This window comes from Phyllobates terribilis, unplaced genomic scaffold (assembly GCF_046119375.1).
Source record: "Phyllobates terribilis strain yellow unplaced genomic scaffold, ASM4611937v1 Scaffold_5__5_contigs__length_657084704, whole genome shotgun sequence".
NCBI classification, from domain to species: Eukaryota; Metazoa; Chordata; class Amphibia; order Anura; family Dendrobatidae; genus Phyllobates; species Phyllobates terribilis.
The window spans coordinates 409,271,274-409,334,107 of record NW_027362765.1 but is presented as its reverse complement, the minus strand read 5'-3'; the positions used below and the strand labels follow the sequence as shown (position 1 = coordinate 409,334,107).

Here is a 62,834-nt window from a genome sequence, read left to right as displayed (position 1 = left end):
GGTCTGTGTGCTCCTCCTGGACACCCTAACGTATTGTCATTATAGCCAATGTCCTATCTTTTGATGCCATTGGAAACCAATCTAAGACAGGCAATCTAAATCTTCAAAACTACAGCAGAGGAATGGGGAGCGCAGGGGAAATTCTGACCCTCACCTCTCCTAATCATTTTATTGGTGTGGGTTGGACCAACGCCAATAGCGCCATTCCTCCGATCTCAGCGCAGGATGTCGCTTGCCGGTCACCTGGCATACAATGCCTCATGACCAATGCAGTTAAACAGCTGCTGCCTTCACAATTTGGGATGAACAGTGTTCTTCTGCTCGGTTAAAACTGTACCAAGCAAGATCTTAAAAATAAAAATGGATGGCTGCAAGAGTAGGAAAAAAAATAAATTTTTAAAACATAAATGGGTCAAAGTTTAAAAAAAATAAATAGTATATATATATATTTCTCAGTTTTCTATATCACTAAAATATATACATTTTTTTTGAAAACCTTTGACCCATTTATGTTGATTTTTTTTTTTTCAATTTTCTATTACTGTATTAACAAACAAACAAAAAAAAAAAAACCCACAAAAGCAAGTCTCCCAGTTTTCACATTGGCCACCAAGCCGCTTCCGTACAGATCACTTTTGAACAGTCTCATTATCAAAGACCGTATTATGATGACAACCAACACAGGACCCACCATTCACAATGTCACAGCTCACCTTCTCCCCCTACCTTCATCATGACTTTTGCACATTCAGAAAACACTTCTATACAAGTCAGTGAGTCAGCTGCCTTTGTCCACGCACCTGCTGAAAAGTGATCTGAACAGAATAGGAAGTATGAAGTTTAGTGGCCGATGTGAAAGTTGAAAGATTGTGTGTTTATTAGTAGTGATGAGCGAGTATGTTCTGTCCGAGTATGCTCGGGCCGAGCTCCGAGTATTTACAGCTGCTCGGTGATATGGTTGAATCGCTCCCGTGTGCATGATTTGCAACTGTTTGACAGCTTTAATACATGTGAGGAATGTGTAACAAAGAGTCAAATGCTCGTGTTCCTGCGGCCGCGTGTTTAGTAGCTGTGCATCAGCCCGATACATGCGGCCGCGGGTACACGAGCATTTGACGCGAGCACGCCGGCTGCTCTATCCGAACCGGAGCACGCGCGGATAACTATCTGAGCATGCTCGCTCATCACTGTTAGTTATAAAGTATATGATTTAAGCATTATTCGACATTAGTAAAATGTAATAAAATGAAGTTATATACTTGTGCTAAACTATTAATAAAGTTACCACATCAAAAGCAAATTCAGGTAAACATTTAAAATTTATTAAACTTTTTTGGTCAAAATAATTGAACAAATATATACAATCCTGTTGTATAGGCCTATTAGCGTTCTTTAATGTATGTGGTCAAATTTTATGGCCAGAAAAAGAAAGAAAAAAAAAATTCCACAATTTTGCATTTGGAAATGTTGAGACAACCAATATACAAGATTTTACCCCCCCATCAAATCATACTTTAAGGATTTTTTTTTTTAATTTAAAAACTTAATTTCAGGTTTTAGTGACGAGTGGCACTCTATTGACAATAATTAGGGATGAGGTACATATTTTGTTCTTGCATATTACCATAACCAACCACTGATTCTATTACAAGGACTGCAGGTAAACCCATCATCTTATCATGGAGGCATAAAATCATCGAAGTTGGAACCAGTCCACGTTTCCTACAGCTAAACTGTACTAACGACTCGGCTTTAGGAAACAGAATTGAGCGTTAAGCATTTTTCCTAATCAAACCCATTTGTTCATAGAGGCTACGTTTTGATGTTTTAAGAACTATAGGAAGAGAATAAAAATAAAAAAAGTTTGGCATCTGCAAATAAAGAGAAATTAAAAAGTCGAAGTGCAATGATCGAAAAAAAAAAAAAAAAAAACGACATGAAAAATATATATAAAAACCTAGAAAAATATATAAATCATAAAATAATGCACATTAGGTATGATTAGTCAATTATGGTCATATTATAACCGTTCGGCATAACTGTGCAAAATACCTATATCTTTTATTCATCAGGGCCCAAAAGTTCACAGGCATAACCATTATGTTATCTACAAAAGATAAAATAAAAAAGGGTCTTAAATTTGATGCAAAAAAAAAAGTTTCCCAAATATTTTTCCACAGAAGGACTGAACTTTCCTCCATACTTGAGCATTGCAAAAAAAAAAGTTAGTAAAAGAAAAAATATAAATAAAACATAACCAAAGTTGTACTGTACCAATAAGTGCAATTGTCTAGCAGTGACCATGGAGCGTGCAAAGAATAAAAAAAATAAAAATAAAATGAAAAGACTGAATACGCAAGATCAAATTTAAAAACACTTTTTTTTTATACCTTGTCATTTTATTAAAGTGGTTGCCACAATGAAATGTGGTTATTGATACAGTAAATAAACACGGGAGGAAAATAATAAATGAAATCTAAAAACGGTTCAGACTTAAGTCAAGTTTTGTATGTGCCAAAATGTAGAATCATCTAAGAAAGGCCAGTAGAGATGAGCCACTAGTCGCATGACCTGGGTCCAGCAGCCACGACAGTATATAGTTACCGCCATATGGGACACTGCAAACTGCCTCCTGATATTGCCAACTCCTCTTGATTAGCCAGCCTGGCGCTACGTCACACCGCAGCGATGACATAGTGCTGGGCCTAAGAATCAGAAGAAGCTCTAGGGACACCGGCAGGTAGGAGGGTCTGTCTGGTAGCCACCTGTCCAGCGTCTTGCGAATCGCTCAACGCTAAAGGCCAGTGAAGGAATGTTGCAGGCATTTACACAATGCATCTTGTTTTTAGGACATCCAATTAATGCAAAGCAGATAAAAAATAAAAAAAAAATGTAGAAAAGAAAAATCTGATTTCCCTGCAGTAACGGTTTTGGTCTATGAAATGGAAGTAAGGCTAAAAATGATGTGTTGAGCACCAGCCTCAGTCGGATAAGCTCATATACCAGGTTTGCATTTTGGGATAATGGATGTAGGGCCCTCTCTTCCACCCCATTGATAACAGAGTGCTGGCGTGAAATAAAATCCAGGTCAGCTTTCTAGTTATATATATTTTTTTTCTTTTTTGTTTTATTTTTTACAGAGGGAAGTGCATCCACGTTCTTTACCGGAAGGACAGTGAGGTCCAATGTCTTACTAGGTTTAACTATGCAAGAACAAGACTGTCCTCGAAAAAAAAAAAAAAAAAAAAAAAAATTGAAAAAAAAAAAAAAAAGAAAAAAAATGCCATCTTTAATTAACTTTGTCCTGAAATATATACAAATTATTGGTGGCAGCAACAGCGATGATATTCTCTTTTGGGTGCCATGCAGTATGTAGAATCTTTTTGTTGAAATCTAGGCTGTCGACGTTGATCTCGTCTTTCTTCCTCTTACCACCGGTACAGACTTTCCTTGGCTTTAAAATGGCACGTGGTTTGCTGCTCTCCCTCGATGCTTCCAAGGTGATATCCCGGCGTGTGTTTCTGTCAAACATTCTGAAGAAGTTGTTGTAAGAGCCAGTCATAATCGCGCTGGGGAGTAAAAGACAAAAACAAACCATTACTTATAGGCAAACTCACTTTAGGCCGGGGCAACAAGGAGACTTTTTGTAGCAAGAGGCTTATTTTAGGCCAGAGGTCAGCAACCTGCATCAATCAAGCGATTCTAAAAAAAAAAAAAAAAAAAAAAATGTCAAATTCTTTTAGGATATGCTGGGAGTTGTAGTTTAAGAGCAGAGCGGCCCACAGGTTGTGGACCCATTTGAGGATACATTCAGAATAGAATTGTGACTTCCAAATCCGTTGCGGTTGCAATCATTTTGATGGGAAGAATAGCTCTCCATGAAGCCCAATTATTTCAACTCTTCAGAGACTACCTTAGGAGACCGGTGACAGTGTGAACAGAGATCTAATAAGCAGCACGATGATCAAACCTCTGTATAAGGCCTGTGTGTTTAAACACGACCATGAAAAAATGGTTCGAGTGTCATCAGGGTTTTGGAGCAAAGTATCATCCATATATGGATAAATAAATTACAAAGCTTATCCTACCCACTACAGTGTCAACTTGGCACTTGTATTGGTATGCTTCATCCAAGCTACCAAACAAACAAAAAAAAAAAAAAAAAAAAAAAAAAAAAAAAAAAAAAAAAAAAAAGGCCATGTCTCAGATTTTTGGCCGGACACTTGGTCCGCAAAAAAAACAAGGACATGTGGAACGACCCCCATAGATTATAATGGGTACATTTTCTGGCCATGAAACATGTACATGCAACACCGATGTTTAAGTGAGGCCTAAGGTCCAATTCCAGTCTCATTTTCAGATAGGCGCGCTATACACTCTTAAAGGGAAAGCACACAGTCCCATTCTAGTCTATGGTACTTTTCATGTCTTTATTTTTCTGGCCACAATGATGATTGAACAATATAAAACTCGCACGTTCAAGTGAATACGGCCAAAAATAAGAACAAAACCCACAGCACATGAATGCCATCTGTATTGCATCTTAATGCGGTCCGTTTTTTACTGACTGGGTGCTGGGAAAGCTGGGGAACCTTAGTCAATTTTTTTCCCTCCCACTTGAGAAAAATGGATGACACAGGATGATAAAAGCTGACAAAGTAAAAATGGATGAAAATATGACTGATGAAAAACTTAATTTTTTTTTTTGCACAGAAGAAAAAAAAAAAATAAATTATATATCTGGCAAAAATTAAGAGACCACTGCACAGTTTTCTACATATCCCCCATCTCTACATGCCCGACTTCCATTCCAGCCACAGTCCACCTCATTCTACTTAATGTGCTTCTGATTAGGTGATCACCTGAACCAAATCTTATGTAACGAGGGAAAGTATAAAAAACACTGCTGTGGTCTTCACAATCCTCTTGCAATAGGACAAGCTGGATGGCAAAACAAGTGCTAGGAATAGCCCGAAAGTAATTTTGAATGAAACATTTATTTTCAACTCCTTTGGCATGGTTAAAAGTTAAGTCTTGAGTGAGGAAAGAAGGGATCAATTCTGGCTTTACTAGCAGAGGGAAACAGTGAGCGTCATGTTGCCTCCATCCTTAAAATTTTGAAGACTGCAGTCCATTACAACAAGGTCAAGCAGCAGACATTGGGGACAACAAGCTACAGACCGGCAGAGGGCGAAAGCGACTCTCCACTGACCGGGATGACTGTCATCTTATTCCAATGTCACTCAACAACCGCAGGATGACATCAAGTGACCTACAAAAGGAATGGCAAATGGTAGCTGGGGTGAAGTGCACGGCAAGAACAGTTCATAACAGGCTCCTAGAGGCCTCAAGTCATGTAAAGCTAGAAAAAAGCCTTTCATCAATGAGAAGCAAGGAGAGCCAGGCTGAAGTTTGCCAAAGACCATAAGGATGGGACCATAGAGGACTGGAGTAAGGTAATCTTCTCTGATTGCAGGAAAAAAAAGGGAGGAATTCCAGCTTCTGAAGTGCAGCAGACAAAACTTTATTCCATAAAAACAGATTCCATAGTTAAAACAGGATTAGCTTACGCGTTTCAAACGCTCCAACCTGCGTTCTTTTTCAAAGCTTTTATTCCCTGCAATTTGCTGGCGAGTGGTTCCTCGTCTATTCCATGCTTCAGGACACCTGAATCAGGGTGAGCTGGTGTTTGCTTTCTTTTTGAATCTTCTCTGATGAGTCTAATTTTCAGCTTTGCCCAACACCTGGTCGTCTAATGGTTAGACGGAGACCTGGAGAGGCATACAAGCCAGTGTCTTACACCCACTGTGAAATTTGGTGGAGGATCGGTGATGATCTGGGGATGCTTCAGCAACGCTGGAATTGGGCAGGTTAAAGGACGTATGAATCAAGCCACATACAAGGTTATCCTTGAAAAACACTTGCTTCCTTCTGCTCAGGCAATGTTCCCCAACTCTGAGGACTGTTTTTTTCCAGCAGGACAATGCCCCATGCCACACAGCTAGGTCAATCACTGTGTGGATGAAGGAGCACCACATCAAGACCCTGTCATGGCCAGCCCAATCTCCAGACCTGAACCCCATTGAAAACCTCTGGAATGTAATCAAGAGGAAGATGGATAGTCACAAGCCAAACAAAGAAGAACTGCTTACATTATTGTGCCAGGAGAGGTCACCCAAAAGCAATGTGAAAAACTGGTGGAAAGCAGCCAAGACGCATGAAAGCTGGGATTAACAATCATGGTTATTCCACCAAATATTGATTTCTGAACTCTTCCTGAGCTAAAACATGAGTATTGTTGCTTCTAAATGATTAAGAACTTGTTTTCTTTGCATTATTTGAGGTCTGAAAGCACTGTTTCATTTTTATTATTTTGACGATTTCTCATTTGCTGCAAATAAATACAACATTTTTAGCTTTGAATTTCAGAGACATGTTGTCAGTAGTTTATAGAATAAAACAACAATGTACATTTTACTCAAAAATATACCTATAAAGAGAAAAATCAGAGAAAATGAAAATTTTGCAGTGGTCTCTTAATTTTTGCCAGAGCTGTATATTGTTTGGCTTACTTCTGCCAACTACCTGGTCAAGTACTTTTGGCAGATGACATTACACAGTTAGCCACTTGGATTTTTGCCCAGCCATTGCCCCTTTTCTATCCAAGTCCCAGCCCCTTTTGAAGTGAGGTGTAAAGAGTCTAAAACGATGAAAAGGGGGTATTCCCATCTCCAAGATCCTATTCCAATATGTAGTAGGTGTAATAATACTATTAGTAAATACCTACAATTAGAAATAAGCAATCCAAAAATAAACCGCCTATATATGCTGCACTCCCAAAATACACACAGTACCAAAACCCACCAGGAAGCTAGTACAGCTCTGAATAAAACATAATTTTTATTAGGTGATAAAACATACAGGTATTAGACAGGGAAGTGACTAACAAACCCCTACCCAAACAACAATGTTTTATTGGTTGTATCACTTATTTAATAAAAATTTTATTCAGAGCTGTACTAGCTTCCTGGTGGTTTTTGGCATTGTCTCCAATTAGAAATGTAGTATGGTGGTTATTTATATAGCGCCATTGATTCCATGGCGCTGTACATAAGAAGGGGTTACATACCAGATACAGATATCACTTACAGTAACAAACTAACAATGATAGAGCGGTACAGGGGGAGGAGGACCCTGCCCTTGCAGGCTTACATTCTACGGGAATGGGGAAGCAGACAGTAGGATGAGGGGTTGCAGTAGCTCCGGTGTTGTTGGGGGTGGCAGCAAGCAAGGTCATGACAGGTTGTAAGCTGGTTTGAAGAGATGGTTTTTCAGGTTCCGTCTGAAGGATCCGAGTGTGGTGGATAATCGGACGTGTTGAGGCACAGAATTCCATAGGACGGGAGATATTCGGGAGAAATCTTGGAGGCGATTGCGTGAGGAATGAAAAAGTGTGGAGGAGAGAAGGAGGTCTTGGGAGGACCGGAGGTTACATAAGGGAATGTATCAGGAGATTAGTTCAGAGATGTACGGAGGAGAGAGGTTATGGATGGCTTTGTAGGTCAGTGTTAGTAGTTTGAACTGAATACGTTGGGGGAATGGGAGCCAGTGAAGGGATCTGCAAAGAGGGGTAGCAGAGGAGTAGCGAGGCGAGAGATTAACTAGTCGCGCAGCAGAGTTAAGGATGGACTGGAGGGGTGCGAGAGGTAGGCCACAGAGAAGGATGTTGCAGTAGTCGAGGAGGGAGATGATGAGGGCATGCACAAGCGATTTAGTAGATTGAGGGTTGAGGAAAGGACGGATTCTGGAAATATTTTTGAGCTGGAAGCGACAGAAGGTGGCGAGAGCTTGGATGTGGGGTTTGAAGGACAGGGTCAAGGGTTATTCTGAGGCAGCAGATTGCTGGTACAGGGGAAAGTGTGAGGTCATTTATTCTGATAGAAAGATCAAGTGGGGAAGATACGCGAGATGGGGGAAAGATCATGAGTTCAGTTTCATGTTCTTCTGATTCACCATGTTGCTTACCCCATGTGCAGGCAATGCAGTAGCTTAGGTATCCATGGTTACGACCACTCCTAGTGACCATTAGTTGTTAGTGGTCATAACCATGGATAAAGTAAGCTACTACAATGCCCTGCACATGAGGAAAGAGACAAAGCGAATCAGAAGAACTATACTACATTTCTAAGTCGAAGGTATTTTCTAATATTATTACACCTACTACATATTGGGATAGGATCTCAGATGGCAATACCCATTTAAGGCGTATAAGCCAGATTTGCTTTTTCAGCATGAGCTGCACCAAAACTCTGGTGAGTACATAGATTAGTGAAACCTCCTCAATATGTTTTGTGCAGAGTACACAGCCCTAGGTAAGACATACAACCCAACTGGAAGCAAAATCATCCATGGTAGTGGCTTGCTGAAATATTAACAGTATATTCCCTTCATCCATGCATAATATGATTGGAAGGCCATAAAGTGATCAATCGTAACAGAGCACATCTTCAGGCTGACAAAACAATATAATTCTAAATTGTATTATTTTGAACATAGCAGTTGAAAATTCACAGTGCAATCCGTAAAAGTCGCACGAGCCACAAACACAAGGTGTTGGGCATAAAACACCTTTCTATTTAATGTACAAATGCCCTCAAACTAGTGCAACTTCATTAAATGTCACCCAATATTTTATTCTTCAGCCGTATAGTGAACAGAAACAACTTACAGTAGTGGGGCGGAGTATTGAAGTTTTTTTTAAAAAAAAAAACTCAAAACATTGGGGCTTGTGGATTTTCAGGCGTTATTAGAATGTGATGAAAAGGACGGCAAAGGTGGCATTTATGCAGCCACTTATGCCACTTTTGTAATGTAAAAAACAAAAAAAAACTTGCGCATTATGGAGAACACGATATATGCACAGTGATTTTTTCCTCCATGTCTTGACACTTTTGCATTGTGGCAATAACAGCGGGAATTAGTTGAAGCACGAAACCAACAAAAATAAAAGGTTTAAGCTGGAGAGCAGTGCAAAAGGTTGAGTAAATAAATCTACCTCTGACTATACAAAAGGCAAAAAAAAAAAACTTTGTAAGTAATGAGCAAAATAATTTATAGAGAAAATGTGCATTAACGAACCTGTCTGATCCATTCCAGCAGCATTCAAACTTGTCAAAGATGCAGTCATTTTCATACAGGGAGCAAAGCTTGCTTCGAAGATATTCATGAACCTGGGGGGAGGGGTGGTAAATGGGAAAGATTAGCATGCATGAGTATGTGTACAACATCTACTAAAAGGAGCTGCCCACTTGTTTAGATTCAGAAGTGTTGCGCTTTATACTAAGGTGTCACAGTTTCCACATGGGAGAAGCAGCTCTGGCTTCTGCGTGAAACAGGAAAGTATAACTTGTCGGCACATGATGTGTGTGAAGAGGACTGGCTTACTACATACCAATTTCAATATACAAGCCATCCCACTTCTGTCTATGGATCAGCTCTGACACAGAAGAGGGCTGGCTTAGCTAATGAAATGAGAAGTCCCGTTCCCGTCTCGCACACATCCAAGGAAGACCTGAAAAAGGATCCACTCTCCTGTTTTAAGCAGAAGCCGAAAGTGGAGCTGTCGGAATGGCAATGAAGATCAAAATTACTCTTTATTCTATCCATAAGAATGTTTACATTTTATCAATTTTCTATGTTTATATTTTTTAGTGAACTGAATATTTAACCCCTTCACTACCCGATTTTCCATTTTTTCCTCCCCTTCTCCAAACAGCCATAACATTTTTATTTTTCTGACCATATAGCCGTATGAGGGCTTGTTTTTTTTGCAAGACGTGTTGTACTTTTGAAAGACAACATTCAAAATGATGGCGCAAAAGAGGGGTGACTTGAACTTTGTTTTTTTACTGAATAGACCCATCATCCGATCACCTGCAAAAATCACGGTCTCCTATGAACGTCGGCCACAGGCCAGCGTACACAGGAGGCTTATAATGACAGGCACGGGGGTCATCAGCAGACCCCTGGCTGTCACGGCAACCCATCAACGCCCAGCGATCACATGACAGAGCGCCAATAGGCAGGATGAATGACGCGCTTCCGGCCGGTATGTTGAATCCCTGATGTTAGAGGAACTTGATGGCTGATTAAATTAAATCAGCCATCAAGTGCAGGGAAAGATGTAGGCTTGGGGTGAGAACCCACATCAAATGCAGGGACACTACTTTTCACGTACACATACGTCAAAGGTTTTTAAGGGGGTTAAAAAATGAATATCAAGTCGCTTTTTCAACAGCAATGAAAAGGTTAACTCTTTCAAACTCTTTTTAGTGATTTTTTTTGGGTAGCAGACAAGCTGAACCTCAAAAAAAAAAAAAACCCGTCCACATTTAAGGATAACCATCATTTGCAAAAAAATTAAATAAAATAAAATATAAATATATATTTTAAAGCAAACCTGATATGTTTCTACTGGTCTGCTCTCCATGTTGAGGTCCCACACTTTGACAGACAAGTAATCTCTTGTCATCATGTAGCGACCGCTGTTACTGAACTTTACATCCGATATCGAAGAGATGATTTCAGAGAAAAATGATCTGCTGCTCGGGTCTTCAGGTTCCTCAAAAACTGAAAAGAGCAAAAAAACAAAAAAAACAACTATATAAGCTCTGAAAGATAGCTCAAGATTAAAAAAAAAAAAAAAAAAACAAACAAACACACACACACACACACGCACAAACATACACACACAATATATATATATATATACACACACACACACGTATGTATGTGTATACATATATATATACACACACACACACGTACGTACGTACGTATGTACGTACGTATGTATCAGACCAAAAGTTTGGACACCTTCACACTGAAGGCATCAAAACTATGAATTAACACATGTGGAATTATATAGTTAACAAAAAAGTGTGAAACAACTGAAAATATGTCTTATATTCTAGGTTCTTCAAAGTAGCCACCTTTTGCTTTGATGACTGCTTTGCACACTCTTGGCATTCTCTTGATGAGCTTCAAGAGGTAGTCACCGGAAATGGTTTTCACTTCACAGGTGTGCCCTGTCAGGTTTAATAAGTGGGATTTCTTGCCTTATAAATGGGGTTGGCACCATCAGTTGTGTTGTGCAGAAGTCTGGTGGATACACAGTTGATAGTCCTACTGAATAGACTGTTAGAATTTGTATTATGGCAAGAAAAAAGCAGCTAAGTAAAGAAAAACGAGTGGCCATCGTTACTTTAAGAAATGAAGGTCAGTCAGTCCGAAAAATTGGGCAAACTTTGAAAGTGTCCCCAAGTGCAGTTGCAAAAAACATCAAGCGCTACAAAGAAACTGGCTCACATGAGGACTGCCCCAGGAAAGGAAGACCAAGAGTCACCTCTGCTTCTGCGGATAAGTTTATCCGAGTCACCAGCCTCAGAAACCCCAGGTTAACAGCAGCTCAGATTAGAGACCAGGTCAATGCCACACAGAGTTCTAGCAGCAGACACATCTCTACAACAACTGTTAAGAGGAGACTTTGTGCAGCAGGCCTTCATGGTAAAATAGCTGCTAGGAAACCACTGCTAAGGACAGGCAACAAGCCGAAGAGACTTGTTTGGGCTAAAGAACACAAGGAATGGACATTAGACCAGTGGAAATCTGTGCTTTGGTCTGATGAGTCCAAATTTGAGATCTTTGGTTCAAACCACCATGTCTTTGTGCGACGCAGAAAAGGTGAACGGATGGACTCTACATGCCTGGTTCCCACCGTGAAACAAGGAGGAGGAGGTGTGATGGTGTGGGGGAGCTTTGCTGGTGATACTGTTGGGGATTTATTCAAAATTGAAGGCATACTGAACCAGCATGGCTACCACAGCATCTTGCAGTGGCATGCTATTCCATCAAATTTGCGTTTAGTTGGACCATCATTTTATTTTTCAACAGGACAATGACCTCAAACACACCTCCAGGCTGTGTAAGGGCTATTTGACCAAGAAGGCGAGTGATGGGGTGCTACGCCAGATGACCTGGCCTCCACAGTCACCAGACCTGAACCCAATCGAGATGGTTTGGGGTGAGCTGGACCGCAGAGTGAAGGCAAAAGGGCCAACAAGTGCTAAACATCTCTGGGAACTCCTTCAAGATTGTTGGAAGACCATTTCCGGTGACTACCTCTGGAAGCTCATCAAGAGAATGCCAAGAGTGTGCAAAGCAGTCATCAAAGCAAAAGGTGGCTACTTTGAAGAACCTAGAATATAAGACATATTTTCAGTTATTTCACACTTTTTTGTTAAGTATATAATTCCACATGTGTTAATTCATAGTTTTGATGCCTTCAGTGTGAATGTACAATTTTCATAGTCATGAAAATACAGAAAAATCTTTAAATGAGAAGGTGTGTCCAAACTTTTGGTCTGTACTGTCCATACACACACATACATACGTGCATCTCACTAAATTAGAATATCAAAAAGTTATTTCAGTTCTTCAATACAAAAAGTGAAACTCATTATATAGAGTCATTACACACAGAGTGATCTATTTCCAGCGTTTATTTCTGTTAATGTTGATGATTATGGCTAGGGTTGAGCGAGTATGCTCGGGCCGAGCGAGTATTTATAGCTGCTCGGTGATATGTTTGAATCGCTCCCGTGTGCATGATTTGCAACTGTTTGACAGCTTTAATACATGTGAGGAATGTGTAAGAAATAGACATTCCTCACATGTAATAAAGCTGTCAAACAGTTGCAAATCATGCACACGGGAGCGATTCAACCTTCTCACCGAGCAGCTGTAAATACTCAGAGCTCGGCCCGAGTGTACTCGGCGGAAGGGTTAATAGAACATACTTGCTCAACACTAATTATGGCTTACAGCCAATGAAAAACAGAAAAGTCATTATCTCAGTAAACTAGAATAATTAAAAAAACACCTGCAAAGGCTTCCTAAGCGTTTAAAAAGGTCCCTTAGTCTGTTTCAGTAGGCTCCACAATCATGGGGAAGACTACTGACTTGACAGATGTACAGAAGGCAGTCATTGACACACTCCACAAGGTCCCAGAGTTCCAATTTTCATTAGGAAATCAAGGTCCCAGAGTCTGGAGGAAGAGTGGAGAGGCCACAATCCAAGCTGCTTGAGGTCTAGTGTGACGTTTCCACAATCAGTGATGGTTTGGGGAGCCATGTCATCTGCTGGTGTAGGTCCACTGTGTTTCATCTAGATCAAAGTCTGCGCAGCCATCTACCAAGCTTTTTGGAGATGGAAATGTCATTCTCCAGCAGGACTTGGCTCCTGTCCACACTGCCAAAAGTACCAATACCTGGTTTACACACAACAGTATCACTGTGCTTGATTGGCAGCCTGACCTTAACCCCATAGAGAATCTATTATAGAGAATCTATGGGGTATTGTCAAGAGGAAGATGAGAGACACCAGACCCAACGATGCAGACGAGCTGAAGGCTGCTATCAAAGCCACCTGGGCTTCCATAACACCTCAGCAGTGCCATAGGCTGATCCCTCCATGCCACATTGCCGCATTGATGCAGTAACTGATGCAAAAGGAACCCGACCAAGTATTGAGGGCATTTACTGTACATACATTTCAGTAGGCCGTTTCGGATTTTAAAAACATTTTTCAAGCTGTTGTTATAAAGTATTCTAATTTACTGAGATAATGACTTTTGTGTTTTCATTGGCTGTAAGCCATAATCATCAACATTAACAGAAATAAACACTTGAAATAGATCACTCTGTAATGGCTCTATATAATATAGGAGCTTCACTTTTTGTATTGAATTACTGAAATAAATTAATTTTGATATTCTAATTTTGTGAGATGCACCTGTATAAATTGTGTTCAACAATACACTTCTCAGCATTTTCCATAGATTGATACTCCATTATCACATCCCCTGACACAGAATGAAATAGAAATGTAATTTTTTTTTTTAATCACTTCACCCCTGGCCATTATTTTATTTTACGTTTTTTTCCTTCCTTTCTTCCAAGAGTCATAACTGTTTTATTTTTCCAACCACATATGAAGGCTTGTTTTTTTGTGGGATGAGTTGTACCATTGAATCACACCATTCATTCTGCCACATAACGTACTGGAAAACAGGAAAAAAAATCCAAAACGCGGTGACATTGCAAAAAAAAAAGTGCAAATCTACAATTTTTTAGTTTTTTTTTTTTAATTACCATCGTCACTAAATATTAAAACTGACCCAGCAATGATTCCCCTATTTTGGTACAAGTATGCAGTTACCAAACATGTATATCTGCTTTGGTCACCATTTTTAAGGACCCATAACGTTCTCATTTTTAGGATCTGGTAATGGACGAGGGCTTAATTTTTGCGCCGTGAGCTGACGTTTTCACAGATACCATTTTGGGGTAGATACAATGTTTTGATCCCCTCTGATTGCATTTTAATGCAATATTGCGATAAAAAAAAAACAAAAAAACCCCTAAAAACGTAATTTGAGTTTTCGTTTTTTTGTCCTTACGCCGGTGACAAATCAGTTTAATATTTTGATAGATCGGACATTTCTGAACACGGCGATACCAAATGTGTTTGCTTATTTATTTTTAAATGGGGGTGATTTGGGCTTGAACTTTTATATAATAATATCTATCTACACACACACACAGTACTTAATTGTCCCTAGGAGACTTGAAGCTGCGATCATCCAATCCCCTTCAGCAGACCCCTGGCTGTTATGACAACCCATCGGCGCCCCGTGATCATGTGACAGGGGGGGTGCCGATGGACAGGATCGATGACTAGCTTCCCGTCTACCTGTGTTAAAAGCATTTATAACTGGTCAACAGCCATCAAGTGCGGGGGAAAAAAACAGGTTCAGAGTGCGAGTTTGCATCAAAGGCAGGGACATGGCCGATGATGTAAATGTACGTCACTGGCCACGAAGGGGTTAATACACAAAATCTAATTCTATTGAGAACCATATACTTACATTTTGAATGCGTATCGCAGAGCGCAGAATCCCGCATGTCACAAAGTCTAATTGTTCCTTTGCTACTGCTGTAGACGAACACGTTACATTGGTGCGGGTGGAATTCAGCAGCGGTGATGACTTCTGTCAATTCCTCCATGTTAGCAGGCTTAATATCTACAATGTCTGGCAATGTGGTTAAGGTCTTTCCTCCCAGAATGAAAACACACACACACACACTACGGTTTGCGTTAGGCGAGTTAAAGTTTTACTACTACTGGCGAGCTCCTATAGCACCAGTGCCTCCGTTCACACTGCCCTACATCAAGATGACTTATGATGGCTTCGTTATAATCTAAAGAAATTGTACCAAGATCACATATTACTTTGGTGGACAGATAAGTATTAGAATTCTGGGGTCCCTCGCCAATAGCAAGAATGGGGGTCTTAGAGAACCCAATTGGAAAAATGCAGCAAGCAAGTGTGCACAATACATTACTCAGTCTACAGGGGTGACAGACTGACTCAACGAACGGAGCGACAGTGCATATGATCTATCCCTGCTCCAAACATATAGGGAACTTGGGACCCCTTATGTATGATCTGTGCCACCAGGAAACTGACTCATTCCCCGAATCCTGAACGTAGGTGGTAAGTTGAGAGATGTATAACAATAGAACCCAGATCTATGAGAAGCGAAGCACATAAAATGATTGTTCACACTTTTCTCAGAGCCTTAGCCAGATTTCCTGCATTCATTAATAGAAATATCAGTAATCTTGGTTTAAGGGTATGTGAGCACCTTTTTTTTTTTTTTTTTTAACCACTTTAAAAAAAAAAAAAAAAAAAAAAAAACTTTTCAGGAGGAAACTGCTTTAGGAAATACTCCGATGTGATGTTTTCTAGGCACTTTTTTTTTTGTATCTGAAGAGCTTTTTGTAAACCTTTAGGCTTTTATTTGTGGGAGATTTTTTTTTTTTTTTTAAACCCTTATATAATAAAAACAATGCAGCTTTATGAGACAAACTCACCTTGAAAACATTTACAAAATCCTTTGCAGAGCAAGGTGGACAGACCCAGTTAATACTGGGATCTGCTTGCGTGCCGTGCCCCATGCAGAAGCTGCAGTGATCGGTGGGGGGGGGGTGGTCTCAGGACCCGGAACTCCACTGATCAACCACAGTTTGTTCCCCATGTAACATATTAAAACTTTTTTTTGCCAATCATCCAGGACACAGGCTTTACACTTGGGGCTCAGTAGAAATTTCATTTACAAAATAATTTTCTTTTGTTTCATATGTAGACAAAAAAAAAAAAAATAAATAATAAGTAAATATATAAAAGTAATATACACACAAACTCTGTTTTCAACAGAAAAGGATACTAAAACTTCTATCTGTAATTTCTAAATGCCATAAATTAATTCTCAGGTCATCTGCAGAGAGGTAAGTTTCATGATCGCTATTAACTGAAATAGAGTTTATGTGATATGTATGTGCATTTGCAAATATCCTTCGTGGACTTGCTTCAACCATTAGGTCCATGGGCTTCAATATTGGCACCTAGTAAAGATAAAGAAAAAGTGAAATAAGCAGAAAAAAAAAAGACAATGGTAACTAAAGCACTTTAACAATGCAGATTTGGAAGCCAGTATCTGCCACACAAAAAAAGTTGATTAATGAAAGGTTAAGATTAAAGCATGGATTTTTTTAATCAGTATGTGAAAAGTGAAGTCTGTTCCAGGCAGAAGGGGGCAAGAGTTGCACCTTGTAAGACCATTTTCACACTTGCTAATATTTGCTTAGCATTTGTAAGCAAAGTCCAAAAGAACTATACTGTCAGATGTAATTGTAAAATCTATAGTTGATAGCGAATATTGAAGCAAGGCTATGACCGCCAAATGACCCCAGTGCAAGGGAACCCCCTGATGTGAACAGGTAATTAAAGAGGATTATCTGATGGATCGCAGACCAGGCAGGGCTGAGAGGAATTTTGGGATATGACAGATTCATGGCCGGTAGAGATACAGTAACTAAGCAATCACCTCTAGCCTCAGCCTGAACAGAAAAACAAGTAGATTACATTGGGCTCCTTTGTTTTATTAAAGTTATGAATACTGTGGGTTTATGAACAGCAACAGTCTTACAGTTATAAAAGACATTCAGACAAAAGTAACGGATTGTCTGATGACTGTTGGGGCAACATCTCCAAATTAATATCGGACAGATAGAAGGCATGGCATGGATAGCATCAGCTATCTACAGAAAGGTAAAATCATGATGGGAAACCTGACAGTAATATCTCCCACCTGAGACCTCCAGTGGCATATATATCGTGGAAGTTGGGGATCCCATAATTTTCTGAAAGAACTAGCAACATTCCTGACCTGCCCTGTTATTTGTCACTGGAAGGGAGGTATGTGGTTGCGTCTTGGGTTTCAAGTAAATGCCGAAGTATGATCATTGTCAATGGGAGACAGTGTGCTGTGGTACTGTACAATTACCCCTAAAAAACAAAGAGCTCTCCTTCATAAGCGTCAGAGCCAACCCTGCGACGTCAGGTTTAGCAACTTTCTTCTGTTTATGCTTTTTATTTTCTGTAATTGTTTTTACTTTATCGTTTTGCCCATTTTGTAACATCTTTCTATATTTTTATTAAGACTGCCTACTTTTTGGATTAACTATAAAAAAATGTAATCGCTTAATTCATCTTGCTCTATAAACCGCACCCCTGAAGCCGTACGCTATCTGTAACAGGCGTTCAACCTACCTGTATAAACGATTGGTGTTGGCAGCTGGTTTCTTTTGTTAATGTGGAGTAGGCAGTGACCGGGGTATGTGTGTATATTATATATTCCATGCACTGGAATTGGATGTGGATATACTACAAGCTCACAGAGTTCCTCAATAACTGGACTAGTAGTGAAAATAAGCCGCAGCCTTGTCCAACACTCGCCAGTCAGATACGTAATTGTCCTGACGATTGAAGGCAGCGTAGTGTTGTTCCCTGACATATTGGTACCAGCCGGGAGATCTGTGTGATTCCCCCTGTTGGCTCCTTGACAAATTGGTGGCAGCCGTGGGATCTGCGTTGTCTCTCCGGTGATCTCCTTGACATATACAAATTATTATGAAACTCCGTATATCCTCCACGTTTTGGACCTACTCCTGTTTTTTGCTTTTATGGATTCAGAATATGCCACTTTTTTCCATAAATTAACATGGCTGTCTACAGGTCAGGCATGGCATTGGAGCACATTCATTTGATTCAATGGTGATGAGCTACAACTCTAAATACAACTCAGAGTTGTGGTACTGTTCCTGGCCTTAAAGGCCATTAACAACAGATTTGGGGAAGGGGATCTGACCCTCAACTCTGATCAGTTCAATGAAGGGACTGCAACACTTGTAGGGGCTTTTGTCAGATATGGCAGCTCATTGCTCCTCAAGTCTCAATTAAGTCATTGGGACTGAGCTGCAATACTAGAAACTATAACATGAATGGATCTGTGCCTGATAAGTACTAAAAGAGACATGGTGCTAACTGGAGAGCCTCTGTCTCTGCACTTTTAATCAGCTGATCGGTTGGGGAGCTGGAAGTTGGACTCCCACTAATCTAATATTTACAGCTTATACTAAAGAAAGGCCATTGATATAAAAAAAAAAAAATGCACACTAGGTTAAAAGTGTATAAGAAGCAATATTTTCCTCCCATTCCACTGCTGACCATAGGTGGTCACTTCCTTCTACAACAAGGATGTCCCTTCACAAAAAGGTGCCTTGTGTAGCCAATCCCTGGTCAGGCAGATCACCGTGGTGGCCAGTGATTGGCTGAGCAGTCACTTCCTGTGAGGGACCAGGAAGTAGACACTAGGAAGGACCTAGCGAGAAACTGAACAAGTGCAACAGGGGAATTGCTGAGGAAGGCATCATGTCTGAGCCGTAAAAAACAACTACAAAAAAACCCGTTCAAAGCGGGCATCTCCTTTGACTTATTCACCGACATTTTCTGAGAGCAACTACATTTTTCAGAACAAATGATAAAGGGTCTATACCCATGCAGTGGTTTACCCGTAAAGAAGTGATTCTAAAAGGATCGCGTAATCTGCCATCTTCGTCCTTTAGGTTGTAACCTTCGGCCCTTTTATCACGTTCGCTAATTTTCCACAACTTTATAGTCTTGTCTGGAAAAAAAACAAAAAAACATGCAATGATCACATGAAGCGCCCATACTGAGATCGCATTTTTTGTAACAGAATTAATAACCTGTTATAGCCCCAAAAACAAGAAGCTTATTAACTGCTGGTTAAGCACAAGAAAACCATGTGTCATTAGTAATAAGACTGGTACAAGGTGTATGACCGTACGGCCCGAGACGTCACCGGGCACTGCCACAGCTCTGCTGGGAATAAACATACCAAGATGCCACCTTGGCTTAGGCACATCGAAAGGATTCACACATCAACTTACCATTGGTAGAAAGCAGAAAATGGGCAGCATTCTGCTGTGGCAACCACCTAATTTTGTTAATTTTCTCTTCAATTTCTAGACTTTTTAAGTAGTCAAATTCAGGTTCATGGCTCTGAAAGGTGCTGTAAACATTGTATTCACCCCTAGAATGAGGACGGCTTTTACTCTGCGGTGAGAAAAATGACATAAAATAGAGTTCTATACAAAGCCATTCATCCTGTGTATCACCACAAAACAATGACTGTCCACTTTTTTTTTTTTTTTTAATTCACTCAAGTCCAGAGGAAAAAAAACAAAAAAAATAAAACCAAACAATGCAACTCTCCAATAGATTTAAGTGTAAATGTTTCTGCTTTTCGACAGCATCCCCATGGTAACAGACAACAATTTAGTTGCTGTCTTTTCCATCTATTTTACCCTGTGTGGTCATCAAAATCTAGGGGACAGATGAGGAAAACCATCTATATAGGATCAGATGACACAGTGCAGTGATCATGGAGACATAAGAACTGTAAGGGGCAAAATATGAAAGTTTTAAATCAGGACCAATCTAAAAATTGTTTATACACTACTCACAAAAAGTTAGGGATATTTGGCATTTGGGTGAAATTTATAGAAAACGTAAAAAGTTCCGACTACAGTGATATTTTATCATGACAGTAAGGCATTTAAGTGGCAGCAAATGTGATTTCCTCATCTCAAACAATTTATTGAAACAAAAGCCAACAACAGTAGTGGGTATACCCCCCCAAAAATATCAATGTTTCAATAACTTGTCATGTGGCCTTGAGCATCAATTACAGCTCGACAACGACGTCTCCTGCTGTTCACAAGTGGAGTTATTGTCTGTGGAGGCATGGCATCCCACTCTTCTTGAAGCCCGGCCCTGAGGTCATTGAGCTTCTGGGGTACAGAGTTACGAGCCTCTACATGGTGACTCAGCTGAATCCATAGGTTTATGGGATTCAGGTCTGGAGAGAGTGCAGGCCACTCCATTTGAGGTATCCGAGTCTCCAGCAGCCGTTCCCTAATGATGAGACCTCGATGAGCTGGAGCATTGTCGTCCATGAAGAAGAGAGTAAGCTGTGTTGTTCATGTTGAGACCAATGACTCGATTAATGATGTTATTCAAGTAGCAGAAGCTTGTCACTACCATTCACAAAGTGTAAGGCAGTTCTGTATCAACTAGACACCCGTGCCCACACCAAACACCACCACCACAGGCTGGACTGGTGACAACAGTGGCTGATACATAGCACTCCCCTTGATGTCTACATCATCATGGATTAGAACATCTGTTGTGAATTTTGCCATTAAGCTCCTTGTTAGAGAACAGCAAGTTGTGCAAAAAGTACTGAAAACATTGAACATGGGCATTCAAAAGTTTAGAAAAGTTCACATTAAGTTCACCTGAAATGGTTAAGAGTGCATTCTAGGATCATCCTGAAATTTCACCCGACAGCCAAATATCCCTAAGGTTTTGTGAGTAGTGCATGTCACTTAAGATATATTGGGACAAAATACATTGTTGCTGGAAGAAACAAATTTAGTAAACTGAAACATCCATCTAAAGAGGATCACCTATCAGATGGATAATTGTAAGATTGGTATGGATTCCAGTTGGGGACTCTCATGTTCACCACTAGTCCAAGAGAAGCTGAATGAGGTGGCCGTTTGGGCATGGGCCACGTCTTTCATCATCTATGCAGTGATGATTAAGACAGTCAAGTGCTAGCCACTTTATTCAACTGGAGGGGACATAAGTCCCTCGATATAGTTATTGGTGTGCACTAGTGATGAGCGAGCGTGCTCATTTAACCAAGCATGCTCGGGTGCTTACCGAGTATCTTCGGCGTGCTCGTATATTATGTTCGAGTCCCTGCGTCTGCATGATCTATGGCTGTAAGACAGCCTCAACAAATGTGAGTATCCCCTAACAAAAGATCCTAGTTACTTACCGGTAACGGGATTTTACAGAGCCCATGACAGCACCACCTGAGAGAGGGTATCCGCCCACCAAGGACAGGAACCTACTGAATAAAAAGGCGGTACCTCTCCTCCGCATCAGTTTTTTGTTTCAGAGCATGAGAGGGCCTCCGAAGACAGGTTAATACATAACCACCACCTCAACATATGTACTAAACACCTTCAAAAAAGTGCACACCACAGTGATAAAGGGGAGGGAATTAATAGGGTGCTGTCATGGGCTCTGTAAAATCCCGTTACCGGTAAGTAACTAGGATCTTTTCCCCTTCTCCCATGACAGCACCACCTGAGAGATTTATAGAGATTAAATACCAGAGGGAGGGATCACCGCTTGCAACACCCTTCTACCAAAGGACAGATCAGTAGAAGAGGAAAGGTCAAGACGGTAATGTTTGTAAAATGTAGCAGGGGATGACCAAGTTGCCGCCTTACATATAATGTCGATGGGCACATCCGCCTTCTCAGCCCAGGAAGCAGCTACCGCTCTGGTGGAATGGGCCTTCAGGTTCTCAGGAACCGGCAGATTGCTAGAAGAGTAGGCTAAGGTAATAGTATCCCTGACCCATCTAGCTATGGTCCCCCTTGTAACCTTAAGTCCTTTCCTAGCCCCCTGAAAGGATATAAATAAAGCGTCACTCTTTCTCCAGGCTTTTGTCACTTCCAAATACTGGACTAACACCCTCCTAACATCTAAGGTGTGAAGCTTATATTCCTCAGAATCCCTAGGATTAGGATAGAAGGAAGGGAGAGTGATTACTTGAGTCCTATAGAACTTGGAGGCTACCTTTGGAAGATAGGCCGGGTCTGGTCTTAAGATTACTCTATCCATACATACTTGAGTGAATGGATGGTTAATGGATAGTGCGTGTAAGTCACTGACTCTACGAGCTGATGTCAGGGCCACCAATAGCGCAGTCTTTAAAGTTAAGATTTTTTCTGAAACCTTCTCTAGGGCTCGAAGGGAGGTTTGGTTAATGCTTCCAGAACTAAATTAAGGTCCCAAGGAGGCATTCTTGGAACAGGAATAGGTCTGGATCTATGACAGGCTTTAATAAATCTAATGATCCATCTATTTGCTGCCAAGTCATAATTATACAGTGCCCCCAGAGCAGATACCTGTACCTTAAGAGTACTGGTGGCTAGTCCCAAGTTTAACCCCTTCTGGAGGAATTCTAGTATGGCCTCAATAGGAACCCTCCCTTTGGCAGACTGACCCGAGGTAGACAAGAACTTAGCCCAGGTTCTACCATAGATTCTAGTTGTTATCGGCTTTCTACTTGCTAGAAGGGTAGTAACAAGATCTGGAGAAAACCCCCTTTGCGTCAATAGCGACCTCTCAAAATCCAAGCCGTCAAATGCAGGCCCGCTCTTTGGGGATGACAGACTGGGCCCTGCCTGAGGAGATCCGGGATGTCCGGAAGAACCCATGGATCTGCTTGGGACATTCTCTTCATCCAAGTGAACCATGGTCTCTTGGGCCAGAACGGGGCGATCAATATAACCCTCGCCCGTTCCTCTCGGATCTTCCTCAGGATAGTAGGGATCAGTACTAAAGGGGGAAAGGCATAAGCTAGAGTGAAATCCCACTGAATCTGCAGCGCGTCCACCGCAAACGCCCCCTCTTTTGGATTCAGGGAGCAAAAGGTTTCGGTCTTCCGATTGTGTCTGTTTGCAAATAGATCTATCTGGGGCTGTCCCCACCGATACACAATCTGCTGAAAAACGGCTGGATTCAACTCCCACTCTCCTTGTTTCAAGATGTGACGACTCAAGAAATCGGCCTTTATGTTCTCTTTCCCTTTTATATGCAGTGCCGAGAGCGTAACCAGCCGACTCTCGGCAAAACTGAAGATCTGATCCGCTATTAACATCAGAGGGAGAGACCTGGTACCCCCCTGATGGTTGATGTAGGCGACTGTTGATCTGTTGTCTGACATTATCCTGACGTGAGGACCCTGAAGAACAGAACTGAATTCTTTTAGCGCGTTTCTGGCTGCCAACAGCTCTTTCATGTTGGAAGAGAGGCTTGTCTCGCTGTCCGACCAGAGGCCTTGTACAGAACGATCCCTTAGGTGAGCTCCCCAACCTTCTGCACTTGCGTCTGTTGTAATTGTATCTGACACCTGGAAGGTCCAAGGAACCCCCAAAGATAGGTTGACCGGAGATGTCCACCAGTCCAGGGAGTTGATCACAACATCTGGAAGAGATATTTTCCCATTCAGGCGACCTTTGAGCCGCCTGTCCGCTGCCAGAATCTCCTGTTGAAGACACCTGGAATGGTGCTGGGCCCACTGAACCGCCGGAATGCAAGACGTCATTGTACCCAACAGAGACATTGCACTCCTCAGGGTGATGGTCGGATTGCTGACAATCTGAGATGTTAGGGATCTGATCTTCAGTTTCTTTTCCTCTGGCAGAAGACAGGTTTGGTTTTCCGAGTCCAGAATGAGACCCAGGAAAGACTGAACCCTCTTTGGTTCCAGCCTTGACTTCTCCAGATTTAACAGCCAACCTAGGCGTCTTAGACTGGCCATGACGTCCGCCAGGGCTAGAGCACAGAGTTGACTTGATCTGCCCACTACTAAGAAGTCGTCCAGATAAGGGATGACTAAAATATCTCTTTCCCTCAAGTGCGCTGTGACCTCCAGAATGATTTTTGTGAAGACTCTCGGCGCCATGGAAATGCCAAAGGGAAGAGCTGCGAACTGAAAATGCCTTACGTGCCTGCCAAATTGTACAGCTACTCTTAGAAACTGTTGATGATCTGGCAAAATCGGGAAGTGGTAGTAGGCGTCCTTCAGATCGAGGACGCACATAAAACAGTCCGGAAATAACATCTTTATGGCTGATTTTATTGTTTCCATCTTGAAAGGCCTGTAGATTAAATGGTCGTTCAGTCTCTTTAAGTTCGCAATGGTCCTGAAGGAGCCGTCCGGCTTCTTTATTAGGAAGAGGGTCGAATAGAATCCTCTTCCTTGCTCGGGTGCAGGTGTTTCCACCAGAACTCCTTTCCTGAGCAGAGAGAGAACTTCCTGCTGTAAGGCTATCTGTTCCACTAAACCTCTGGGGGCTGATATTTTGACAGTGTTCTTGGGCCTGCTCTTGAACTCTAGTGTGAGCCCCCTCCTGATTATCCCTAAGATCCAAGAATTGGATGAAATTTTCTTCCAGGCAGGCAGGAAGTGGGACAATCTTCCTCCCACCTGGGGGGAACTGTCACTTAGGGGCTTTTTTATTCTCGGAGGAGGGACCCCCAAACATGAAGCCTCTGCTATACGGCTTTCGGTCTTTCCAGCTACCTTGGTCTCTGGGAGCTTTACTGCGGCTGTATTTTCTCTTCCGAAAGGAACTGTTAAATCGGGAACCAGACACCGTGGGAAATCCAAGTTTTTTGTCTGCGGCTTTATCTAGGATGTCATCTAGACCTTTGCCGAACAAGAAGTCCCCCTCACAAGGGATTGAGCACAGTTTAGACTTTGACTGCACATCTCCTGGCCAGCTCTTGAGCCATAGCGCCCTACGGGCTCCATTAGAGAGGTTTGCAGACCTGGGCAGCCAGCCTAACTGAATCTGCCGATGCATCTGCCAGGAATGCAGCCGCTCCCTGCACAAGAGGAAGGTCTGATAGAATTTTCTCCCTGGACACATTCCCCCTGATCTGGTCTTCCAATTGTTGAAGCCAGATCATCATAGATCTAGCAGTGCAGGTCGCTGCTACTGCCGGTTTAAGGGCCCCTGCTGACGACTCCCAGGTTTGCTTAAGGAAGGACTCCGCTTTTTTATCCAGCGGGTCTTTTAAGGCTCCTAAATCCTCAAAGGGCAGAGTGGATTTTTTTGAAGATTTTGAAATGGCCACGTCAATCTTAGGGGTTTTGTCCCATTTAGCCGCATCCTCATCCTCAAAGGGGTACCTCCGCTTGGAGGATGACGGCAGCTGACCCTTCCTCTCCGGTTTCTTCCATTCCCTTTCTATCAGAGATTTAATCCTGTCATTGACCGGGAATGAGCGTCTCCTCCTTTGGTCTAAGCCCCCGAACATAACATCCTGGACTGTTCTGGGCACTTTGGTATCGGTAATACCCATAGTCCCTCTGACGGCTTTAACTAGTCTCTCAGTATTATCAACCGAAAAACAAGGTCTGCCCCCCCCATTATCATCTCCGATGACGATGAGGAGTGATTAGAGGAGGAAGGCAGTTCTCTCGTAAAACGGGACTCCACTGATTCCTCTGATTCTGAAGAAACTAGTTTTCGCTTCTTCTTTTTGAGTGAGGTTAAGCCTCTTAAAGACTCTCTGACTTGGCATAGGAGGTGGGAAGACCGATTTTGCATAAAGCACACTCCCTGTTTTTATTTTTAGCACTACACTTCTTCGCCTCCTGCCCCAAGAAATAAAAGGAGAAGAAGGAGGAAAAGAGAGAGAGAGAGAGAGAAGAGCACATTATTCAAGGTGAGACTTTCATGAAGATCACTCACCACACTGCCGTTCAGACTAGGGTACCGGAGGCGGTGGTTGCCGTTCACATGAGGGCTCCCATCTGGCGGAGGTGGACTGACGAAGTCTTTTCTGACCAGTCTTGCCGGAACTCGTACGCCCCTCACTGCTATGACTTTGTCGATGGGAAGATTCCCGTTCCATTTGTTTGAGCTGCTTGCGCTGCTTTGATGGCTGTGGCTGCTGCTGTACTTCCTGTGGCGGTGACAGCTGCTGCCCAGGTGACTGCGGTTCCTCATTCATCATGGCGGGGATGCAGACACCGCCATCCTGATTGCTCCCCATCCTTAAAAGCAGTAGGGCTCCACCTCCTTTAGGCTCCTCCCCTTCCGGCAGCGTGCTCATCTCTCTTTTTCCTTTTTTTTTTTTTTAAATTTTAGCCAGCTGGCGCGCTACCCGCAGATCCACCTGCCTCTGCGCGTGCGCAGCCCAGCGGCACCCGGCGCGCTTGCAGCGGGATGACAGCTTCCCACCCGCGCATGCGCAGACCCGGTTTCCGGCGCACTCCGTGATAGGGCGCGTCAGCACCCCGCACGTGCGCAGCCCGGACTTCCGGCGCGCTCCGTCACAGGGTGCGACGCGACCCCCACGTGCGCAGCCCGGAAGACCTGCCGGCCGGCGCGCTCAGTTCATCTTTGCGAGGCGCAGACCCGGCCGCAGGCCTCGGCGCACGCGGGGAGGCATCCGAAGGAAAACAGCACCTCCTCCCCACACGCAGACCCGGGCAGCAGCCAGACGGGCTGGGAACAGGGACCATCTGCTGCTTCCACGGCCTCCAGGCCGCACCGTCCATAATCCAGGTACGTGAGGTACCACCTGGTGAGGCTCCCATCAGGGACAGGAACCAAAAACTGATGCGGAGGAGAGGTACCGCCTTTTTATTCAGTAGGTTCCTGTCCTTGGTGGGCGGATACCCTCTCTCAGGTGGTGCTGTCATGGGAGAAGGGGAAAAAGGCAATCCCTGCATGTGTTGAGACTGTCTTACAGCTATAAATCACGCAGACGCAGGGCCTCGAGCATTATATACAAGCACGCCGAAGACACTCGGTAAGCACCCGAGCATGCTCTGTTAGAGGGTTAAATGAGCACAATCTAACAATCATCACCTATTCAGGTGATTGGTGATCATTTTTTTGTAGACTAGAATTCCCCTTTAACGATATTTATACTAAAAGACAGACACATGAATGTTTCCAATTTTGATAAAGTTATACAATTAAAGCAATGGAAAGTTAACAAATTAAAAAAAAAATAAAATAAACTAACACACTATAAATCTGCAGGTCAACATGACAGACGCAAGACAAACCTCTTGTTCCCTTTGGAATATGACGACTCTTCCGCCTTTGTCGCCTGTCGCTAACAAGTCTCCAGAAAAATTGAACTCGACAGTGGAAATAATATCGGCTGTAGGAGGAGACAACAAGGAGATAATGAAAGTACAACAAGTACAACTGACTTTAGAAAACAGGCGAGGGTGAAGATAATGGCATCTGCCATTGAAATCAATGGTGACATTACCATAAATGCATTTGGGATTCCAACAATACAAGCTTTAAAGCCAATCAGCAGGCTTTTGCTATGGAATCTAAAAGCAGCCCAATTTCAAAAGGAGCTGCTGCAATAAAGGTGGGTGTACCACTCCGCTCCTTGCATCATTACATTTGGACAAGACGCACGATAGAATATCTGTGGGCATGGGATCCGCACAAGTATGGAGAAAGGGATGCTGGGCACTCCATTATAATGAATGGGACAGTTAGAAAAAGTATGAAGAGAGAAGGCACAGATAGAAATCCAGCTTCTATCTTAACATCTACAAAATGCAGCCAGCAGAGTGTGTGTGAGTAGTGTCCTCAGAAGCGTGTTCAGACATTACGGGATTGGGTTTCTTGCAAACCAGTTATATTCATATAAACGAGGTTCTCTCTGCAGACCCTATTCAGACTGGATCACCCTCAATATACAAGTCATGTTAAAGATTTATTCCTAACACTGAATGATAGCACCTTTCCCATGAATCATACTCCACCACGTTTTAGTCATTATAGTAGCGCCATTTATTGCATGTATTCCAATGGAACATTTCAAAGTCACATTTTTGGGATAGATGGGGGCACTAAAGGTGTGGGGGCACTAAAGGTGGGACCTCTGTCAATCAGCAAGTTATCTATACATAAAATACAAATACTTGCCCATTAGGATTATACCAGAAATAGAAGATAAATATGTCCATAGGACATGACATTCAAGCAGCATCCCGTTAACCCCTTAACCTTGGGATTATCAGTTTTCATTTTTTGCTCCCCTTCTTCCCAAAGCCATAGCCTTGTTATTTTTCTGTCAATATGGCCGTGTGAGGGGTTATTTTTTGCGGGATAAGTTGTACTTTTAAATGCCATCACTGGTTTTACCATATCGTGAACTGGAAAACGGGAAAAAAAATTTCAAGGGCGGTGTGAAATTGCATATATTTTTTTTTTTTTGCAATTCCACAGTTGTTTTTTTTTTTTTTTTTTTTACCTCCCATTATTATTCACCAGGCCATTACGAGTTAGTAGACATCAAACATGTATACGTTTTTTTAATTTAAGTGTTAAAAAAAAAAAATCCAAAGTTTTCCGTGATCTGTGGCGGGGTGAAGGCTTATTTTTTGCACGTCGAGCTGACGTTTTTATTAATACTATCTTGGGGTAGATCCGATGCTTTGATCGCCCGTTATTGCATTTTATTGCAATGTTGCGACCACCAAAAAACCATAATTGTGGAGTTTAGAATTTTTTTCTCGTTACGCCGTTTACTGATTGATTATTATATTGATAGATTGGGCGATTCTGAACACGGCGATACCAAGTATGTGTTTTTTTATTTTATTTTGAATGGGGTGATTTAAACTTTTTTTTTTCTTTCCCCCCCCACACACACTTTCTGCATGCTTCAATAGTCTTTATAGGAGACTAGAAGCTGCAGTTATCTGATCATTTGTTACACACAGGTGATGAGCAGATCGCCTCTGTGTAGCAGAAATGCTCACTTGCCATAAGCGCCGACCACTGGTTGCAGGGCCGGCATCAGCACCTGGCGCACCAGAGCAAATGCCGGGGCCCTGAGCAGGCAGAGGGGCCCACTGGCGGTCGCGCACCCCGCTGGGCTATGGGCGGAGGAGAGCGGTGTCAGCGCCCGCTCCCTCCCGCTTGCTCAGGGCCCCGGCAGCTGGATACTTACCTCTCCCCGTGCCTCCGCAGATCAGCTGTCTTCCTGCTCAGCGCTCCCTGTGACGTCTCAGGTCAGAGAGCGCGGTGACGTCTTTACACCGCGCCCTTCCCTGAGCCGTCACAGGGAGCGCTGAGCGGGAAGACGCTGACAACGCTGGAGTTCGGACCCGAGCAGCGGGTGACGAGAAAGGAGGTGAGTATTTGATTTTTTTTTTTTAATGTATGGAGGCATGGGGCAGTATAAAGAGAAGGGGTGGGACATCCTGCGTGGGGCATTATAAGGTGGGGAACAGCCTGCATGGGGCATTATAAAGGGGGGGGGGGGGACGACAGCCTGCATAGTGCATTATAAGGGGGGGGGGGGTGCACAGCCTGCATAGTGCATTATAAGGGGGGGGGGGGGGACGGGACAGCCTGCATAGTGCATTATAAGGGGGGGGGCACAGCCTGCATAGTGCATTATAAGGGGGGGGGGGGGGGGGGCAGTATTCCGCATGGAGCCTCACATGGGGGCCAGTATTCCGCATGGAGCCTCACATGGGGGCCAGTATTCCGCATGGAGCCTCACATGGGGGCCAGTATTCCGCATGGAGCCTCACATGGGGGCCAGTATTCCGCATGGAGCCTCACATGGGGGCCAGTATTCCGCATGGGGCCTCACATGGGGGGCCAGTATTCCGCATGGGGCCTCACATGGGGGGCCAGTATTCCGCATGGGGCCTTACATGGGGGGGGCCAGTATTCCGCATGGGGCCTTACATGGGGGGGGCCAGTATTCCGCATGGGGCCTTACATGGGGGGCCAGTATTCCGCATGGGGCCTTACATGGGGGGCCAGTATTCCGCATGGGGCCTTACATGGGGGGCCAGTATTCCGCATGGGGCCTTACATGGGGGGCCAGTATTCCGCATGGGGCCTTACATGGGGGGCCAGTATTCCGCATGGGGCCTTATATGGGGGCCAGTATTAAGTATGGAGCCTTATATGGGGGCCAGTATTCTGTGTGGAGCGATTCACCGGTTTCTGAGCTTTTGTGGAATTTACAATAGATATCACTCATGTAATGTAAGAAGTGAAATCTTTGCATTGTAATATATATATTTCTCCGCCGTATCTCTGCATCATGAATCGTGGTATGTGTTAAAGGGGCCCACTGAGACTCTTTCGCCCAGGGCCCAGAAAAACCTGGAGCCGGCCCTGACTGGTTGGCATTCATAGCAATCTAGACATGACAACCACAGGGGTCTACTGCAGACCCTGGGTTGTCATGCCAACCCATCGGTGACCCGTGATCATGTGACGGTGTCACCGATGGGCGTAGCTAATGACCGCACTTCCGGTGAGGCGATGTTAAATGCCGCTGTCAGAGATTGACAGCGGCATTTAACTGGTTAATAGCAACGGGTGGATCGCAATTCCACCTGCGGCTGTTGCGGGCACATGACAGCTGTATAGATCAACTGACATGTGCCCGATTCAGTGCAGGCTCAGCGCCGGAGCCCACGCTGAACCGGGGGTGATGGCCTGGGGCGTATTAGTACAAAAAGGAGTTAATAATAATTTAAACTACTTATACAGTCCTATTGGATTTGGCTACTTTGGACGCATCATACAAAGATAGCAAATCACTGGAGAAGGACATTATGGTCAGAATAATAGAAGAACAAGGTGAAGCGGAAGGCCAGCAACCCAATGGCTTGATACAATCAAGATAACGGTGGAGAAGACCCTCGTTGACCTATCTTCATACACGGCGTTCATCTATCATGTCGCCATGGCTTGAGAATGAGCCGAGGGCCATTAAAAATAAATTAAATAAATAAGGGGAATTTACCCTAATAAAATACATACATACAGTATAGATTTTACTTCAGTTAGATTTCTGCTGTAAGTGGGGGCACCTCTGAACCCTTGACGTGATACATGCACCTTTTCCATCCCCTCAATCAACATGCCGCATAGCTCACGGTGCCAGAGCGGGAGTGCAGCCATCACCCCTCTCCTGTCTGTAGTGCCCACCTGCTGGACACAAGATCACACAGTACCGGGGGTTGCAAACTGGAGAGACGAATGAGTGCACATCCGTACTGGGTTTGTGCGGTTGTCTCCTGCAGGGTCAGTGAAAATGTGCAGGGCCAGTGATCGCTCTGAACAAGCAAGCGCCATCCACCAAGCTAAGGGAAGGCACATGGCATGTTGAATGAGTAAATGGAACGGTGTGCAAAGGTGCCCTCATTTACGTAAGAAAACTAAAAAAAAAAAAAAAAAACTACTGCAGGAATAAAGTTTTATAGGGGCTAAGTCTCCTAGAGGTCTGCATAAGTCATGTAAATCATATTTTAGGGATGACAGACTCACTTTAAAAATGTATTAGCAACTGGCAGGTCTGTTGAAGCATATATGGTTTCTCTGCATGAATGCGTTTGTGCCTGCAAAAATATTACAAATAATTCAGATGGAACTGCCGCAGAAATTTTGGCAGCGTTTCACTTCCCTCTTCCCATTGAGAATACCCGCACACCCGGCGGCACCGAGTGTGCATGTGTATGAGATGGTGGGAGAAATCGCTGCCAGCAGAAAGACCATTTTGAAAATTCCAGGTCTCATCAAACACCTTGTATGTGCTGCCGGACAGGTTCACAGAGAAGCCCATCAGGTTAGATCGCTATATATAGTGCCAAGTCACAAACTCCAAAGGCAATAAAACAACAATACGAACCCGGGCATGTCTCCTGCCTCTGTAATAGACGAAAAACGAGAAGACAAAGCACATTGTGCTGCTGCAGGTTTATTACCACCCACAAAATTATCACCTCTGAAGTCAAGAAGCTCCACACCCTGCTCTCAGTATTAGATGTGAAGAATAGACAGAGGAGCTGCATACGCCGACTCACCGTCAATGCCATAAACCAAGGGAATGTGCAGGAAGGACAGAAACTAGCTTTTTGAATATTTCATAATCCAGATGCTTACTCTGAACGCCCCATCCTAGATTCCTAGCAGACGGAGTTAATGAAAGGAGGACCAGCGAGCAAACGCAGCAGCTCTCTCCCATCAGCTATTTGTTTCTACCTTCTCCAATTGCTGATGCTCCACTGATTCTGAAACAGAATTTCTGTGCCTCTACATTTCACAGTTGTACACCCAGGGAAATAAAGAGCACCCAATATGCAATATGCAAATTTTCCCTTAAAGCAACTCTGTGTATACCACAGAGCCTCTCTTGGGGCATTTGCTTTCTCTCCTCTATGACACTGGCCAAGCAAGTCACTGATGCATCATAGAGGGGGAAAAACAGAGAAGGTCATAGTTGCAGCCTGGCTCAGAGTGTTCTTGTGAGATGGGATTTGCCTCATGTGAACATGCTATGAACTCCATAGTCCCTTCCTGTCATTAGTGCGCCGGAGAGAAGCAGTTTATCGCCTGTAATTGGTTCTGGCGCTCCGGATCTCCAGCTCTAGCTCCAATAGCAGAAATACATGCAGTGATTGGAAGTCTCAGCATTCACACGAGACAAATATCAACTCACAAGAGCGCACTGAGCCAGACTGTAGATGTAAAAAAAATGTGCAAAACGCAGTAGGGTGTTATTCACATTAAAAGGTTGATAATTAAAAGGTAGAATCGTTCACCTTATGAGGTTCTGTGAGACAACACTTAGAGCCTGAAAAACCAGATGCAGCAGCTTCCATGAAACGGTATATTTCAGTAGCAGGATTGGAAGGGTTTCTGCTCTCTCCAGAATACGACACAATTAGTGCTATGATAAAATTGTAGGTTTATTGTCAACGCGTTTCAGAGTCCACCGAGTCTTCAGGACAACCATACATAAATAGGTTATGTATGGGTGTCCTGAAGAAGGAGTCGGTGGACTCAGACGCGTTGACAATAAACCTACAAATTTTATACCAGTAATTGTGTTGTATTCCGGAGAGCGCATTAACACTTCCAATCCTGCTACTCAAAGACTGTAGCTGTGACCTTTTCTGTAGGCGTTTGCCTTGTCCCCTTTGACACAACTTTGCTTTTTCTCTTTTGACGTTAGCCAATCAAAACGCCCAAAGAGTAGTTCTGTGGTGTTTGCACAGTTAATAAGAGGGAAAATGTGGAGTGCGGGCATAACTAGAAAAAAAAAAAAAAAAGCTCCAGAATCAATGGAACAGGGTCAGTTGGAGGAGGAAAACAGTTGAAATGCTCAACTGCAGTGTTTACTAGCAAGTACATAAAAAAAAGTTCTCTTGACAAGTTTATTCTAGATGCTACAGTTTTAACTATCAGAAAGCTGGGGGACTAATCACTGCACCTCTCATGGTTTACCAGGTACAGTTTTGTATTGAGTAGTGGTGGAGTCTGGTATTACAGATCAGATGTATTGACACCAGGTACAGCCACTACTAAAGTACAGCGCTGTGCTTGGTAAACAAGGGGACCCTTCCATCAGCTGTTTAGTGGGGATGCAGGGAATCAGATCCACACCAATAACCAGTTCATAAAAGAATATTGTTCACACTGCCAAGTCATTCCAAGAAAGAAATAAGAGGGGGGGGGGGACAAAAAAAAAACACTTATTTTTTTAGAGTTAAAGGGCTCTTTAGGGCACTTAAAGTGGGCTTTCTTATAAGAAATGAGGGGGCTCCTTTATTTGTCACAGTGAAAAGTAGTTGCAAGAAGTCTGGGAAACAAAATCTACTTATTACATAAGGGTCTCTTCACATTATGGTTGTCTCATTCTACCAATATCCCGTTGTGTACAATTTTAAGATGCTGCCATTATTTTCTGGACTGTAGCAGAAAAACTGAAACAGACAGATGTAAATTAAGCCTAAAAAAGGTACACAGGTCAGATTGGTGGGCTTAGCGAAGTTTAACCCCTTGATGACCAGGCCTTGATGTTGCACTTTATGTAGTAATAACTCTGGAATGCTTCAACATATCCCAGCGATTGAGATTTGTTTTTTCGGGACACATTATACTTTATGATAGTGGTAAATTTACGTTGATATGTTGTGTTGATTTATAAAAATATCAGAAATGTGTCAAATTTTAAAAAAACTTGCAAATTTCAAACTTTGAATGATTATGCCTTTAATCCAGCCACACCACACAAAAAACATTAAATGACATTTCCCTCATGTCTCCTTTACATCAGCACCATTTGTAAAATGTTGCTTTAGTTTAACATTTTAGAAGGTTTAAAAATGTAGCAGCAATTTTTAATTTCTTAAGGGAAATTTACAAAACTTTTTTTTTTTATTTTTGTTAATAAATTCAGTTTTGAAGTGATTTTGGGAACCGATGTATTGGAAACCCAGAAAAGTGATATCATTTTAAAAACAGCGCCCGTCAACATATTTAAAAATTGATTTCAGGTAGTTTATTAACTCTTCAGGTGCTTTTCAGGAATTAATGCAAAGTGACATGACAGGAATGAAAAAAAAAATGTATTTTTACCACCTAAATGTTCCTACTTCTACTACAGCAGGAAGACTTTGAAGGTCATTATTTGGCCATGAATTGCCATAGCAAACATCAGGACCACACAATCCACATCTCAGGGTGCCGATTGGGTTAGAGAGGGAGAGTCCCCCCACACACTGTTAATCAAGATGCTGTAATCACTATTGACCGCAGTATTTAAGGGGTTAAAAGGCCATGGTCTGTGCCAAAACTGATCGTGGCTGATGCAGCAAGTTGTCAGCTATAGTGTACAGCTGATAGCTGCAGGACTGTGACCTGTCACAGGACGCTAGTCTCTTTATATCGCAGGTCAGTTTTAAGTCGTATTGGCGGTCATTAAGGGGTTAAGGTTTTCCATACGATAGGTCATCAATATGAGACGAATAGAAGTCATACACCCGGCACCCCCACCTATCAGAAGTTATTCAAAATCATAGGAGCTGTTCTGCAGTATCCAGCAGTGGCTGCTACACATTAAATGGAGCTGCAATCTACAGTTCTGTTCTATGTTTACATCTGGTCGCCTCTGAAGCAGGTTTCAGCTGATCGGTGGGTGCGCTGGATGTTGGACCTCGATTGATCTCATAATGATGACCTATACTGTAGATAGGTCATCGATATGGTGTGACTGGACTACCACTTTAATGTGTATGGGAGCATTAACTCATTCATTTAAACCTTAGGTCTTCATTTAGAGACAGGGTTGTCCTGATGGGTAACCACTCTGATTTTTCATACTACATCAGCATCCTAAGGACATATCCAGTCGCATCAATAAAGGTTTGCTTAGAATTATTTACTACGTTTCCAGTACAGAAATGTATGCAAAGTTATAAAGTGATCTCATCCAAAATGTGTAGTCTCCCAAAAACATCAGCGTAAGGCCAGGGTCCCACTAGCGTATGGCATCCGATGTGATAGCTGCGAGCGGGAGCCGAACGTCAGTGCTCTGATCCTCTCGCACAGAGGATCACAGCACAGCTACAGAGGAGACAGAGAAGGTAATTTCTCCATCTCTGTGGCTGGCGTCGGCGGGGATCGCACTGCACTCGGGTGATATGGTAAATAGTCTCATGCATTTTGGGTTTTATAAACTTGGTAGTAAAAACAGGTCAATATGATTACAGAAATACCAGTCATGCATAGGGTTTTTTTTTTATATATTTCAATGACGTAAAGAAAAAAAAAAAAAAAAAAGTTAACTGTCAATATCTGCCGAGAGTCAACTTATTTTTCTCTTGGTAGACCTTTGGGAGAGGTCTTTTTACCATGAGCAGTAGATTTTGGTGGTACCTTTTTGGGATACATATGTTTTGCTTATTGCATTTTCTGGGTGCTGCGGTGCCAAAAAAAAAAAACAACAAAAAAATACAATGCACGCAATTTTAGTGTTTTTTTTTTTTTTTTTAAAGCAACAAATTCCGCACAGGTTAACACTAGAACTACTGATGGAGTCATTTTGACTCCTTTCGTTTTTTATTTCTCTTTTGTGACTACATTTTTCAGAATTCCGGCTTGAAACTCGGTGACTTCCTCAAATATGATGTGAAAAAAGATTTTGTGAGAATAAATAATTTTGGTGAAAAATGTGCGTGTTTTTTTCAAAATTTACCAAGAACTACTGAAGGGAGTCATTTTGACTCCCTACTATATTTTGAGGTCCTTTTGTCACTAAATGTTGCTATAAAGTTTTGTGCATAATTTTTTCACTCTGTCTTATTTACCCTGATGTTCATATAGATGTAGTTCAATTTACATGTCAACTTTTCACATTTTCCTTGTGTTTTACCTGCTTGTATTACTGTGTAATGCTGAACAAAATAGCTTGTTTACTCTAGGCTCTTATCTTATGTTAATGAAGGGTGGTGTTTTTCTAAGGTCCTAGCAGGAGACAGTATTCTGGATAGTAACTTTACTTTCAGTTCAGCTGAAGAGACAAAGAACAGACGCAGACATACGAGCTCTGAAGACTCATACAGGTATGAATTGTTATGAAATAGTTTAGCTGTCTGTCAACTGATTCAGCCCACCTACTTTTGAAGGTGGCAGAACAGTTATTATTTCTTTTAGTTTTCATTTCATTTCTATTTTTCAGCATGGAACTATACAGAATTATGGAATTTGTGAGGAATATGGAGAGAAGACGTTTGATAAAGCCTCAGGATATTCTGGCTACTTTGCAATCCATACCGGAGGATGAATCGGAATCCGAATTGCAGGAACATGTATTTGATTCTGACAGTGATGAAGATTTCATTCCTCAGAACATATCAAGTGAATCTGAAGACTCAGAAAGAACAAATCCAGAAGGTAAGTAGTTATGTGTATTTATTTGTTCTTCCACACACTGAGTTAGGGCCTGTGCACACTAGCAGAATTCTGGCTGAATAGCCATCTGGATATTCTTGCCGCAATACAGGCCGTACCTGCCCGCTCATGCCTGAAGCTCCGCTCCGAACCCCGGGCTGGAGCCGCTGTCAGGGACAGAGCAGCGCTTGCTTACGCGCGAGCACGGCTCCGTCCCAGACAGCGGCTCCAGCCCGGGGTTCGGAGCAGAGCTTCAGGTATGAAACTCCGCTCTGTACCTGAGCGGGCAGGTACGGGCCGGATTGTGGTGAGAATATCCGGTCGGATATTCCGCCGCTAATCCAGCCAGTGTGCACGGACCCTTACAAAACAAAAATTCTAAATATTCATCAACTTTTTTACAGATATTCCAAGCACATCAACTGGGGATCGGGCTCATGCAGTTATGTTGCCTCGTGACCATCCTCCTGGTCGTGGACAGAAAAAATCAGCAAAACGTCCCAGAAATGAAAGAACAACAGATAACGATGGCGGCGAAGGTAATGCAACAACAAACACCAGAGAAGGCGAATCTGAAGGAATACTAGTTTCAGGGGATGGTATTCAATGGAAACCTGTTGAAAATGGAGAACACTTGCCTGGTAGGCGTGACAGCCAAAATATTCTTCGAGAAGCACCTGGCCCTACAGGATACGCCAGAAGAAATATCATTATCGATAGTCCTTTGAGCACATGGCGTTTATTTTTTGATTCATATATATTGACACATATAAAGAACTGTACGCTTGCAGAAGCATGCAGGAACAATAATTTACAGTTTACTCTGATGAGGAGCTAGATGCATTCATTGCGATATTCTATGCTCGTGGAATATCTGGCACGAACCGTCACTCGATTAGCAGTATTTGGTGTAATGACTGGGGAATACCGTTTTGCAAAGCGACAATGTCTAGGGACCGCTTTGTTGAAATTATGAGGTTTCTCAGATTTGATGAGAAATCTACTCGATCGGAGAAACTGCAAACGGACAAGTTTGCTCTATTTTCTACTGTGTGGGACAGGTTTATTGAAAATTGTATTGCGTGTTACAAACCTGGCCCATACATAACGGTGGATGAGCAACTTTTCCCAAGCAAAACTAGGTGTCCATTCACGCAGTACATGCCTTCCAAACCAGATAAATATGGCCATAAATATTGGCTAGCTGTTGATAAGAGGAGCAAATATCTGGCAAATGGCTTCCCTTATCTAGGCAAAGATGACACACGCCGTGCTGAGGACCGTTTAGCTGACCATGTGGTAATGAAGATATTGGACCCGTTTTTGAAAAAAGGTCGCAATGTTACAACCGATAATTATTTTACTTCAGTAAAATTAGCTAAACAGCTAAAAAGCAAAGGAACAACCATCGTGGGAACACTGAACAAGATAAGGCGAGAAGTGCCTAAAGAAATAAAATCCATGAAAGAGGAATTGTACAACACTAAAGTGTTTAGAAATGAAGACAATTTTACACTTACAGTATATCAAGGAAAGCCCAACAAAAATGTTGTCATTTTGAGTTCCGTCCATCCAGATGTTGTTGTTGCGTCTGATTCCGCTAAAAAAACTCCAGAAACGGTAAAGTTTTACAATGAAACAAAATATGGAGTAGATGTAGTGGATCAGATGGCACGAAAATATACCACACGAACATGCACAAGGAGATGGCCTGTTCATGCATTTGAAAATGCCTTAGACTTTGCGGGTATAAATGCATGGATAATATTCAAGGAGATTACCCACCAAAAAATGTCACGCAAGGCATTTTTGCAAACGCTTGTGAGAGAGTTGAGTGGTCCTTATGTCACAGATAGGGAAAAGGGTTCCACGTCCCAAGTTTCTACATGCTCAGAAGTGATGGTTCAAACAAAATTTTGCCAGATCAAAGAAAAGTGCAAGAAAAATAGATCTGTCGGAAATTGTAAGACTTGTGGTAAGTCTTTGTGTGGGCAATGTACTGCCAAAAATCAAAGGCAATGCCTAAAATGCGAAACACCAAATGTTTAGAAGGTGAATTCTGCGCCATATTTCATTTTTATGCTCCTCCACCTACATTTTCTCTGCTTTTTGTTCTTCAGTTGTTGTTTATATGTGTGCACTTGAATAAAAAAAAATGTTTGAAAAACGTCTATTATAATTATTGTTATTTTCTGTAGAAAAATAAGAAAAGCAGAAAAAAAACAATCAAAAGCATTACTGTTGGATCTCACAATAATAATACATTACAAAAAATATAATTATTAATAAATAACCACAAATGAAACTCTAAAAATAAACGAAAACAAGCAAGGAGTCAAAATGACTCCTTTCAGTAGTTCTAGGCGGGGTCACGAGTCCAGTAGTCCTAGTGTTAAACAATATTTTGATAAATCACGTTAGGCAGCTATAGTACAGTAACAATTTTTTTTTGTTATTTCTTTGCTTTTGATGGGGGAAAAAAAGGGAGCGATTCAATTTTTCTCTTTTTTAGTTCTCATGAGAGACTCTTGAAACTGCGATTGTTTGATCGCTTCTGCTGTACACAGCAATACTTCGGGATTGCATGATATAGTCCTAATTCAGTGGGGTACCGATGTGACAACGATGCAGGCCTTCGGCAGACTACCGACAGCACATCGGCACCACGGTTTAAATGCCACTGTCCTTGACTGACAGCAGCGACCGAGGCTAGCACTGGTCACTGCAGCCACCGGAGCTGAACACAACCCAATGATGCTGGCTGTGTTGGATAAATCAATGATCCAATACTGATGACTTACTCAACTCATGGACAACTTCTTCAAAAGATGCTTTATCATTGGTATATTAAAGGACATAGGAGAGCTTGTAGATGTTAAAGGGAATCCAGCAGCAGGTTTTTGCTACCTGATCTGAAAGCAGCATAATGTAGGAAAAAGAAACCCGGATTCCAACAATGTATCACTTCGTTTACTGGGTGCAGCAAGATGTAGCAGAGCTCAGAAAGCTAACCCTGTCCACGACACAGCTTTTGTGTTCACTGTATATTGACTCGATAAGTCTACATTCAACCTTAAAAACTGAGCTGCTTATCAGAGGGTTCAGTATTTAGTTTATGTATTTGTAAGAAAACCAAGAGTGGATCCAAATATGGACAAGCTGCAAATAACGGACTCCTGGTTTTAGCTTACAAACACTGGTGGAATAGGCTGCCTTGTGTACAAGGACTTAGGCCGGGTCCACATGCGATACATGTAGACTGCACATTGCATGGGGGATAATCAAGGTGAAAACCTCCATCCAGTTGTATTGTACAGTAATTTGCTGAAGATTAGCGATGCAGAAACCAAACTGCAAATCCCTAGAGTGTAAACACACCCTTAGGTCTCCTTTACACAAACACAGCTTTTGATCGTATTTGGAGTTTTTCTACGTTTAATTCTGCAATTAGCCCCTTAGAGAAGCATTAAAAAAAACCTTTAGGCTGTGTGCCCACGATGCGTTTTTAATGTGTTTCTGCAGCGTTTTTGCATTAAAAACGCATGGTAGAAGGCCTGCCATGTCTCCCAATGATAATCCACATGTGCTGTGCACATGCTGTGGAAATTTCCGCTGCGGATTATCATTGCGGAAAAAAACGCAGCACTACCAATTATTTTGCGGAAGTGCTGCGTCTTCGCCGCCATTGACTTGCATTAGAACGCATGGAATCCGCATCACTGTATATGTAGATGCGTAATCCAAGCGTTCTAATGTGCGGATGGTACCCGGGTGTAGAGGAGAGGAGAGTCTCATCCACACCCAGGTACCATTAAAAAAGCTGTAAAAAAAAAAGAATAAAATAAATGTATACTTACCTTCCGGCGGCCCGCGCTGCACTCCTCCTTACTTCCTGATGGATTGAAGGACCTGCGCTGACGTCAGAGTCATGTGACAGGTCACGCGACGCTGACGTCGGCAGGTCTTTCAATCCACCGCTGTCGGCAAGAGAGAAATGAGTGTAAAGCAAAACACCGGGGGCCATCGGAGGGTAAGTATACATTTATTTTTAACCACTCTCTCGGGTCACACTATATAAATCCATGCAGGTTGCATGGATTTATATAGTGTGACCTTGTTGTCACAAGCACTTTCCAAGTGATACTAATCGCTTGGAAAGCGCTTGTCAATCCACATGCGGAAATGTCAGTGAATAACGCTCCATTTCCGCATGTCCCTGGCAGGAAAACGCATGTGCAATCTGCATGTACAATCTGCATGCGTTTTTTTCTGCCAGGGAGATGCAGAAATGCTCAGGAAAAAATCCTGAGCATTTCTGCATCGTGGGCACATAGCCTTACAGACACCACGAAAAATGTACCATTTTATTTAAAAAAATGTGGAGTGAAACCTGATGAAAAAAGGAATCTGCTCAGTGGCACACCCATGTGTGAGATGCTATAGGCAAAGCGTGAGCAGGATCCATCATTATATATAGTGCATGCCGAGTATAAATGAGGACAGTCGCTCGGCCAATTAGCACAGCGCGTCATAACGACGGTGACGGGGAGAGCGGCTGCTGCCAGTTCCTGCCCTAGGTGCACACTGGCTGTGGGCCAAATCCAGACAACCGTGAAACACGAGCGCTGTACGGACTGATGTATGGACTGGCCGCCATGGTATCCCAACCCAACCTGAACAACCCCACATGTGCTTATGAGGCTGTCGAGTTCAGGTCCTGAGGCCAATGGCTGGTCCATGTATTGTGGTCCATAGTTGGACCGTGTTTCAAGGTGTCTGAATGAGGCCTGAAGGAGCACACAGCTATTCAGAGGGTGCATCACATATCAAGATAATTTACAATGCTCAGAAAACTACTTTTCTGCTTTTTTTAGCATTGTATTTCTGCCTTTTTTCATATTTTTTATTTTATTATTTTTTCAGCCATACACACTTTCCTATACAGAAGCACATAGGAAAGCTACCGTTAGAAAAAAAAATTAAGTAGTTTGCAGTGTACTGCTCATATTCTATCGGCTTACATCTTGCTGCAGCAGTTTATTACCACAAAAAAATAAATAAAATAATACTGTGTGAAACCACCCGACAGCCTAATATACAGGATAATTATCAGATCAGATCAAGCAGGGGTTCCGAAACAGTGTCCCATGTTCACACGTGCAGAGACTGAATGACCAGCGATAATATGCTCATCTGCCATTGACCATATCTTTTACGATGACCCAAGAACTACGGTATATGCTGTCGGATGCCATCCCTTCGTGTGAACAGGCATCTATAGATATTAGTAATTATCACATGTACAGGATAGCTAAAAAATTATTTAGGACCACTACCTATGACAAAAGGAGTGCCTCCTTTGAACGGAGCATCAATCAGTACATGTACGTGCACTGCCGCTCTATTGATTGGTCTGAAAAAGATACTTGAGTGCTGCAGGGACAATAAATGGAGTGGCTGTGGGGTGTGGTGTTATTCTTTTTGTCTTTTTTTTCTCTAATATTAACAAAGATTTAGCTGCTGCAGATCCAGGTAGGGGCTTGTTGTGGGTTTCTTGTAAATCGAGACTGAAAACCTGCAGTGTATCTGACAAGGGTGTATATACCCCCAACTACTTATTAACAAAATGCTCTGTCCAGTCTGGGAGCACACACCAAGATTTTGGTACAGAAGTACCGTATTCCTCCATTGTAGAATAGAGAAGCCATTGATCAGCACTTCGCTCAACACTTGTGCCTACTGCTGATTTCTGTGTGCGGTGTATACATTCAGCGCAGGTACTGATCTTTCATGGAAACGTATGGAGGAGCTCTTCATACAGAGATTTCTTTAAAAATGAACTGTGAATGAATTAAAGGGATTATCCACACCCAACATGGTGGAAACTACAACCTTAAGTCAATCATATTCACCTACTGGTCCCTGCTGGGAAATCATGTGACCATTGTGGCCGGTGGTAAAAAGGACAAAGCAGCAGAGACTGGAGGGACAGACGTGGTGATAGAGGAGCCACAAAGCCTGGTACAATAGAATTTGTTATATTATTTAAAATAGTGCAAGTGCATTAGATTAAAACATGCACTTTACTAGTACTGCAGATTGATAAGGAAGAGATTAAGAAAATCTGCACCAAATACACCATATGTGAATCCAGCCTTAAAGGGGTTCTCTGATCTTGCGGACCAGCAGCTCACCGGCCCTCTGCCTTCCAGATCGGAGGGGTTGTTGCTCTGACCTGTGCAACCTCTGATGCTACAAGGGGAAGCAGCTTTTCCTCTGTAGCATCATATGAGCTCAGAGATCCTGCATGCTTCAGCGCAGCACTTACTAGCTCGCTTGTAAGTGCCTTGCTTATGAGACAGACTGACACTAATACACTGCAGCAGTGACCGGTATCCCAGGCAATGAGCGGTAGTCAAAATTAAAAATCCCTCCGTGATAGATAGATATATATATATATATATATATATATATATATATATAGATATATATATATATAGATATATATATATATATATATATATATATATATATATATATATATATATATATATATATATATATATATATACACATATACACACACACATACATACATTTTTTTTAAAGATTATTGCAACCATTTTAGACAATGAAAATAACTCTTTAAAGTGCATCTGTCAGCAGGATTGTGCTCAGTAAACTACATACACTGTCAGGTGGGCGCCATTACACTGATTAATATGATACCTTGGTAGATGAAATCTGTCCTGTGGTTCTTATGTAGTCTTTACTTTCAGTATGGAGATAATGATATGCTCGTGCTCCAGGGCAGCCTATGGGGGGCGCTCTATCTGGTGCTCTGCTTACACATTCATCTGTATGCTGTTATGACAGCTCACTGATCGCTTACTGACCTGCCTCCTATTTTACATAATGCATCTAGTAGTGCGGGGCTAGGTAAAATAGGAGGCAGGTCAGTGAAGGCACAGTGATCTGTCCTAAGAGCATACAGGTGAATATATAAGCAGAGCACCAGCTAGAGCGCCCCCCACAGGCCGCCCCGAAGCAAGAGCATATCATTATCTCCAGATTGAAAGTAAAGACTACACAAGAACCACAGGACAGATTTCATCAACCAAGGTATCAAATTAATCAGTGTAATGTCACCCACCTGACAGTGTATGTACTTTACTGAGCTCAATCCTGCTGACAGGTGCGCGAATTGATTCCCACGACAGTAGTCTGTGGCTTCTGACCTGACTGCTAGGACGGCGCTTTTGATTAGCCAGCCTGGTGCAACATCTTGTGTCATGTTGGCTAATCAAAAGAACGGCAGATGGTGTCGGGTCAGAGGCGGCGCTCCTGTGCAGCAGTCACAGAGCGGGAATTGGTTTGCAGAATCTATAGCCAGTGCCCCTTCATACACATGCACGCTCGCCTCAGAGGAGTAAGCAGCTGCCAAGTGGAATATAAAAGGATGGGGTGCTGGAAACCAACATCCTCCCTTCTGTCAGTGGAGGATTAAGAAGCCCCCCCCCAACCCCAAAGACAGGGTAGTCTAGAGGTCTGTATTCTGGGTGCAGACTCCAGCTTTGCTATAATTTCAAGGAGCATTGGCCCCCTTACTTCTCCCCTGTGACCACCCCTGCACCCCCCATACCTGCAGCCCCCCATACCCAGCACCCTTCCATACCGTGCCTGCAGCCCCCCATACCCAGCACCCTTCCATACCGTGCCTGCAGCCCCCCATACCCAGCACCCTCCCATACCGTGCCTGCAGCCCTCCATAGCCAGCACCCCCTTCCATGCCTGCAGCCCCCCATAGCCAGCACCCCCTTCCATGCCTGCAGCCCCTGTCCTGTACCCACCTTCGGCCACATCCTCGTCTATGGCACCTTTGACTTGGGAGAAACACCACTGGAAATCGTTCCCTCCGCCCACTCCTGCAAGACAAGATGAGAGCCGGTGAGGAGGCGGCGGGTCCCGGGCAGCAGCAGCAGGCCGCAGCCTCCCTCCATGTACCTGCCATGGCTTCCCTCTAGGAGCAGGCCTCCCAATCCGGGCGTCGCTGACAAGGAGGCGGAGGACGGGGAGGCTTCGCCCTTCACACTCTCCCCCCTTCTCCTGAGGAGGCGTCTCTGTGGGTGTCCGCGCCGTCCGGGGCCGCTCCGGAGCCGGTGACTGGCGGGCAGGACGCGGTGCTCACGAGCCGCTCTCGGCTTCTCCGGGATGAGGTTTCAAAATGGCGCACATTGCTCGTCGACATGATTCGGTGACGTCATTTAACCCTCCTGCCGCCGGGCGCGGCACTTAGTCACACACAGGAGAAGCTTTCAGCTCCAGGCGGAAGCTCCGGCCGCGGGAGGGTTAAAAAGCGAGAAGCGGACACTGTGGGAAATGTATGCGGGGTCCTCGGGCATCACCGAGGAACCGCATCATCTCCCGGGGAACCGCAAGTCTCAGCACCGCGGCTACAATGAAGTTAGAGCGGAGATTTGACTCCATGGCAACCAATCAGATTTCAGCTCTTATTGTTCAGATTCCTGTCGGAAAATGAAAGCAGCCACTTGATTGGCAGATTTTTTTGAAGACTCCTGATATGCTCTTCCTATAGGTTAGGATGATAGATGTGAAGATGAGTGACTGGTGCTGTGATATAGAGGCAAAGTGAGGGGCCGCACTGCTACATGGTATCCAGCACCTGGTATCCAGCACCTAGTACCCCTCAGCTGGTATCCAGCACCTAGTACCCCTCAGCTTGTATCCAGCACCTAGTACCCTGCAGCTTGTATCCAGCACCTAGTACCCCGCAGCTGGTATCCAGCACCTAGTACCCCGCAGCTGGTATCCAGCACCTAGTACCCCTCAGCTTGTATCCAGCACCTAGTACCCTGCAGCTTGTATCCAGCACCTAGTACCCTGCAGCTTGTATCCAGCACCTGGTACCCCGCACTTGGTACTCCGCACCAGCTACCTTCTATCCAGCACCTGGTACTAATACCCTGCACCTGGTATCCTGCACCTAGTACCCAGCCTGCCACTACAGCTGAGAGTAGGTGCCAGAGGACCACCCTGTCCCTATGTTTTACCAGGCAGTATAGGTGTCATAAGCAGGGTCCTCAGTCAGGATGTCCTCTATGAGCCAAGAAGGAGAGCACTTATATGGACACTGTATGGTGTTATTATATGGGCACTGTATGATAGTATTATGTGGTGGTACTGTGTGGGCAGTGTACAGTGATATTATATGGCCACCATATGGTGGTATGTGGTGGTATTATATGGGTACTGTATGATGGTATTATATGGGCACTTTATGGTGGTATTATATGTGCACTGTACGGTGATATTTGGTGGTACTATGTGGGCACTGTACGTGGCATTATATGGGCTCTGTATGGCAGTATTTTATGAGCACAGTATGGTGATATGTGGTAGTACTATATGGGCACTGTATAGTGGTATATTGGCACTGTACGGTGGTATTTGGTACTATGTGGGCACTGTACGTGGCATTATATGGGCTCTGTATGGCAGTATTTTATGAACACAGTATGGTGATATGTGGTAGTACTATATGGGCACTGTATAGTGGTATATTGGCACTGTACGGTGGTATTTGGTACTATGTGGGCACTGTACGTGGCATTATATGGGCTCTGTATGGCAGTATTTTATGAGCACAATATGGTGATATGTGGTAGTACTATATGGGCACTGTATAGTGGTATATTGGCACTGTACGGTGGTATTTGGTACTATGTGGGCACTGTACGTGGCATTATATGGGCTCTGTATGGCAGTATTTTATGAGCACAATATGGTGATATGTGGTAGTACTATATGGGCACTGTATAGTGGTATATTGGCACTGTACGGTGGTATTTGGTACTATGTGGGCACTGTACGTGGCATTATATGGGCTCTGTATGGCAGTATTTTATGAGCACAATATGGTGATATGTGGTAGTACTATATGGGCACTGTATAGTGGTATATTGGCACTGTACGGTGGTATTTGTTTACAGTGAAAGGCTCTGCTGTTTCAAAGCTGCAGACTGTTATTCGTTATTGTTTGGTGCTTGCAGCACTGTATCACATTTTTATTTAGGCAAATTTGTGGTAATGTTATTTGCACAGTGTATAGCTCTGTTATTTGAACTGTATGTTGCTGATAGTAAGATGCACTAAAGTATAATTGCAGTGCTCAGCATGAATGAGTACATCCCAACAGATTTGTCAGAATATCTTTAGTTTCCTTTCAGAATCAACATTTTCTCTGTGGTACCATACTACAAAATACTCCCAGACTTGTAGGCCATTGATTGCCAACAAGATTTGTTATTTTGTGCACACAAAAAATAAATCCAACAAATTCATTCAAGTTCATGTTGCAAAAAATGAGTACACCCCAATGAAAGTCTTAGGAGCAAAGCTAAGGTTTAGACTACAAAATTCTAATCAACAAGAAATTCAATCACGGGTAAGTCTAATTATTCTTTACACAGGTGTCCTGCTGACAGGTGACTGTAAAATGGCCGTTACGTAACACAGAAAACCCCTTCCCATTTCATGCTGTCGGCAATGGCACCACATGGAAGAGAAATGTCACAAAACCTGAGAAAGAAAATAATTTCTTTACACAAAAGTGGTGAATGCTACAAGAAGATCAAAGATTTACTTGGAGCAAAAGTGATACAAAGATGGCACTGCAGCCATCTCACAGAGACGTCTAGACCGACCACGGAAGTTAACACCTAACTAGGAGCATCTTTTAATGAGAAGGGTTGGAGAAAATCGCCCCATGCAAGTTCATTGCCGTTAGCTAAAGAAGTAGAAAGCCAAACCAGGGTGAGTGTTTCCCGTGATGCAATATGAATTCTGGAGAGACAAGTTGTCATCGCTTTCCATCCAGCATCCAGGCTCTAAAAGAGCTCGTTCTTGAGGAATAGAAAAAGATACATATTATACAATATGTCGCCAACTTGTTCATTCTGGGCCTATAAGACTTGGTGCTGTCCTGAAAAATCATGGAGGTCATACAAATACTAGATGTAGGAGTTATTGATGTGGGGTGTACTCAATTTTGCATCAGCTAATTTGAGTAAAAATGAAAATTTAGTAATGAAAGTTAAATTATTAACCTTACTTCTATGTTATTGGGTTAAAAAATTGTTTTACGAAGCCCAGTCTTGTCAAAATTTTGGAAATTGTTCTTGTTTTTAGTGAGACATTGATTAAAATCTTACTTTTTAAAGGGGGTGTACTCATTTATGCTGAACACTGTATGTATGCATTGTTTGATAGTATACCATGTGGAGGGACCACACAAATCTTTATTAAAAAGTACTTTTCTGTAACTTGTGATTGTCTCAGCTTATTAAATGGGTAAAATCACGTAGTGCTCTTAAGAGGTAAATTGCAAAGATGTTGTTTTTATTAAAAACTCTTCATTATTAAGGACAGAGGGATTTTTAATTCTAATGTGTTTTGCTCGCTGCCTAGGACGGAGGAGCGCAGTTGTACTGAAGCTGGCCAGAATCGTGCTTGAAAGCGCTTGCTTTTTACCTAGGGAAAGGCAAGGTAGACTGCAGAGATGGCCAATTTCCTAAGCAAAGAGTGAACGCTTGCAAGCACTGCGCTGTAGCTGGTTCTGCTCCGCTTCAGTCCCCAAGTGCACCTCTGATGCTGCCTCTGCTGGCAGCCTGGGAGAACGTACAGTTTGCATCAGCAGCACATTTATGCTGCTGGTCTGAACTGTCAATCATCAGGAGCACACCCCCCCCCCCCAGGCAAGCAGGAAGCTGGGAGGCAGGGAGCACTGTGCTCCTGAAGAAAGAAGATTAGTCAACCCATTTACATCTATATATGATTGTACATGCATCTGTAAAACCCCGAAACAACATTGAGATTATACAGGTTTTCTAGTTTTAAGGAAATAAAGTTCAACCTTTTCCCATGTCTGTGAAACACAGACCGTGCTCGGATCACAAAACTCAGCCTCACCCACAGATCCTGGGCTAGAACCAATATTTTATGGGAATTAATGAGGCACTTAGCTCAGGTCAGGAGACACCCCAGTAGGGCTGGTTATTGCAGTCCAAGCATGTTCCGTGGTTCATCGACATGTGAATTTGCCCTTCTGCTTGGTGTTTCCATTCTTTGTCTATCTAGGTATTTGTTGTTTCAGCCTGAGTTCCTTTGTTCCCCACCACTTTTTCATCCATACAGCCAATCACTGACCTGGCATATGATCTCTGAGGCCAGTGATTGCCTGCAGCGGTCACAAGATTGATTAATCTGACATCAACCTTGATGGACTAGCAGTTGAAATTGTGTGGGGGGGACTTTCAACTGATGAGTTATTTTTTTATTTATTATTATTTTCTATCATTTCCTAACCAATTTGAAAAATCTCTCAGACAAACCCTTTAAATAGAAATGAAAGGGAACCTATCACCATTTTTTTCCGATATAACCTACAGCCACCACCTTTCAGTCCCATATGACAGCATTCTATAATGCTGCACATATGACTCCAATTCACCCTGCCAGACAAAAAAAAGACCTTTTATTATACTCACCTATAGGCCGGTCTGATGGGCATCGCTGGTCTTGGTTTGGTGCCTCCTCTCTTCTTGTGATGCCGTCCTCCTTCCGTGCTTCATGTGGATGATGCGTCCTAAGTCAGGAGCTATTGCAGTCTGGTTACTTCCTCTCTGGTGCTAGGAGGACGTTTGGTGTAATCTCTCTGAAGTCTGCTCAAGCTAAGTTACTTTTCCCCGTGTGTGTCTCCCTTGTTGTCTTTAGTTGCTGGTGGGGACTGACTAGTGCTCATTCCCCCTTCCCTATCCAGGGCCAAGCGCTAGGGAAATACAGGGTTTAGGTTCCTGTGCGGCAATTGGTGAGGAACCAATATAGGAACGTTAGGGGAGTTAGGGTGATATCAGATCAGCCTAGGAGGTCTCCTCACCGCCATACCCTAGTGTCTGGGCTCCCTTCCCCTCTTCCCTTCGTGTTACACTTAGTCTTTCCCACATCTTGCGTGACAGGCAGAGAGAAGTGCACCTGTGCAGAAGCGCGAAGGGGAACACTGTGTGGATGACCTAGGACACATCATCCACACGAAGCACAGAAGGAGGACGACACTTGTAAGAAGAGAGGGGGCATCGGACCAAGACCAGGGACAACCATGGGACCAGACCGCCCCGTAGGGGAGTATAATAAAAAGTATTTTTTTTTTGGGAGTCATAATGTGCAGCATTAAAGAATGCTGTCACATGGGGCTGAAAGGAGGTGGTTATGTCGGAAAAAACTGGTGACAGGTTCCCTTTGAAGCATACTTTTATTACAGATGTTGAAACTTGCTTAAGAATCTTTTTAATGACCTTATATTGTCCTAAGTTTTACAAGCAGCTACACTTATGTCTAAGTCCTTATAAGATTTTCCATTCATGTGCACATAACCGCTACAAAACGTGCAAAATATTGTGTATTAATGACATGATGGCAGGTGACCAAGCTCCAGCCGGCAGAATCACATGTGACGTGGTAAGTAGAGATGATCAGGGCCTGGGATTACACAGCGTTGGCAGGAATGCAGGTAATCACACAGCGCTCATGCACTTGTAGCTGCTTGATCACCTGTCACACGCATAAACCTACGTAGAGTACATACCTTCATATACAAATAATCATATAGGTACAATAAACCCATCGTAAATCCTGGAATATAAATGACCAGGTGCTCATAAACCACGTGCGACTGGTTTAGTACAGAACACCTAAAGTGATGATTACGACAAATATGCATCCAAATGGAATCCTCTTTACAAGGGATATACGTATATATGGTACAAACATTATATTTAACTTTCTTTTGGAGAATTTTAATTTTCTTTAGTGTAGAGCAAATTGTTTTAAAAGAATATATTAACCCCTAAAGGGCACAGTCAACTTAAATTTTTTTTGCGTTTTTTTTTTTCGTCCCCTTTTACTAAAAGCCATGACATTTTAATTTCTCCATAAACGTAACAGTATGAGGAATTGATTCTACTGGTCGAGATCTAGTTTTGAATGAGACCATTCTTTTTTAATATATAATGTACAGTAAAATGGGGAAAAATGTTCGATGTGCGATGAAATGATGAAAATAAAACCCCACCATTGTTTTTTGCTCTTGGATTTTACAGGGTTCATTGTGCGGCAAAATGAGTCTTCAGGTCAGTAGGATTACAGTGATGTAAAACATATACATGTTATATATTTTATTTTATTTTAGTGGCTTCAAAGAAAAATCGGAACTTTGTAAAAAAACAAATAAAGAAATTTGGTTTGTATCGTCATTTTTATACTTTTAGGTTAGGTGCGACGACCAAAAAGCAGCAGTTTTGGTGTCACCATTGCAGGTATACAGACTGTAGCAGAGCCAGGTAGGACAGGGTTAAATCCTAGAACTGCAGGTCTCGATTAGATGCACCTGCCTAGCTTTTTACAAGAACCAAGGCCTGTATTTACTAGGTGAGTCAGTCTGCTTAATGTTGAGCAGAGTTGAGTGTGCTGAAGCTGGTGAGCGTCCAGCCAAAATGTGAGCTGTATCTGGGAGAGACACATGCCAGGGTCTCTCTCTGAATGGAAACTGCAGGGTCAGATAGGAAAGCTGAGCAGTCTGTGTGTTGGAGCTGCAGAATAATGTGTGGAAGCTGCAGCCTGTTCAGTGTGAACTGTGCCTGGAGTTGAACACTTTTGTTATGGCGCTGGAGGTGCTGGAGCTTGATCTGAAGGGAATTATCGGACCTTTTTTTTCTCATGTGCGAAAAAATCTAAATGAGGCCATGAGCTATATATAAACTCCAGACACAACTTAACTAGATCCCTTGCTATTATCCATCGTTCATGTCCAGGCACAGTTTTTTTTTTTTTTTGTTTATGTCTCTTGTTCAGTTATTCCAAAAATGATTCCTTCCTTTTTGCTGATACGTGCAGCCTAATTTTATTTTTATTGATGTCATTTTTTAATTTCTACTTTATATTTTCCCCCAATATCAAGGAAAACCGTAAAAAAGGACAGCATGTCCGTTTTTTCATCCTTTTTCTTTTATGTCGGAGATGGAGCTAAATACAGTGGTGGTCAGGGAGTGTTTTTTATTTTTTTTATTTATTTTTAAAATTTATTTTTTAAGTTCAGATCACACATTGCGCCTACCATAAGGTCATAAAAGACCTTTTGTGGGGCATTTAAACATTTAAAAACAATTAAATTTATTTAATTTAATGGCAGATTTTCCCTGTAACTGGGGCTGGTATATTAACCACAGTTACAGGACAGATTCAGTTTTCTGAGTTCACTGCAGCGCTAATCCGAGTCTGTTAGGACCCTGCAGCTCCTTCTCATTCCCAGCATATGGCGACAGGACGGTAGGAGGAGGCGCTGTTTGAGCTTGCTAAACTCTATACACAACATTCACTCAGCAGTGTATACAGCGATCATTAAGGCAGAGATGGTAATAAAGCGTCTTTGCCTTCTCTATGGGAAGTCCGTCCATCTGTGACAACCGGCTCCTCGCCCTGCAGCTCCACAATCTCCGTGCAGCTTCTGACTATGTAAGGATGTTCTAAAAAGTCCTTGAAGAATGATTGTGGAGCACCCAGATGCTTTAAGACATCAGGCAGTACACAAGTAGTTGATGTAAGTTTCTTACTGCTTTTATGCACTTACACTTTAGCAATTGTAGTGTCCTGAACGAATAGCCTCTTAGATCTGCGGCTGCATTACGTCTGTCTGTACATATGCATTTATGCAATTTTATTTAGAAAGTGTCGCTGACTCAATGTTGAATAATTTGGAGCAAATAAATAAATATTACTTTTTCTCTGTTATTAAATATAATGTTGTTGAATCCAGCAGAATCCTATCTATTAAATCAGATTTGTAAATATCAATTATTTTGTTAAAGAGGATCTGTCTGCAGGTTTTTGCGATGTAATATGAGAGCAGCATGATGTAGGGACAGAGACACTGATTCCAACGACGTGTCACTTGCTGGGTTGCTTGCTGCAATTTTGATAAAATCCCTGATTTCTCTGCTGCAGATCTACCAGCTTTAAGATGCTAAACTCAGTACCAAACTGGCAGCTTTCTGTGTACACTGCATAGGCAGAAAGCTGCCAATCAATGGTGGAAATGGGGTTACACAGAGCAGGAGGACTACATGGCATAAAATAATTAGCTTGCAGTGATAATCTCCTGCTGATAAAACACTTTTTTTTAAGCTCCACCTAGCAGCCCAGTAAGTGATACATCGCTTGAATCAGGCTTTCTGCTCCTACATCATTCTGCTCTTAGATTACATAGCAAAATCCAGCTGACAGATTCGCTTTAATGAGATCTGAATGTAAAGAAGAACATACGCCGTTTGCTGTTGTAGATTTTAGAAAATTGGATGTTTTAATAAATAGTCTGGTTCATAAATATTACCGGTTTGCTTTGAATAAGACTAAGCTAAGCGTGCCAAGTTTTATTGCTTCATTGCCAAATGTTCCCTCTTCTCCCAAATGATAGAGCAGCGATCAGATTCAACATATTGTAAAGATAGCAATGCAGCCACAATATGTGCATGCTTTTAAAGAGGTTGTCCAGGATCTTTAATAAATTTGCCTAAAATCCAGAAATGTGTTAACGTAAAATAATAATTGTTACTTCCCCATGACTTCGACTCTGGTGGTCCCCACCGGTCCTGCAGTGATGATGTCACATACATCATACGTTTGACCGCTGCAGGCAATCACTGGCCATACATGGATGGCACATGACAGATGAGATCAATGATTGACTGCAGCCATCACGTGTATGATGGACATCACTTCATATTTCAAAGACCAGCAAAGAGTCTCATACTTTCTTTTCTTAAAGTATATGGATACCTTTGGAAGATTTTCTTTGTTTTTAGTTTTTTTTTTTCTTTGTTTTTTTTTTTAACCTTTTTAAATTCATGAATTTACACCGTTTGCCTTCAATAGCCTCTGTGTTGCTGTTTATTGCTGGCTGAAGAATGAGTTACCTTAGAAGCCAACAGTGAACCCTTTCTGATGAGAGAGTTTGTATCTCTCCTACCTCTTATTCCTGAGCTTCTGTGTGCAGATTTATGACCACAGAACACATCATACTTGAGCAGAGCTTTGTAGTCATAAATCAGCTGTTAGACGGCCTATAAAAGACAGGTAGAATGAGCAAGCTCACTGATCAGTTCTCAGTTAAATCATTAAGCAATCACCAATGTGCAAGGAAACAAAGAGCCAATAAAAGCCGTACGGTCCAAAATTTTTAATGAAACCCAATTGTAAAAATAATTTTTATTACAACATACACGCACTTAAGTAAAATAAAAATACATGTCTCCAAAGCTGTCCAATTTTTCTTAAGGTAATGTTGTTGACCTGTTTTTTTTTTTTAAAAACAGGGATATATCAAAGTCTGACCTTCATAACGCCTATCTTTTTGCACCTACTGTACATGTATTTCACAAGGTGCGCATGTATGGAGCAGGCTCATGAGCTGTACCCTTTCCATACAGGGCAGATGCTGGCTGTAATAGACAGCCAGCATCTGCCTATAACAGCAGCAATCAATTCTAGTTGTTATCGCTGCTATTTAACTATTTAAATGCAGATATCAATCACTGACAGCAACATTTAAATAGCGTGATCGCCGTGCGCATACTCGCCAGTCGCCAGTGCTCCTCCCCCGTGACACAATCGTGGGGGACTGATGGCTTATGTTGCTGCCATCGTGGTATTCCTCTGAAGCTCGGCTATAGGATGAGCTGCAAATGAGATCATGATTTATACTGTGGTATTGCAGTACACAGTTAAACGCTTCCAGGTTAAAATCCCCTAGACGGACTAAAAAATAAAGTAGAAAATAAAATATTTAAAAAACAAAAATTGATAAAATATAAAAGTTTAACCTCTTTACCCCCAAAGGCTGTTTGCACGTTAATGACCGGGCCAATTTTTACAATTCTGACCAGTGTCTTTTATGATGTAATAGCTCTGGAATGCTTCAACGATTCCCCCTGATTCTGAGATTGTTTTTTCATGACATCTTGTACTTTATGATAGTGGTAAAATTTCTTCGATATCACTTGCGTTTATTTGTGAAAAAATCTGAAATTTGGCCAAAATGTTGAAAATTTCGTAATTTTTAAACTTTGAATTTTCATGCCCTTAAATCCGAGAGTTATGTCACACAAAATAGTTAATAAATAACATTTCCCACATGTCTACTTTACATCAGCACAATTTTGTAACCAAAATTTTTTCTTCTTAGAAAGTTATAAGGGTTAAAAGTTGACCAGTGATTTCTCATTTTTCCAACAAAATTTACAAAACCATTTTTTTAGGGACCACATCACATTTGAAGTCACTTTGATGGGTCTATATGACAGAAAATACCGAAAAATGACACCAGTCTAAAAACTGCACCCCTCAAGGTGCTCAAAACCACATTCAAGAAGTTTATTAACCCTTCATATGTTTCACAGCAATTAATGAAATGTGAAAGGAAAAAATGAACATTTAACTTTTTTTCACTAAAATTTTACTTTAGACCCAATTTTTTTTATTTTCACAATGGTAACAGGAGAAATTGGACCCCAAACGTAGTTGTGCAATTTCTCCTGAGTACGCTGATACCCCATATGTGGAGGAAAACCAGTGTTTGGACGCATGGCAGGGCTCGGAAGCGAAGGAGCACTGTTTGACTTTTTCAATGCAAAACTCGCTGGAATTGAGAGCGGACTCCATGTCTCGTTTGGAGAGCCGCTGATGTGGCTAAACAGTGGAAACCCCCCACAAGTGACCCCATTTTAGAAACTAGACCCCTTAAGGAACTTATCTAGATGTGTTGTGAGCACTTTGAACCCCCAAGTGTTTCACAAAAGTTTATAACATAAAGCCGTGAAAATAAAAAATCACATTTTTTCCACAAAAATAAATAATTTTATTAATAAAAATCTTTTATCCCCAATTTTTTTATTTTCACAAGGGTAACAGGAGAAAGTGGACCTCAAAATCTGTTGTGCAATTTCTCCTGAGTATGCTGATACCCCATATGTGGGAGAAAACAACTGTTTGGGCGCACGTCAGGGCTCGGAAGGGAAGGAGTGACATTTTGGAATGCAGACTTTGATGGAATGGTCTGTGGGCATCATGTCACATTTTCAGAGCCCCTGATGTGCCTAAACAGTGGAAATGCCCAACAAGTGCCTCCTTTTTGGAACTGATCTACAGTTTCCGGGTATGTGAATTTTATAATGTACTGTCATACGTCAGTTGTGTAGTGTTCGTCAGGTTGTCATACGGCAGTTGTGTAAGTCAGAAATTAATTTAGTAGTCCATGGATGTGTGGTAGACTCTGAAGCATTCTTTCATGCACAGGCCTGGTTTGTCGGGGCAGGTGTCGCATTGATAAATGGTGTCCTTACGTATCCCCCTTCTGTATCAAACTCGGCACCTCTTTTGCGACTTGCCTTTTTTTGTGCTTTGAGGGACCTCCCCAGGGAAATGTTGGCCAGGTACAATACGAGCACCTTCAGTTCCGGAAGTACTGGGGCCCGCTCCTCCACCATTGCCAAATATCAGGGCCTTGATCACTACCTCCTGGAACTGAAGGTACGACGTAGAAGTCTGGCCTGCACATCGTGTTAGAAGGAAAGCGTTTTGCATTGCCATCTGTACAGTGTGCATGGCCAGCTTCTTGTACCACACCTTGGCCTTTCTCAAGGCACTGTATGGCTGACGGACCTGATCAGAGAGATCAACTCCCCTATGTTTTTGTTGTATCCCAGTACAAAGTCTGGTTTGATGACCTGTGTAGAGGAACCTCGTACAGTGCTGAAGGTGCTGCCATCACCATGTATGGTGGTCAAGAGAAGGACATTCCTCTTGTCCTTGACCACCAGCGGATGGTCCCTACATTGGGCTCTACTCTCATCCCTTCTGAACAGCTGCCCAATTAGTGTCTTAGGGAGGCCTCTCTGATTTTTGCACACAGGACCTCAGGCCGTGGTACCTCGCGCAGAGAGGGACTTGAAAAGTGAAATGCTGGTATAAAAGTTATCCACGTAGAGGTGATAACCTTGATCCAGAAATGGGTGCATCAAATCCCACACAATTTTCCCACTCTGCAAAATCAGGAATCAGTGGTTCATAATTTTCGGGGGGCGAGGTCCATACGGGGTCAGTAACGGTGGGCGGTAGTTCATCTCCTGTCCTGGGGCGGCTCCGTGATGGTTCAGCATCACCTGAGGAGGAAGAGAAGGAGGAAGAGGAGTCAGAGTCGGAAAAATAAAGTAAGGTGGGATCCTCTCCCTCACTGCCACTGTCAGAGGCAAGGAAAGCGTATACCTCCTCCACTGAATAGTGGGTTTGGGTCGAGCGGGACAACATTTTTTTTATGTATGTGGTGTTTGTGTGAGTACCAAGAGTACCAAACTTTACTTGGTGTAAACTTTTTTTTTTAAAAAAAGAAAAAGATAAAAGAAAAAAAAAAATCAACAACTGGAAGTGGTGCAGGGGGGGGGGGATAGTAAGTGAAAAAAAAAGTGGAAAACAGCGAGCAAGAGTACGGTTCAGTGATTTGCGTCACTGATCAGCGCTCTGCGGCTGCTGGATGTGTGCACGGAGGTGGTGCAAAGGAGGGGGTGAGAAAAATGAGCAGGGACGAAAAAGTCCTGGAAAGCAGTGAGCATGGACGTTGATCAGTGATTTCTGTCACTGATCAGCGCTCGGCCGCTGCAGGACACATAAAAAAAAACAATGCCAAAAATCGAGTGATCGAGTATTAATCAGCGCTCAGTGGCAGGAAGGGGGATTGGGGAGGGGGGTAAAAAGAGGTGGAGAGGGGGATTGGGGTGGATGAGGAGAGATCAGGCAGGGATCAGGGACTAAAAAATCTTACAGTTGTCTTCTTTCTTCAGGAGCATGAGTAGTGATTGTGGTGTCACAGGCTTCTGTAGCACCACAAGGCCCAGCCCTGCGCACAGACGGACACAGTGACCGCTCTATACAAATCCTCAGCTACTATGAGGAAGTGAAGGGCGGCCACCACCAGGTCACAGCGGGTCTGTGCTCTGTGATTGGTGCAATCAATGTCATTGTCCATCGCACAAATCAGAGCTGGCTCAGGCGAGGCCTTGCGTTGCCAGGCACCAGCCTATGATCGGTGCTCTTACAACACCGATCCTAGGCTGGACATCAGTGATTTGGGCAATCTGTTTGGAATTGCACCTAACTTGGAGTCCTCAATGCTGAGACGTATGGTCAGATAGTTATCCATCATGCAATACCATCAGGGAGGCGTCTGATTGGCTCCAAACTTAATCTGCAGCAGAACAACGATCCCAAACATCCAGCCGCTATCAATAAAAACTATCTTCATTGGAAAGAAGAACAAGGAGTCCTGGAAGTGGTGATATAGCCCCACAGAACTCTGATCTCAACCTCATGGCGTGTGTGTGGAATTACATGAAGAGACAGAAAGATATGTACAGGTGACATCCACAGAAGATTTGTTCTCCAAGATGTTTGGAACAACCTCCCGGCCGAGTTCCTTGAAAAACTGTGTACAAGTGTAGCCTGGGACTGGGCGCCTGGTGGGCTTGGGTGCCTGGGTGAGTGGTGGCTGGCTCTGGGGGCTTGGGGCCTGGGGGAGTGGTGGCTGGGGGCTTGGGGCCTGGGTGAGTGGTGGCTGGGGCCTGGTACCGGGGCCGGTGTCTTGCTGTGAGTAGCGTGGCAGAGCGGTGTGAGCGGCTTCCGGTGCGCGCGGCCATCTCTCTGAAGCTGAGATCTACAGGAAAATTGCCTCCGGCGTAGCAGAGCGCATGCGCCGCCTGCGGTGGCCATTTTCCTGTAGATCAACTTCAGAAAGATGGCTGCGCGCACCGGAAGCCGCTCACGCCACTCACAGCAAGAAACCGTCCCTGGTACCAGGCAAGGCCCCGGTTCCCAGGCTGATACCTCTTCTGCCGCCGCCACCTGCTGCTGCCGCCGATCCCACTCCACCATCACTGGTAAGTTACTTTTGGACCATAAGACGCACCCCCCATTTTCCTCCCAAATTTGGGGGGAAAAAAGTGCGTCTTATGGTCCGAAAAATACGGTAAATGCTGCTCAATAAAGAAATTGATAAAACTGGTGGCAAAAAAATGTTTGCGAATATGAAGAAAATAACCTGGAAGACCTTTGACCAAATCATGTCTATTCTTCAAAAATACAAGCTGGAACTTTTTCTTGATATGAATTATCCTTGGAAGCAGTGACTTACTCCATGGAGAGGGGCCCATATAGCAAACCTCATACACTTGCCGTTTTTGTCACCCAGGCCTATTGTTTGTTTGCTCATTTACCACCTTTTCATGATTCAGTCAATTCCCTACCTTCTTCTCATATAACAATGCAGTTCCTATGAAGAGAAGAGACCTGCAATGGTTTTCCCCACTCACTATCTAAAAAGCAAACTAGGCTGAATCGGCTCTCTCCAAGGTCCTCAAATGAGCTGCATAGGCTGCCTCTGTGATATAATATATTTGATAGTTTATATGCCCTTGCTTATAAAAGCTAGAGAGAACCTGAATGGAGAGTACAGCTAATGGAATTCGATATAGTGCTGGAAGATTAACCCCTAGTGTCAAAAAGAGAATAGCTATGGGCAGTGTCAGACTGGGATGTCTGGGGCCCACAGGAGGAATTGATCCTCAGGGCCCACCCTACAGCCATATGCAAACAACTGTTAACCGATATCCCCGTTATAGTGGAGCAGCGACTGTAAATCACACATATACTGTGCACATACTATACTGTAACTGGGATGTACAATTACGGTAGTTTGCATTAAAGGGGTTCTTTGGTTAAAACAAGTTATTACCGATCCATGGGATCCACAGGATCGGTGATCACTGATTGATCGTTAGGTGCGTTTTCCAATGTTCGGACCAAAACGGAAAAATGGGGGCGTTTTATCCCTGACAGGACACTTATCCCTATTTTAAAATGCAGCAGCAGGTGGGACGTCTGACCGCAGCCTCATTCATTCTCTTTGGGGCTTCCAGAAAAAAAACAAGAACAGCCACTGAGTGAATGAATGGATCAGTGGTCAAGTCGCACATGAACTCCAGTCAAATGGGGATAAAAGCTCCACACTCTACCAATCGGTGCGGGTCCCAGCATTCAGACCCCCACTAATCAATAATGTATCAGTTATCCTGTGAAGAGGTGATTACTTGTTTTCCCCGGAGAACCCCTCTAAGTGCATCTTGTTCCAAGTATTTAATCACTAATGGAAATAAAGAATCTTCTTCTAATTAATATCAGAGAGAACCAATGCCATACACAACAAAATCCACTATACCAACACCAATAGTACCACATACAAGGGAGAAATACCACCACACCATGACCATACCACATATTACCACCACATAGTGACCGAATAATACTACATACAAGGGAGAAATACCACCACACCATGACCAGACTACATATTACCACCACATAGTGACTGAATAATACCACATACAAGGGAGAAATACCACCACACCATGACCAGACCACATTAACAGCATATAGAGTCCAAATAATTCCCCATCATTTCTCTCCCCCACCTCCATCATTGCTTTCCCACATCCCCATCATTGCTCTCCCCCACCTCCTCCATCATTGCTCCCTCAAAATCCCCATCATTGCTCTCCCCCACCTTCTCCATCATTGCTCTCCCCCACCTTCTCCAACATTGTCATATCTACCCCACCTTCTCCATCATTGTCATATCTTCCCCACCTCCTCTATCATTGTCATATCTCCTCCATCATTGCCATATCTCCCCCACCTCCTCCATCATCATTGCCATATCTCCGCTCACCACCTCCATCATTGCCATTTATCCCCCACCAGCTCCTCCATCATTGCCATATATCCCCCCACCACTTGCTCCATCATCATTGCCTTATCTCCCCCACCTGCTTCATCATCATTGCCTTATTTCCCCCACCTGCTTCGTCATCATTGCCATATCTCCCCCCACCTGCTCCATCATCATTGCCATAGTTCCCCCACCTGCTCCATCATCATTGTCATATCTCCCCCACCTGCTCCATCATCATTTCCATATCTCCCCACCTCCTCCATCACCAGTGACATGTCATATCTCCCCCTACCTCCTCCATCACCATGCCATGTATATCTCCCCCCACCCCCTTCATCACCATAACATGCATATCTCCTCCTACCTCCTCCATCACAATGCCATGCATATCTCCCCCCATCTCCTCCATCACCATGCCATGCATATCTCCCCCCACCTCCATCACCATGCCATGCATATCTTCCCCCACCTCCTCCATCATCATTTCCATGCCATATCTCCCCCCACCTCCTCCATCACCATGCCATATCTCCCCCCACCTCCTCCATCACCATGCCATATTCCCCCCACCTCTCCCATTTCCATGCCATATCTCCCCCACCTCCTCCATCACTATTGCTCTCCCCCACCTTCTCCAACATTGTCATATCTCCCCCACCTCCTCTATCATTGTCATATCTCCTCCATAATTGCCATATCTCCCCCACCTCCTCCATCATCATTGCCATATCTCCGCCCACCACCACCATCATTGCCATATCTCCCACACCATCTCCTCCATCATTGCCATATATCCCCCCACCACCTCCATCATTGCCATATCTCCCCCACCACCTCCTCCATCATTGCCATATATCCCCCACCACCTGCTCCATCATCATTGCCATATCTCCCCCACCTGCTCCATCATCATTTCCTTATCTCCCCACCTCCTCCATCACCAGTGACATGTCATATCTCCACCTACCTCCATCACCATGCCATGCATATCTCCCCCCACCTCCTCCATCACCATGCATGCATATTTCTCCCCACCTCCCCCATTGCCATGCCATATATTCCCCCACCTCCTCCATCATCATTTTCATGCCATATCTCCCCCCACCTCCTCCATCACCATGCCATATCTCCCCCCACCTCCTCCATCACCATGCCATATTCCCCCCACCTCTCCCATTACCATGCCATATCTCCCCCACCTCCTCCATCACCATTGCTCTCCCTCATCTCCCCCCACCTCCTCCATCACCATTGCTCTCCCTCATCTCCCCCCACCTCCTCCATCACCATTTCTCTCCTTCTTCTCCCCCCTGCTTCCTCCATCACCATTGCTCTCCCTCATCTGGCCCCACCATCACCATTGCTCTCCCTTATCTCCCCCCACCATCACCATTGCTCTCCCTCATCTCCCCCCACCATCACCATTGCTCTCCCTCATCTCCCCCCACCATCACCATTGCTCCCCCTCATCTCCCCCCAACATCACCATTGCTCTCCCTCATCTCCCCCCACCTCCTCCATCACCATTGCTGTCCCCATTTCCCCCCATTTCCAGTCCAGTGTATTAGTTAAAAAAAAACACTTACCTCTCAGCACGCTCCCCCGCAGCATCGTCCTCTGCTTCCTGCCTGGCATCTTTCTCCATGACACAGGCTCGTGCTGCATGATGACGTCATCAAGCAGCGCAGGCCTGTGTCAGGGAGGAAGCACCGGGCAGGAAGCAGAGGTGAGGAATGATCCCTCCAGGATCGCTGCCATTTTCCTCCTGTCAGCAGCGGAGCTGGAGGCATCGCTCTCTGCCCGCCGCACAGGATGAGGACAATCTGGCCATGGGCCCCCCAGAGCCTGGCAGTCCTAGAAGCAGACCAGATTGCCCTCATCAGCCACACTGCAAGGGCCCTTCTGACCCTTTGGGCCCTTGCAGTGCGGAGCACCGGCGGCCATGTTAATCAGGGGCCCCGTGCGTCCTGCTCGGGGGCCCGCTGAGGACCCGGGCCCACTGGAGAATTCTCCGATGTCCTGGTGCCCCAGTCCGAC

The 62,834-nt window shown here is 43.3% G+C and overlaps 2 protein-coding genes across 2 annotated transcripts; one reads left to right on the top strand and one right to left on the bottom strand.

Moving 5' to 3' along the window:
• Positions 1 to 2,361: 2,361 nt before the first annotated feature.
• Positions 2,362 to 45,187, bottom strand: PPP2R2D (protein phosphatase 2 regulatory subunit Bdelta). Its single transcript, XM_073685098.1, has 10 exons — positions 44,900 to 45,187; positions 44,746 to 44,820; positions 27,226 to 27,323; positions 19,436 to 19,601; positions 19,037 to 19,149; positions 16,351 to 16,528; positions 14,988 to 15,152; positions 10,460 to 10,629; positions 9,139 to 9,230; positions 2,362 to 3,569 (listed from the first exon to the last, which is right to left on the bottom strand). Exons 1-10 carry the CDS (start codon positions 44,904 to 44,906, stop codon positions 3,290 to 3,292), a joined length of 1,344 nt encoding a protein of 447 aa, XP_073541199.1. The 5' UTR covers positions 44,907 to 45,187; the 3' UTR covers positions 2,362 to 3,289.
• Positions 36,494 to 38,835, top strand: LOC141271231 (uncharacterized). The gene is made up of 2 exons (XM_073681346.1): positions 36,494 to 36,898; positions 37,300 to 38,835. The coding sequence occupies exons 1-2, from the start codon at positions 36,685 to 36,687 to the stop codon at positions 37,731 to 37,733; spliced, it is 648 nt and encodes a 215-aa protein (XP_073537447.1). The 5' UTR covers positions 36,494 to 36,684; the 3' UTR covers positions 37,734 to 38,835.
• Positions 45,188 to 62,834: the final 17,647 nt, after the last annotated feature.

Coding starts and splice junctions, on each gene's coding strand:
- LOC141271231 (XM_073681346.1), top strand. CDS start 36,685: ATGGAACTATACAGAATTATGGAATTTGTGAGGAATATGGAGAGAAGA. Junction 36,899..37,299: donor AGAAAGAACAAATCCAGAAG/GTAAGTAGTTAT, acceptor ACTTTTTTACAG/ATATTCCAAGCACATCAACT.
- PPP2R2D (XM_073685098.1), bottom strand. Junction 16,529..19,036: donor TTAGAATCACTTCTTTACGG/GTAAACCACTGC, acceptor TATCTTTACTAG/GTGCCAATATTGAAGCCCAT. Junction 15,153..16,350: donor AATTACAGATAGAAGTTTTA/GTATCCTTTTCT, acceptor CCACATTGCCAG/ACATTGTAGATATTAAGCCT.